Below are 60,948 nucleotides of genomic sequence, written 5' to 3' on the forward strand. Positions count from 1 at the left end.
TAGGTGCAAACTGTCTACTGGGAAAACTATCAAGACTGGGAAGTGTGGAGAGGAGTTTTAGTGTCAAAATGGAAGCTTGGAGGAAGAAAACTGGTGACCAGGAATCCTCAGGAGACAATTCCCAAAGTGGTCCCAAAACCCTATGCAGGAAAATAAAAAGGCAGCATTTTAGCTCCTGTCTGAGAAGATGGGGTAAAGACCCAGATTTCTGATTTTTCAGGGACTGGAACCATATCTTGTGCAACTTGTCCAAAGACTCTGAAGGAGGAGATTTCATCTTAACTGTCAGGGAGTAAAACTAGACTGACATCTAGGAGGTTTTAAGTAACTTCCAAAGTTAATGAGACCAAGCTGGCATGGGCTGTAGGTTGTAAGTAAGTCTTAGAATGAGTAACAGGAAATTAACACAATCTAAAGAGCTATTTAGGGAGGTATTACCATTGCATCTGACCTCAAAATCCCTGAGACCTTGGTAACAGGAAAATCCAGAGTGCAGAAGTAGTTATGCAGAAAATACAAAACTGACTGTCATTTAAATAAAGTGTTCAGCAGCATGAACCAGCTGTGGCACACCTGCTTCTACATATATACTAGAAATCTGAAAAACAAGATGGGATAACCTGGGAGAGCAGATTATCCAAGACCAGGGACAGTTCAGTTTTGAATATCTCCTAGGATGAAGACTCCATGACCTTACATGTTAGGAATTATCCACTAAGAAAATGAGCAAAATTCAGGGATGTTTTTTCTACCCCAGGATTTTGTAAATCCATAATTTGCCTTTGCCTTCAACAGTGCATGCAGTTCTGCTACCTGTGTTTCAAGAAGTGTCTAGGAAAAGGTTCAGAGAAGGGAAGCAGTAAATGATGGTTTAAATTAGGGTTCTGCAGCATGAAAAGGAGATGACTTAGAAGAAGCTATATCAGAGTTACATAAAAAAGTGTCATGAAGACCTTGGATTGGGTTTGGCTGCTTAATGTCACTTTCAGTACACTTCAGAGCAACAGCTGAAACTAATAGGAGGCCAGCTCAGAGTAAAAAACCAGCTGGTTCTTTGTGTGATGTAAAAAGATCAAAGAGCATTATAGAAATCAGGGCTGTTTACAGAAGTGAGGAGAAACTGGGTAACTTTGTAAAAGAGAAATCCCCTGAGGGCAGCTGGGTGGAAAGACATCTGCCTCAGGAAGTCCCTGAGAAGATGGGTGCAGGTTGAAGTGTCACTGGCACGTATCCTGTAGGTCTGCCCTCTTCTTAGTCATCTCTAGTTGTTCACTTATGTCAGCTCTTGGAGACAGGAGGCTGGGCTAGGTGGTTTCTTGATCTGGCCCAAAATGTCTTGTGCACCAGTGAAGCCAATGAGTGCTCAGTTGTGTATAACACAACACATCAGTTGCCCCTACTCTGGCCATGCAAAGCAGATGACTTCACCTCTGTGTCTCCCATATGGTTTTATATCACTGCATTTTTGGAAAACAAGGCATAGCCTCCTCTCCTCTTGGTGTTCGAGGAGACCTCATCACTCTCTACAACTCCCTGAAAGGAGGGTGTAGCCAGGTGGGGGTTGGTCTCTTCCCAAGCAACTCTCAGCAAGACAAGAGGGCATGGTCTCAAGTTGTGCTGGGGGAGGTTTAGGTTGGATATTAGAAAGAATTTCTTTACCGAAAGGGTGGTCAGACATTGGAATGGGCTGCCCAGGGAAGTAGTGGATTCTCCATCCCTGGAGATAATTAAAAAGAGACTGGATGTGGCACTCAGTGCCATGGTCTGGTAACTGCAGCAGTAGTGGATCAAGGGTTGGACTTGATGATCTCTGAGGTCCCTTCCAACCCAGTCGATTCTATGATATCAGTTTAGAAGGCAGCTAAAAACTCACCAGCATTTGTGTCTAGGGACTTCACTTTCACTTCTGTGTATGTAGAACCTAAAATGGAACAAAAATAGCAGAAAGTAGGGACAGTTGAGAAACAACTCAAATGGAACAAAAATTAATGACATTATGAGAAATGCTAAACACATGACAGCAGCCTGTTTATGTGACTGTGTTTAACTAAGCCTGCATAATATTTTTATCCATTGCATTCACACCTTAGAGGACTTGTGATAGGCAGAAACAGATCTGGTTTATCTTCTGTGCAGACAATAACAAGGGAGACATAGGCACGTGCACACACATTTCAATGTAAAGAGAAGCAAGAAAAAATATCTAAGTTTCTGATGAGAATGCCTAGAATATTGAAGCAAACCTGAAAACTTTTTTGAAAGTTTTTTGAAGGGGTTACTAGTTAATGATATGATAGTGAGAAAAGTGAAAACTTTATTACCTGCAGATAATAAATACAAACAAATATGCAAGAAAGCATGTGAGGAAGGAAAGAAGGGCAGGGTCACATGAAAAGAGCACAGAAAGGAAGAAATATGATGCTGCAGTTTTATTAAACATTCAAAGTCACTCTGTTACACAGCACTGAGCCCCTTGGTTTCTATCACCATACAATGTTAATGTCTTCACTGAGTTTAAATGCATTCTTCTGGGTTATGGAATTAATTTCATTCCCTTACGAACATTGCATTTAATCCAGAGAATCCTCTATCAAAGAGAAAATAGCAGACTGGAGGAAAAAAGAAGCCAGAAGCCAGTGTTTGATCTCTTTTCTGTAAGATACGTGTAATCACTGGGAAATGCTGTGCATAAATTAAGTGAACACATAGAAGAAAAAAGCAGATAGAGGTTTCCAGAAGGATACAAACAGAGAAACATAAAAATACTATGAAAACTGTATAAAGACTGTAATTAGGAGGACATGGATTGAATTATAAGGAAAGTGGAATTTTTAATCAGGTGCCATCAATTGTGAGTGTCTGTCAGTTTAGCTGTGAAGTTACCTGTTGAATGAGGTGATAGAAACACTGTTTCTTAGGGCATTAGCAATTCCAGCCATCTGAAAATACATGCCAAGGGGTCACACTTCACACAAAAGACAAGCATAGTAAAGAAATAGAAACTACTGTTTCTGTCGAAGTGATCATTATTTTAAAAAGAAAATGAATAAAAAAGCAAATGAAACACTGACACAAGGAATATGAAGTCTCTTTGCATAGGATGCCATTTTAAGCAGATGTAGCAAAAGTAGTGCAAGCTTTCACACAGTAATTTTTATTGCACTAAAGAAAGATAAATTTTAGGTTAGAATTTTGTGAAGTCATTTGTACTAAAGCAAACTAAATCCATCCATGAAACATTTTATTAAACAAGCAGTTCTTACAGACAAAGCAAGGAGGAAAGAGCCCCAGAGCCATGCTTAGCAAGGAGCAGCACAAGACTCTTTCAAGCAGCAGAACATCAGGCATGCAGCCTCCTGCTGGGTTTGCTGCAGGAATCAGAGTCTGCTGTGTAGGAACACACCTGGTTCAAGCCGAGCTGATGTTCAGCTCTGGAATAATCTCCTAAATTGGTAGAAATTACTCTTAATATCGCACAAAAAACACTCCCTCACACTTGCACCTTAACAAATGAAAAATAGACCTTAGAACAATCCCCCCCTTTTTTTGGTAAAAAAACCCTACTTGAACACCTTACCCATGTCCTTTCCATGCCACTGACCCTCACCTTTCCTTTCCTTTGGCCTCTCTGGGGCTTTGATGCACTCCAGCACTCATTCAAAGCATGTGGGAGGGAGGCTGAAGGACACAAAGAAAGCTCAGTGCAGGCTGTCTGACCTACCTTGGACATCAATGACCTTCTGCAGTCCAGGCCTGCCTGATTCAGTCAAGTTCAAGTCAGCGTAAATGAGATTTTCTGACATTCTTTCTCCTTTTTCTCCTGTTTTTTTTCCCCTAAATGCTGTTTTTAAAATGGTACACTAAACAGAGGGTGACTGAGAGCTCCTTCCCCTCTCTACCCTTCAGGAAGAAGTTCTTTCCTCTTTTTGTCATACAGAAGCTTGCAGTGAGAAGACAACTTCTGATTGGTGTTGTGAGAGCTGCATGTTAAGTTTAAGGTTGTGATCTTGAGATGGTCACCTTTGTTGGGAAGTAGTTCTGGAATTAGCAGTATTTTTACTTTCCAGATCTTGACACCTTGGCTCCCCTCCTTCTGCTTTGTATTTTGAAAAGAAAAATTGTATAAAAAGAAAAAGAAAAGTACAGAGATTCAGAAGACAGCCCTGGGATGCAATGTGAAGCCCTCAGGGTGGACACGGAGAGTATTAGGTTAAGGAGCACTGCAGAGTCCAGAAGGCAATTCTCTTAAAATCAGAGATCTGAAATAGTGATGCCCATGCCCCTGCTCCACAGAGAAATGTGCTCACCACTGCAGAAGTGGCTTCCTGTCACGCTTCAGTGAATGTTTTTCATGTTTCACTGGCTGTCAGTCAGTGACAGTCTCATTGTCCCAGTCAACAAGGTTCATGGCCATCAATCCTTCCACTGGACTGAAGAGAGAGAAAGATGCAATAAGAAGGTGGAGAAGACAAATTATGAGAAGATGAGGAAGGATGAGGAGGAGAAGGAGAGGAAGGAGGGGGGAAAAAGATAAAGGAGAAGGGATTGTTTAAGTATCACAGCTGATAGATTCCTGTGGAAAGATCTAGATACATGGCTTTTTCTTCCTTATCAGGAACATTTAATTTTCATTATCTTATCCATTTACCATTCTCCACAGTTATATTCTGCTCTGCTACCTCCAGAAATATGTTGACTCAGGACTCACTCTGAGACCTTCTGGTTGAGTCCATGTGCAATATACAAGATGTCAGGGTAGCCCATACAGCTGGAGATGTTGTTACGAGGGTAGTAGAAGAGGAATGCGAGGCACATCTCATTCATTGTGCTTAGCCCACCCTGCAAAGACACAAGAATGACTCAGAGATCTGCTGAGACACAAGAAAGCAGCTATTTCTTCCCAGGAAAGCACTGTTCACAGTCCATGAAGACCCTGTGTGGTGAAAAAAAAAAAGAAGAAGGTAATTTGTTGGAGAGTTAGAAACAGATAATTAAAGTATCCTTTGTCAAGAGTCTGATAAATGGACTGCTCTGTGGTTTTATAATCCAAACCTACTTCTCCTCTCCTTCAGGAAGACTACCATATTTCTATTTCAACCTAAAATATTCCAAAATCTGAAATTTTGGAAAGTTCAACTAAACATTCAGGGAATTAACTGAATGTGATATTCAGATCAGAGTTTTTCAGCTGATCTTTGCTTTTGGAACGAGCTCAACCAAATCAGTGTTGCCTTCTGTGAATATAACCTCTGTAATCCTCTCTAAGTCAAAACTTATTTTCTTCTTCCCATTTCTAAGTGCAATAGCATCCTTAACTCCCCTGCATGACATATGATTTAAAGAATATGAAGCTTGAGTATGACAATAAGTGTTTATGTGTTAAATTCTGCAAAACTGACGTCTGGTCTGAATAAGAAGAACTAAAAATAATGCCTTCATATTTTGAGAAGTCCAAATCAGCTGCCAGATGATGTCAGTTTTTGTATTTGGCTACTGCCTGCCCACTATATCCGAATGTTCAGTGATGGAAAACTAACTAACAAGTTTTGCTACTTGCACTTGGCATTTGGGGCAAGATTTAGCTTATATGGTGTTAGATGCAAGAAAGCTTTGGGATCTGTTCATAAACCTATGGTAAGAGGGTCTTGCTGGAAAGCAACTGTACAAGGCTTGCCTCACTGTGCCTGTGTTACTGACACAAGAAGCCTTTGCCAGGGCTGTGTTTGCTTGGGGAAGAGGGATGCCAGCCAGAAAGAAATTAATTTTAAAAGCAATGAAAGATTTCTAGGTAGAAAAACAAACTTACAAAAGTAATCCCCGACCGATCCAGTGTCTGGAAGTTGCATTCAACCAGGATCTCATCCCCCTAGGGAACACAGGAGGTGATACTGTTAGAGCTGCACAGGTAAAGCACACAAAACTACCACTCTCAACATGTGGAACCAGGAAACTGTGAAAACAACAGGCCACAGCCTGAGGTGCAATGAAAGACACACTCTGCCACCTCTGGTGTTCACCACCTCCCCAGCTTGCCTGCCCCTGGCTGCATCCCCAGGGCTGAACTGACCACCTTGATTATCAGGAGTTCCTTCACTTCCCGAATCTCCTGTAATGTGAAGTCATACTTGCTGTCCTCATAGATGACCCCCAGCTGCTCACCATTCCTGGGGAGACAACAAGGAGAAAATGCTATAGAGGTTCCAGGGAGGGTTGTGGGCTAGCAAGTTACTGGATGAATTAAACAGAAACGAGAAAAATCCCCTGCAGAAATCATGCCTGAAATCTTTTGTACCTTAGCCCAAAGCACATCTTTTCGGTGACAGTCACTTCCAGACACACATTTGAAATTTCCCACCGAACCCTCTTTGGTCTGGAGTCCAAATACAGACTTCCTACATGTCAGCAATCATTGTGCCTTGAAACTTTTGCCTTTCAGAAAACAGTCTGGGATCCCAGAAGTAAGACTCCAATACTTCCATAGCAAAATATTGTCCTAAAATAAAAATGAAGACTCTCTGAGCCTAGCAGGGTATGGTTGCAGGCCTCCCTTGCAGATGCAGAAGTATCAAACATGAATTTTTCCTTGCTATTTCAACAGTGTGTGATACAGCTTTTTAGGTGGTCTCTGCTCTGCTCGAGTGCTGCTTCTCCATCACCTTTAAAGGTCCTTCGATCTAGTAAGTGCATCCAGAGTGCACACAGCGTGGTGCGTCAAGGCACCCAGCCCACAAATCCTTGTGAAGTTCATGGCCAGGCTGTCCCAGCAGCTGTCACACAGCCTGCTTGTTAGTTGTAGACTTGCTACGTGACTGCTGGCAGCTCTGAGCAAGTGGGTCAGTGGGGTCCCACCATCACCCAGCTGCACCTTACAGCAAAATGGGTTCAGGGTGGAGGAAGCTGGCTTGGAACCTGTGTCTGTCTCATCTATTCAGGATGTGTTTCAAGCACTTGACCTTCTGCTCTGAAGGCTGTACCTGACATGGCAGCAGGACATGGTCCTAGCATGGTAAAGCCTGTGAAATTCCTTTGTCAGGTAAATGCACATCCTAAGTAAATTCCTTTGGTTCTCTCTAGGCTGACCTCAAGCAGTTCCTAGAAAACAGACAGAATGTTCCATTTTCCTCTGAAGCCTAAGGCAAATTCTCCTGGTTATGTGACTCCGTGCTACTTAGAGTGTGAACTTGGAAGGTGCCAGCTAGTGAGATGGAGAGAGGCTCACTCCTCTCTTGATGTCTGGCACAGCAATCCAAGTGTCAGGACAGTGTGGGCTGGAGATCACAAGCATTGAAACTGAGGGATGGCTTTGAAGTCAGTAGGTTTTACTGATGTCTACTTTTCTCCTTTTCCAAGAAATAACTATGTTTTCCAGGTATAATGTGCTACTCTTGAGAGAGACAGGCAGGCATAACTGGGGAGCAGACTTATTTACAATGCACCTTTCAAGTTACACAGTCCCCATTTATTTAGCTAGTTACAGCAGACCAAGTTGGTTTCCTAAGGTTTTTAAAGAGTTTTCTCCTTCTTTGCCACAGTTAGGCAGCAGAGTTGGCTAGGTGAGGGATTTGCAGATACCACTGGTCAGAAAGGTGAAAATACCCATCAGACAATCATGTTAGTCTCCTATTTCTATTTAAAGGAGCTTGTAGTCACTTGGCACCATCTCTTGGTGTGCTGGGAGTGGGTATAGAGGCACAGGGCTAAGGCATTTAAACCATGTATGATTGTAGAGCACCACTGAGGATGACTGAGGAAAGCCATATTCAAGGGAAGATAGGGCAGTTTGGAACAACTTGGATTCTTCTGAATGATATTTCATAACTGTGCCTAGAAGCCAAATGAGCAATGTCTGACCTGCTCATACCTCAGCTTTGCTTGGACCTGTGTTATTTAGCAGGAGGCACAGTCCTAGTTTCAACCTTTGGCTTAGTAGTTAGAGTATGGTGTTGGTCAAAGGTTGGACTGGATGATGTTGGAGGTCTATTCCAACCTAAACACTAAAACAAAATAAAACAAAACAAAAGCACACAAAACCAAACAAAAAACCACACACAAAAGCCCAAACTAAACCAAACCAAAAAAACCCCAAACCAAACAAAAAACCCACAAAAGTCCAACCTCTCTGCTTAGCTGACACTTCTTTACTAAGGAACTAGTTCTACAATTCTGCTATGGCTACTGCTGCAGTTCAGACACTGCAGAGTCTCTTGCACATCCAGACAGATGGGGACTAACCTGGGAACATCATTCTCATGCCCACAAGCCCAAGGAGCAGGCACTGACCTGGTGGCAGGGGCAGCAGCACTGAGTTTTCTTCTCTTACCGGTATTGAACAACTTTGAGTCCTCTGCCAGACAGGTGGGTGTGAAGCAAATAGCCAAAAACATGCAGATCTGGAACCAGCATCCCATTCATCTGCAGTTCAAAATGAAGTATGTCAGAGCCTGGCAGGCAGAGCTTAGCGCTGTGTTTCAGGCCTGCCTATCAAGTCAAAAGCTTTATGGACCTTGTGTTGTTGTCAGTTTAACATTATTTTTTAAAAGAGGGGTTTAAGCCCATTTCCTCAGGTAAGTGATGACTGAAAGGTTGCTTTGGTGAGCCTTTCTGAACACTGCTCTTCTGGCTCTAGGCACTGTGTCTCACCTTGTGATGTCTCTGGCTGGGTACTGTAAGCATACCTTGCTGTCAGCTATATAAAAAACTAGGACAAGATACAGGAAAGTGGGAAAGATCAAGAAGGATCTCGTATGGCTGTCCCCACACTCACTTCATCAAACTGGCTGGAATTGCAAAGTCCATAAGATCTGTAGGATTCTGCTCCAGGGGGAATGAAATGCACAGGGAAAATGAAGACACCTGTTTGCAGAATCCCCACATCATATTTCCGTAGCTCTGGTGATTCATACCCCTGAACTGTCAATCAAATCTGTAAAACAAAAATTGCCACTTCTTCATCCAATGACTCCAGAAACAGTAGAAGCAGGGCCTGAAGCAATAAATACATTGTTTTCCCCAATAACACACGGGGGAAGGCAGAGATTAACAGGAAGGCCTGCTTAGAGTCTCAAATGAGACTATAAAATCAGTCCACACTTCTGTTGCTCCTTCTGTAAAATGATGGCAATTAGTGTGGTGGCATTCTTCATCACCTGTCATAAGGACTGAGTGCTGGATGTCATGATAGAAGCCTGAGGTGGTATTATTAGGCTCTCAGGGCTTGATCTTGACCCTTGATACACCTATTTCTGCCACATCCTTTCCACTCAGCTTCTTTTTCCCCACGATGACCACATTTCTCTGATATTTTCCATAACACTCTCATTCCTATCATAGCAGGAAGATGTGCTCAGCCTTTCTGATGGCATGATGCTTCTATTTAAGCAGGTGTAACTATCTGTGCTTCTAAAGTGTGTTTTAGTTCTTCCAGAATGGGACCCCAATCCAGTTGACTCTTACTGTCCTGAGGGTTGTACTGAGCAGCCTGTGAAAGAATCTAATGCAGAAGCTTATTTCTAATAAGCCTGTAGGTGAAGTCTGAGACTTCCATCCTGATGACTATTTTTTAATCAGACAATGACCCAGCATTACCCACCTGGTAACAAGTCGAAATTACTGTAGTGGATTTCTAGTCGGACATACTGGGGGTCCCAATGTGACCCTATGGAAGTTGCAGCTTCATCTGGATATTGGTAAGACTAAAGGGGAGGAGAAGGAATAAAGTTATATGGAGTACTTATTGTATTACACAGATCTGTTTTGTTTTTTTTTTTAATTGAAAACTTACAAAAAGAAAGTTTTTATTTTCTCGCATTTCTGAACATTTATTTAGACATTGTTAGAAAGTAAAATGAGGGAAATTCTGCCAGTTTCCTTTCCTAGCCTTTTGAATTGGAGCAAGGAAGAATTTTCAAAATTTATTTTTCATTTCTCCTTTTGATCAGCTTAATTTTTGTATTATAATGAATGCAAAATGTTTATATTATACGTACACTCTTGCAGCATATTTCCTATTACTATTGGCACTGAATAATATAAAATGTGAATAAAGTTAGTATAAAGGTTTTGTCTAAAACTTATCCTTCTTCTCTGTTCCCATGTATATGGATACTAAGGAAATATATAATACATTTTGCTCTGAAAGGCTATGTGACCATCACAAGACAGATACCAAAATTTGAGCAGCACTGGCTACTAACTAGGCCACTCAGAGAGAAGCACCAATTTCACTGAACTTTTAATTTTACTCTGCTGAAAAAGAGGCAGGGCCAGCAGAAAAAAAACAGAGAGTGGGTACACTTCTTTTGCTATGCAAGCCTAACACAGGGAGAATTTTGTGAAATGAGTGGCAACATTATCAAAAGGTAGGATGAAAGCCTTTTTATGTGAAATAGAAAACTTGTTTAATGCAGGTATGATAATAGCACACATACATATGCAGAGTATTGACTACTATGTAGAAATGGCCAGCATCACCTGATGCACCAGAAGTAGGGCTGATAATAAGGGAACTTCCTCACTTTGGTTGGCCCTGCAGGGCTGTGGAGTGTTACCGGATGAGCTGATAACAAGAGCATTACGTTTTGCAACAAGAAATGAGGAAAGGAATGGGCCCTGCAGACTCACCTCTCCTCCCACAGCCCAGCCTACAAGCACCTGAGAGCACAGGGCAAAATCTGGATTGGGTCCAGAGCAATCACCTGTGCCACTGGGTAGCAGGCTGGCATTGCCACAGGCATAAACAAGAATGTGATGAACCAAAGTTATGTTGTGGGGAGTTATCACAGGTTCAAACTGTAACCAAGAGAAAGAGTTAAAAATACACTATTGACAGGCCTAAAATACTTCTTTCTCTTAACAATAGCTTAGGCAAACAGACACAGTCTGATTTACAAGATGAATGGTAAACTAGATGATGATTTCTCTACTCATTTCAGTGTGCACCCAGAAGAGTCCCATCCCAGGAAGGATTTGAATCTTCCTTTAAAGCACCTTTCCTCTATCAGAATCACCAGGTCTATTTGACCTGTTATGTTGGGCAGTGTGGCTGCAAACTGGAAATATAAATAGTTTACCTTCTACACCATTTTCTTGGCTGCAAAGCAAGATAAAGGACTTTGATCTTAAGTTTCCTATAATTCACTGCTCCCTCAGTTGTGCCAGAAGTACTATAGTCAAGATAGTTTAAAACAAGTCCTGAAAATTACCTGAATTTGTTCACTGATTGCTGAACTTGATACAAGCACTGATGAGATCAGGCCTACAAATCCTAATATTACCACAAGAACTGATTAAAGCTCCTTAGTTTCTTCTGTAGGATTACCTGTCAAATTCTTCTTTTTTGTTGTTTTTTTCCAGTCCATGAGAAGTCTTCCTTATGAAATTTTGCCTTATTCCAATACAATGGAACATCTGTTTTCAAACCTTCAAACCCCACAAAACTGAGGATTGACTGAAGCAAAGTTCTCTTAATTGGAGATATAAGCTAACTTTGCTTTGGGAAGTTCCTGTTTCTTTTCATTGCTCTTCTGCTTTTCATACTGAATCTTGAAAACAAGACTAAAAAAAATTAGTTTTGCTTTCTATATGGATATTCTTAGTGACTTCCAAGAACAAAAGCAGAAGACCTTTGAATTACAGAAAATTCTGGAGGATTCCTTTGCTTTCAAAGGTACCAATGGCTTACGTGGCCTGAGCTCACTACACTGCATCAAACACACATCACTAAATCAGACTTGTAGCAAGGTTTCTTCAGGTGTGATGTACATTAAGTCAAATGTGTTTCCAGAGCTAGAAACAAGACAGAGCTTATCTTCTCCCAGGCTAGATGAATTATTTGGCTCATCTCAATGACAGTGAAGGACAGATGGAATGCTCCCAAATTTTTACGAAAATGCTGTAAAAACCAGCCCTGATTGAAGGAGCAAATCTGTTTTTTCCCATTTTTTTCCTCTAGTAACACAGCCTGCAAGCTTACCTTGTAGATATGGTGTTTCTGCTTGACCATGGGCAGTGGGATAAAAGTACAGGAATGCTTGGTTTTTTCAACTGGAATAGCAAACTGGAAAAGAACAGACACCTAAAGGTTCCCCTGGCTACTCAGTGATGTGCAGCAGGAAGTGGGAAAGGCAAAGGGAGGTGGTGCACGGCAACCGAGACCAAGAAGCAGAGGGGGCAGGAAGGATGATGTGTTTAGCTTGGTTGGGCTGATTGGTTTTTGATTGCAATGAGATCTTAAATTATTTTTCTTTCATATTTTATCTGGTTTTTGCTTGGTTGGTTGATTGGTTTTGTTGGTTTGGTTTTTGTGGGGGTTTTTTCCCCTCAAAAAGAATTACATTACTGATTTGCCTGTTGTAACCTGAACACAGGAAACGCCCATTCAGTTCAATCAAGATTTTAATGGCCCATTTCTGAAGTCACAAGCACAACACATGATAGCACCAATCCCACAACTCTTGACACAAAAATAGTGCCCCTCTTCACTCTGCACTACTGCCCACACCCATCAGCTGATGCTGCTGCCTCTTGACTGAGTGCTGACTGTGTGGGCTGATGCTGCCTAAAGAGGGAAGGTGTTAATGCAATACCTAACTGAGCTGGTTCTGTTGGGCTCCATTTGACGAGGATGGCACATGTACAACGAGGTGATGCTAATGGTGGGCTCCAGCTCTCCCAGTAGGTCCTTCCAGCTAACGCTGAGATGCTGCATAAGTTAATAGGGGAGAAAGTGAATGCAGCAGCGTGTGTTGCATCTTTTGAGCTCTTAGGCAGACTTGTCACAAAGCATTTAGATGTATTCCCATATTTCTCTTCTCTGTGATATTGTATAGTTCCCAAAACACTAAAATAGGAATCAGTAAATGTCATCAGTATAGGACAATAGAGTTTGATGGCTTTAGCAGAATAGGCACAGTGAAAAAGACAAAAAATCCATGGCTGAGGGCATCAAATGCAATTATTACTTGGTAAAAAGGCACAGAAACATGTGACAGAGTTTAGAAAGCATCTAAATGTCTAATTCCTCTAGAGAGCTCACTGGGAACAGAATGGGCCACAATAACTGCTGACATGAAAATGTGAGCTATAAAGGTGGGACTGTACACACAGCTGCAGAAAGGGAAGATGGATGAAAAGGAGGAAAGCTCCAAACTGGCTGACTGAGGTTGCACCATATTTTTGTGGCAGAGGAGTGCAAATGGTCAGAAATGAGAAAGCAGTGGCTGCAGCTTGGATGAAAACCAGTCCAAGAAAAACCTGAAACATAATAAAGAAAATCTCTCCCTCATGTACAGCAGTTGAGTGCTACCTTGAAAAGTTTTGCTGCAGTATTCAACTTTGGAGGGATAAAAAATAAGAGAAAAATTTTACCAGACAGCAGTCTGGTCAAGGAAGAATATTTTTGTATGAAATTCTTGCTGGTAATTTCTTCTCCTATCTCTGTTCCTTTAAGTGATTATTTCAAAACCTGCTTACAGCTTTTGTTTGATATCCCAATGTTGCCTCTAACATTCTTTTCCTCTTCTTGAATTTATCCACTGATAAATGGCTTCAGATTACTCTAAGCAATTTTTTTTTTCTGTAAGCAAGGTGCTCAATTCACAGACATGGTTTGAAAGTACAGCTTTTGTTTTGCTACCATGTTGAAATACTAGTATACTTGTTGCACTCTTTCATAAAAAGATTACAATTCAAAGGTATTCTGCAAATGAGCTATTATGAAAGAAATAAAATATTTTAAAAATAAATATACCTTATAAAGGAGGAAGGCAGTAAATGGCTGAAAAACACCTCTTCACCTTTGTGAAAACAAGTATTTTGGGCCAGTTTTTCACTCACTGGACGTTACTTAGGTAATGACTTTGTCATGGTTGTAATAAAGAGGAAAATTAAAACAAAAATCAAGGATGAAAGAGAGAGAAGGTTAGAAGGAAAAATACAAATGGAAAACTCCACTTGAACTCCATTTATAGCAACTGACATATGTTTCCTTCAAACTGTCTGTTCCACGGATGCAGTGGATGTGTTATACAGCCTACTCAGCAAAGGTGGATTTTTGTCATCATTAGTGTGCCTGCTTCCTGGAATGTCTCCAGACCTAAATAACTGGGACATGTTTTCTGATATGTGAAGGAGTGGAAAAAACCTTAGAACTTTGCTGGATGAAAATTATTTTCTATTTATTTAAAAAATAATTAACTTTTCCTCCAAATTAATAATTCTTTTCCCCTGTAGCCGTTCCCTGTCTGTGTCACAATCAATGAAAAGATTTCAAAACTGGGTATTATAAGAGCAGTTTTGCAACCAGCTAATGGTCACAAGTAAGGCTAACTACCTCATTTGCTCCAACGTTCACCCATTTTAGACAAGCACCGAGATGTTTTTCATGCAAAAGACATTTTAATGTTGTGTGAAAAGGGAACTGAAAACAGCTGAATGAAATAAAACCACCATTGCTGGAAAACAATTCATCAGTGTGAACTCCTTTTCCTTCTGTATCTGGATAGCATTAAACTTCTCTGTCATGATTAATACCAAAACAACAGCCTGTTTTTTGGTTATTTTTTATTTAGCATTCTCAGCGGACTTTTATTCCTCTAAATTCCAGTTGTTTTAACATCAGGCATCTATTTTTAGTGGTTGCCTTTACAGAAAATAGGGAAAAAAGGAAGTTCCAAGAGTGTCCTACCCTGTTCTATTGGGACACATTTAAGACAGTCAGGAAGAAGCACCCTTGGGATGTGAACACATCTCCTCTTACTACAGAGGAAACCAAGTAAATTCATCTTTGAAGACCTTTGGTGAAGGAAAACGTGAATTTCAGATCTGACTCCTGGATGAACTGAGCTCTAATTTGAGTCAGGAGTTACACTCCCAGCAGCCTCTTCTAGCTTCACAATAGGTGGTTGCTCCACTCATATCTAATTGATTCTGCCTGAGGCTTGGACTCGCAGGTGGGACCAGTTTATTTGCCTGAACAGCATCCCGTGATGCCATGTAGGATACCATAGCATACCTTAGGTAGCTGCATGGGGCTAGCAGGCATGACACAGGGGCTTGCAGGACCCCTGGTTTGTCAAGAGGCCAACTTAAGGATCTTAAATGGCCCAGGACACCTCTCTTTAGCCACTTAAGCCCATATGCTTTCAAGCCAATATCCTTTGAGAATGACCCTTGGCAGAGGGGGATGCAGAGGAATTCTTTTCAACTTACAGAGAAGTAGATGCTGCCATTTGGGAAGACACCTCCTATCACGATGTCAGATCCAGGCAACTCTCCATGAGGCCTGAATCCAAACGCTACCCAGCCAGTTGTATGGACCTGCAGCTCAAACATCATCAGTTCCTCCTGTTCAACATGGTCCCAGTGGAGATTGAACCTGTGTGAAGGATCCAGGGAGCTGGAGAAACGCAGCTGGGGAGCTGCAGCCTGACCAGAACAAAAACATGGGAGGAACAAGAGGAAGAACATGCTCTTGACTCTTAAGAAGAGAACTCCCATCATCACCAGGACCACTGCAGTTCCTGAGTTTTGCTGGAAGCTTTGGGCCCAGTTTATATGGAAGTGTGTGAGGCTGGGCCTCTTGCCAGAAAGGAGGAGTGGAACCTGATGGTTTCATATCCGATTTAACATGCAGGAAAGATCAACACGTTACATAATATATCCTGGCTCCCTGCCTCAGTGAAACCATGCTTGGCCATCCCATATACATCTTAAAACATTTTTAAGAGCTGTTTTGTGCTACCAAAAAAAAAAAAAAAAAAGAAGCAACAAATGTTTACCTCCTACCCAGTACTCCTCAGGGTCAGTGAATGCTGGCTCTTCCCACCAGGAAAAAGGGGCTCTTCTGACTTATTTGCCTTTCTGCTGCAAATGCTGAAATGAACCCTGGCTGTGCCGCCCTATTATCTGGTGTGATGACTATTGGCAAGTTTTTTGGGAATGGGCTGGTGAGTCTCAGTTCCACGGTTTATCAGAGCTACTTTGGCATGCAAAAAGGGCTCCTGGACTGCTGTGGAATACTAGAATAAAAAAAAAAAATTAAAAAGCCTTTGCTCCATGCACTGTACCTTGCTTGGATCTAGTGTAAAGAGAAAAGGGCATCTCCTGTTGCCCAGGGTAAGACCTTTCAGCATCCTGTTATGAAAAACAGAGAACTACAGTGGGTTTCCAACCAGTTCTGCTGGGAAGTGCCTTGTGCATCTCATCTCCAATTTGCCCAGTTGCATAACACAAAAACATAGTCTGGGTCTGTGGATTCTGGAGGAAGTAGCAGTTTATTTCTATTTACTTGCTAGGAAAGCCTAGAAAAGCCCATTTGTATTAATCTGCTGAGACAAGTGATGAGAAACAGAGAAGGGGAAATATCTAACCTGATCTTCAGGGACAGGGCTTAAACAGATACAATTGCATCCAGACTGCTTGAATACCAGGTTACTTTGCTGACAGTCCTGCTGTAGACAGCAAGCATATTTGTGGTTTCTTTTGTCAATTATGTAATACAATGCCAACATTTTAAATTTTCTCTGCTCCAGAGAGGCCCAAGGTACTGTTCTAGGGGCACTAGGCAGAGCTGAGGGATATGGTAGTGCTGAGTGCTTCAAGGATAGAACCACACAGGGCTGTCAAAACTGAAGGACCTCAGCCCCTCTGTGGGGAGAACCAAAGACAGAGTTAATAATGAAGCAGGGAGGGAGTGAGGGAAGGGAATCTGCATGGATGCTTTGCAGAGCAGCTGGCATGAGAAATTTTTGCCATTGCTGGTTCTCCACTCCTTGAAGCAGAAAATCCCTTTCTCACATGGAGAGGAGTGTGAGACTAGGGACTGCAACTGAGACACTGCTGGAAGACAGAACTATCCTGGGATTACGAGGAGGAACAGCTTAGCTGTGTGATAAGGATTAGAACTGCATGGTTTCTCTGATGGAGCAGGATGTGGTGTATCCATGGCACTGCTGAGGGGCGTGAGAGAGATACCCAGGAACAGAAAGATACCAGGGACTGAGAGTGAGCAACATGCCAAAGAAAATTATCAAATTATAGAGTAGAGGAAAGAGGATAAAACCTTTTCTTTTATTAAACTAAGTGCTCATACAGGTGTGAAAAGAAAGAGGGTCAGAACCATGGAGTGCAACAGCTCTTTTGAGGTTCTACCTCACGTGGCAGACAGAGACACCCAGAGAGAAGAGGAAGCAGTGATGTTTCACTCTGTTTCCTCTTTGGGGATTACAATGATGTTCAACAAACTTGGAAGATGAAGAAGAATGAAAGTGTTAAGCCCAGTAATTTTTTTAAACTCTCCTGAATGCTCCACTGTTGAAACCCTTTTCTGGTAGCACACGCGTTGCTTTAATGATCAGTGGCAGAGGGATCCTAGCCTAACTTAGGCAAAACAACTATTTTTTAATTTACTATTATTTTACTATATTTAGTAATATAGTACTATATATTTACTAATATATTTACTATATTATTTTAATTCTTATTTACTATTTACCAGTGACATGGAATGAATGCAGCATTTCTATACCCTTTAAATTTCTTCCTACTTTTTAGTATAAAGCTAATCACTCATTTTGATACTGTAGAGAAACAAGACATCCAGGTGCCTCGAGTTGCCAAAGAGTGGGTGTGAGTCCACCTGTGCCTGGTTAGGATAGGCCCCTATTGGGCTTGAGCAAGACCAGGGGGCCAATAAAGGTGGGACACACACCCACAGAGCTGAGCTCACTCTTGTGTGAGGCAATGGGGAAGCCAGCAGCTCATCAAGCCTCAGGAGCAAGAAAGGCTCCTCCTGCTACATTTGGTGGAGAATGTGGGCAACAAACAGACGTCTAAAGAAGCAGCAGTGTGAGGAGCTGGCAACAGGAACATTCTCCCTGATTTGAAAAAGTGCCTGGGCTAACATTCTCCCTGAAAGGTATGACCAGCAAGCTCTTTGGATTGGAAACCCCTGAGCAGAGGGAAGCCAGGAGGATGGAATCCCATGAGGAAGGGTTAAATACCATGTAATCCCATGAGGAACCAGCAAGCTCTTTGGAAACCCCTGAGCAGAGGGAAGCCAAGATAAGGATTCTCTCTTTGGAAACCCCTGAGCAGAGGGAAGCCAAGAGAAGAGCAGATACAGGAGGGAGAAGAACAACTCAAGTCGGAGACTTTGTGAAAAGTGCCTGGGCTGACATTGAACGGTTTGCCTAGGCTGCAGCAGTGTGAGAAGCTAGGGTTAAATCCCGTAAGCTATAAGTGTATGTTTGTGTCATTCAAAAAAAATGTGTAAAAATCCTGTAATCAGTGTTGTAAAAAATGTGTGTAAAAATGTGTAAAAATCCTGTAAGCTAGGGCAAACCGGGAAAGCTTTGCTGTATAACAAAGGGTTAAATCCTGTAAGAAAGAAAAAAAAAAGGGGGGGGGGGAAATGTAGAGAAACAAGACATCCAGGTGCCTCGAGTTGCCAAAGAGTGGGTGTGAGTCCACCTGTGCCTGATTAGGACAGGCCCCTATTGGGCATGAGCAAGACCAGGGGGCCAATAAAGGTGGGGCACACACCCACAGAGGCAGCTCACTCTTGTGTGAGGCAATGGAGAGGCCAGCAGCTTGTTGAGCCTCAGGAGCAAGAAAGGCTTCTCCTGCTACATGATACATTTATTCTAATCCCCACCATACTCAAATTTAGTGTGAAAAAACCCTCAAAACCTTTCTGAAGATTAGCTACAAGACCTCTTATGGAAGGATTCAATCTGAGTAATAGGACTAGAAAAATGGTGGTCTAAGCATATACAAGTACATCCCTATTCTCCACTCTCAGTGGAGCCTTGAATGAGAAGATTTAATCCAGTTGCCCACACCTAGGTGCCTGGTGCCTTTTGAGATGCAGCATTTAAAAAATATCTGTTTATTGCCAGTTTTCATGTGGAAGGATAAAGGATCCAAACAACAATAATTTTGCCACTTCTGTTGTGTTGGGTGATAGGAACAAAAAAAAATATTGTTGTTTCAAATAGTTAAAATTACCGTTTTCTGTTTTGACCCTTCATTTTATACAGCTGTTAAGCACCACTGTTCTGCTCAGACTTAACTTCAAATTTTCTTTTTTTTTCTTTTTTTTTCTTTTGTATATATGTATTTTTTTAACATGGAAATATGCCAATTTAGTTTAGATCAAAATGGTGGGAGGATCACTGCCTGTTAGACAGTAAAATGAAGTGCATGGTGGTAAAAACAACAGATTTGGTCAGTTATTTTTCAAATGAAATAATTATTTTCTAAAAATGTGGGCTGATTCAACCCCAACTTTTCATGGACATCCCACACTGCCAACAATTTGGCAGGCAAAGCTTTCAGTTCCAAGTGACATTAGGGACTGAAAAAAAGAATAAAGGAATAACTGAGCTAATAAACAGCATTTGGTAGGTTGATATCCAGCTTCTGAACCCTGTGTTGTGATATTTGAAGCAAGGATTGAAGCTGAATCCTGTCTCTCAAGTCTCTGTTATTTTGGCATTGGTTCATTGCCCCTCTTTAAAGAGTCTTACCCAAGGGAACATGATAGGATGATGTTAAAAAGCAAGTGAAAAAATTGTGGCAAAAGTAATGTCCTGGCTGAAAGCAGTTGTAAGTATTGGCAGGAAATGAGGGGTGTCAGTGGGGGAATCCAGGTTTTCATGAGTATTATAAGTGCAGGCAGCTCAGCTCTGGGCCTCCTGCCCCAAACCAGGTTTTCTTGATAAAACTGGTTACAGAGCTTGCAATAATTCTAATGTTCCCTATCCTCTGGACAAGGCTTCTCATTACAATGCTGATATCTGTAGATTAGTGTGTAATTAGTGTGTAATTAGTGTGTAGATTAGTGGTTTAACATCTGATCTGCTGGAAAGGGCAGAAGCAAGGCTGAACTAAAGAATTCACTAACTTTGCACGATTCTCAGAAGTCCAGGTTTCAAGTATGACAAACACTCTTGTTCCTCCCCATCCCCATCCTTCCAATGACTGTGTCCTCTAGAAGGCCTTAGGACGTGCAGCACTACTTTAATTTGGGAAATAACACTATGTTGCATCCTGTAGCAGTACAAGCTGCTGCAGTTTAGGTTGCTGTGCTTTGCAAGGTGTTGCACAGAACCATATCACACCCAGCTGGGTAACATTGACTTAGAAACCATTGTATGCCACATTATTTATCATGGTCGCTATTTGAAGTAAAATTAACCCAGTAAGTTTTAAAACTACTGGAGATTGACACTCAGAGAGATACTCTAACAGAGTGATAATGCAAAGCTTTGGTAGGCAGGATAAAAATATCCTTGCTTTGACAGCCTTCCTTTTCCATGTTTGGATCTATCCTGGGTCCTCTAGGTTTAAAAAAAATGTAGACTTACTTGGCTTTTGCCAGATGTCTGCGGGAGCACTTTTACCAAATGATATGGGGAGACCACAGCAAGAAGCTCCTTGCTGATAAATCATGCAGCCCTGAAGGAAAAGTGCTGGCAGAGATTTTTTTCCTCAGGAGTTGCCTTGTGAAAGGACTTCACCTTTGCTTAACATTAATTTCTCAGCTCTTTCACTGCTATTGACTTGTTCCCCATGACAGTGTTGCACAAACTCTCCCATTTCTGCAGTCATCCCACTGTAAGCTCCACCTCTACCTCTTCCCTGGCTGAAAGACTGGGATGCTCAGAACAAAACATGGATGACAGAGAGGTGACCACTCTGTTTATTTTAAGTAATTTTCAAAGTAGGCTATGAGGGAAAGAAACAGTGCAAGAGCATGTGTGGGGTATTTAGTGGAGGTGGAATTGTAGGACTGCAATTCTTTTGCCCTCTTTCTGGGCTCCAATGGGGTGACAGAAGTACTGTTGAAGGCAGGGGAAGCACAGGGTATGGATCATAGAATCATAGAATCATAGAATTGGCTGGGTTGGAAGGGACCTCATAGATCATTGAGTCCAACCAAGGATAAAGGTCTTTTGGAGAAGAGATAAACAATATGCTGCCTACACAGTCATTCTGCTGACAGACTTGTCAACTGAAAGCTAAGAGGACTGGGAAGAATAGAAGGTCAAAGAAGATCAGTTTCTATGCTAACAAATTGTCTTTTGCTGTCTCACATAACAAATGGAAGGTCACATACTATGGCCACAGAAATTTATGCCTGCTGATAAGCCCTGGCAGACCAGGGGTGATCAGGAAGAATTTCTGCTTGTGGAAGTCACAGACATAGGTATGCAGCAAACCCAAAGATTTATTTTCTGTCAGGAGGATCATGACAGGAAATGAAGAGGTTGTTAGAAAATAGGCATGGAAAGGTAAAAGTGGAAAATGTCACCTACTATGAGATTCCAGCCATGCCCCAAGAAGCAGAAACCCATCTAACTCCCACAAAACTACACAAGATCCCACTAAATAAATCCTCAGTTATTACCACTTGCTTCTTCCTAGCAGAACCAACAATTCAGTCAATGCTCAACCTTTTGCATATAAAGAACTAACAGTTTTAATGTGCTTAAATGATAGTGACTATAGAACTGCTTTTTTTTTCTTAATATATATTTCCTGTGCAATCTACTTCCCTTTATGTAATCTTCATTACATCCATCCCACACAGTGCAATGCTACCAATGCTGACACAAATAAGCTCCAATTCCCCAATCCAGTAAAAAACAAGACTGGATGTTTCATTAGAGTGAATTCTTAGTGCTTTTCTATTCAATACTCCCATTAAACAACTGATTGGTTCTCACAGCATGCAAGTAATATACTTGGAGCATGAACTTTCATAGCTGACAGTGTAGGGAAGATTTATTTCTAAGAGCTTCAATCATCCAGGATTTTCCCTGTCATATATTATTGTAGTTCTTCAACCTGTTGGGCCTATCAATAGTTTCACTGTAACAATTATATCTTAAAAAGTAAATATGGAAATAATGTGACCAATCTCCCAATTTCTCTTTTAAGTTTCTCTGCAGATTGAAAAATCAAATGGCTTAAGTACATTGAGCTTGACAAACATCGTTTTTTCTCATAAGTAGATAGCAGAGGTTTGATATGTAGATAAAACCCAGCATTACAAGTAATGTATACTGCTGCTTAGCACCTTGCCCGTGGGCAGATGATCCCTGCTTATTCACACAGATGTCACTGGAGTCACAGAGTGTCACATGCACCCCCTGCATTGTGAAATCAAAAAAAGGGCAGGGAAGAAAAAGCTGCAAAATCTCTGCTTTACATTCCTTGTACTTTGTTCTGGAAACCACTTATCTGCATGGATTTTGAGAAGCAATAGCCACTCCTTAAGTGTAGTACAGAGATGCTGCTGCACTCTCATGGCTCAGTTCTACCCTTATTTAACATAGGGTGGGGTTTTTTTGGTTATTTGGGTTGAGGTATCACCTTGAAATCCCAGGCTGAGATACAACATTCTAGATACAGGAAAGGACCTCATCACTGTCACTGTCATTGTGCTATAAGATGTATTTGGTGGACTTACTACTCTTTAATAGCAGCATGAGGGGTTAAAGAGGAGCCATTAATAAGGGATTCCAAAATGCACACAGGTGACCTGTAGTGACACAGTGCAGTGACACAGTGACACCAGTTGGCACTGGAACATTAGTGAAGGATGTGAAACCACTGCAGTGACACAGTGACACCAGATGGCATTGGAACATGAGTGAAGGATCTGAAACCAGTGCAGAGGCAACACCTCTCAACCAGCTGCACCTCGGTGTTACACCAGTTGAGGTTGTGGTGTTTCAAGATGGTTGCAGATGGTACCTTTATCGACCATGCATAGAAGAATTAACTTCAGGCTCCAGCAGGAGGCAGAGCATGGCACTATTGTTAGAATCCCCATAGACTGGCATGGACTCCAGCAGTGACTCTGCATTTGACTTTGAGCAATTATACTTGGGCAGCCTCCTAGGTGGGGTGGTGAATTGCAACTTCTGCAAAATGCATTGAATTCCAGAGAGGTAGCAGGGCCTAGGAGCATGCATTATTGTTAACTTATCCAGTCAGATGAGGTTTCAAAGACAGAAGAGGTAAAAGTGTGTCCACTGAGCCTGTTTTCTCACAGCTTCATTTCCTACAGGTTTGTGTCCTAAGCCCTGTGCATACTCACTTGCAACATTGCTGGTTCCTGCAACTTATCTACAAGACAGTGACAAGATTATGCAGCACTTCCCCATAAAGTGATGCCCCTTCTAGCCTTACATCCCAAATCAGCTGTATAATGCCCAGGTCTTCTTATGTCCCATATTCTCAAATGGCTTTATCTGTCCCAGCTGCTGGGCAAGGAGCAGAACATTCTTACAGGGCAGCCAGAGCTCTGGTGCTGAGCTCTCATGCTCTGAAGAACTGAGCATAACCACATTCTCCTGCCTTTCTCCCACACTAACAGGGTCTCACCCCTCTGCCGACTGTAGTGTACAGAAATAAAGCACTTCTGAGAACACTTTTTCTCTGCCTATTTCAGCTAATATCTGCCAATAAGTTGAAGAGCTTAGGAGAGGAGGGCACCACCTGGAAGCAAGGTCCAGAAACAGAAAGAAAGGAACCACCTCATTTTCTTGGCAAATGTGGCTAAAAACTGGCACTACAGCATACAGAAACCATGGTTCATGGTTTGGGCTTCTCAGTTAAGTAAGTTGATCACTCAATGCTTCTTTTCTCTCTGAGTCTGCTCAGTTTTCAGCCTGTGGGTGCCTCAAGCAGAGTGGGAGTCAAAGCACTCTTCTGAGCATCTTGAAAGCTGTTGTCTTAGGGCACAGAGAAGAGGATGCTACACATATCTTGTTTTTGCACACACCTTGTTTTTGCAAAGGAATGTAAAGGCAGTGATAATATCCGAGAGTTAGATCTTTATGCCAAGTTATTTCTGTCATCTCTGAAAAAAAATTCAATAATTATCTAAAAGAGCCCTTATTAGGAAAGGTTTTGAAAATGGAGATCACTGTGGGGGCTGAAGGAATTAGAAAAAAAAAGAACAGGAGGTCAGCAAGGAAGGGAAGACAGGAAATACGTGGCAAACTAGCTACAGGAAAACTCCATGCATCTGCCTTCTGTGAACAGGAGGAGAATCAAACTGAATTGCAGTCTCAGGTGGCTCTGTCACTTTTCCCTTAAATTTCTGAGTGCCTTGAAAACCCATCAGCATATGCCAAGAAAAGTAACATAGTGCTGCTTACTAGAAAAAGCTACAGAAATGTATTAATTGTGAAGAAAACGCTGATCAAGTGCCCAAGCCCATACATCAAATGAGGTTTAGAGCTTTGTTAGGACTAAGTATATCAAGAGCAGCTTGGTATAATTGATCCCAAACTTTGCCTCTGAGGCAGAACAAATATTTTAACTTAGAGCAGCCTAAGCAGCCAAGTGAATGTAACACAACAGAGATGGAGAATGAAGAGCAACTGAACTGAAATTTTAAAATTCTTAGTTCCAAGGATGTAAGTATCTGACCTTTTATGTTAAGTGTATCAGGGTAAGTATTCTTGCTGTTCTTAGTCCACATTGAGCCCTTACACTTAAACATAAGTCCTTTGTTTTTTATTTTCTGCTTACTTCCAAGAAAGAGTTGAACTATTTTACAGGTATCTGCAAAAGCCTATCAGAATATTCCCTGAAACTGATGATGAGTATAACTCCTCTCTGGGACTCCTCTATGAAGTGTCATAAGGCCTCTGCCCACATTCTACAAGATGCTCACCCACCTTGGGTATCCTCTGCTATCACCAAATCCGTGGTGCATAACAGAACTCACTTTCCCCAGTACATCATTCTGGTCATAAATGGGAGCTTTTCAGTCTCCAGGAGGGTTCAGATGCAAAGGAGTATCTGTGAAGCCAGAGAAACAGACAGTTCTGGTGCTGCAAGCTGGTCTGCAGGTCAGTAATGCCTGCATCACAGCAGGATGATATTTGTCTGCCAAAATACCCTTGTAATTCACTGCTCAATTACACTGAATAATGAGTTATTGCCCTGCTTGGGTCACTCATCTTCCAGGTGTCTCTTCGGGAGCCCTAGGATTTACCTGAAACCAAGAGAATGGTCCCACTGCATTGTGCAGTCCATTTTCTCTGAGATTACTCTCACCTTTAACTTTCTATTCAGTAGGAGAGCACACCTGCTGCAGGCCTTTTGTTGTGCAGTCGATTCTGAGCCTTGTCAGAGAGTTTGTTTACTCACTGTTATATTAAAACTGCATGAGGACCATTTTCATATCCTGTGGGTATTCTTTTTGCACAAAGAGCTTCTGGGAGTTTGCTGTTATGGTGACTCTTAACACCTGTGAACACCAGTTTCTCTTGGGATTACTGCAATATCACTGTGACAGTAGCAGCTACTTTTTACAGGACAATTTCCTCATTATTTCTTCTTACATTGTGGTACTGTCTATAAGCCACAGTGAAGTCTGAGACTCATGAAATGAAAATACAGTCTATTGTCCAAAGAGCTAAATGTTTAGGTTAAATTATAGAGATCATAGAAATCAGTTGGGTTGTTTTTTTTTTTCTCAGAGTATTAACTTAAACTTTGGGTGGAGGACAATATTCCTCAATCAGAGCAGCTTGCTTTAATCCATCCTTCTTTTTGATATGAATTTTGAATGGAGTTCCTGTCAAAGTGAGCCCAGAATACCACTCTTCTTTGTTGCTGCTAAAGATCTAAAGAGCATAATTTACATTTCTAAATCTGCCAGGAAGTTGTGACAATGTTTCCCAGTTAGTGCTTCTCTATAAAAAAGAGGGAGAGAAGGAGGAAAGTGCAGATGCTAGCTTCGATTTATCTTATTTTTTACACAGAAGTAAATCCAGTAATCCTACCCATGAAATATTACTGATTTACACTGATGGAAGTGAAAGAAGTCGGATTCTCCAGTCAATACATTTCTTCACTTAGCTCCAGGAAAATCTAAAATTTGACCATCTTTTATAACAACAAGAACCATCAAGAGCCACTCTCCACCTCTACAGTCTCCATTTTATTGCTGCTGTTTGTGAAAGATCTCTGATCACAATAAAGGATGTAGGTGAGGAAAAGGAATGGTTTTCAAACTCTGTTTTGGTTGCCTGGACTATTTCAGGGTAAAATGAACATTAAATGTACTTACAATGTGCCCAGCCCACGTACAGCTTATATTCCTGAGTACAGATAATACCTACAAAACATACCAGGTATGGAACTGAACTGATCACCACTTGTCCTGTGTACTACTTAATTGGTGGGAAAAAAAGAGGATTTTTTTGAAGAGCTGTTTCACCACTGTGTTCTGCTTGATCATTTTTGATAGGCTTTTCCATTTCGGTCTCTATATGTTTCTCCAAAATAATAAGTTTCCTTGTGTTCTGCATATCATTTTCTCTCATGCCTGTGGAGGGCCCAGTGGGAGTCAGACGTTCAACCAGTTCCTTTCTCACTTTTTCAGCTGTATTTCTCCAGATATTTTCTGCAATAATAAAGAAATAAAGTGATAGGGTAAGACTGCAGACTCTTAGAGGCGGATAAACACACGGTCGCCACATATTCACAAAAAAACAGTTGAAAATTTTCTCTGGAATCTTAAAACCACCACTGATGCATTCTTTTGCTCAGGAAGTGAGGTGCCCAATGGTGTGGTGTCAGATTCCGTAACTGTTTTGCTGTTAGTGGGGAAAAATTTCCATATGAATCTTTACTACTGCCACTCTTCTTGCTGGCAGCTGCTACAGAACATAAGCAATGGGTTTTTACAGAAATGGGGAACCGTGGCTCTATTCAACACATTCCAGTGACCATCCACTATCTGGACACTGTGTATTATCACCTCACCTTACTAAAACAGATATTAAATATAAAGAAATACCAAACACTGATATAAATTAACATATTTCTCCAGGTAACACATGCTTACGAATAGTCTCTTTTTTCTTTTCTGGTGCAGAGGAAAAGTCATCACTAAGCTTCCATGAAGTCTGTGGTTTCTGTTTTGCTCTGTAGATTTTTGTTTCCTGGATCCATGCATGTTTCATTGCTTCATCAGGAGTCATGCGCAGGGAAGGTTCCCACCTTAAATCCATGGTAGACAAATAGTTGCTTAACTGAAAGTCAGTTTAAGCCAAAAGATTCAGTGTTGTCTTCAGAAAGAAATGAAAAAAAAAAAATATCCAACGCCCCCACTAAACACTCCACCAGATACAAAGGTTTTACAGGCACAAGTGGATGAAAGCAAAGTCAAAAATAGCCTGCTGTATACAAGTCAAAACTATGAACTTACATTAGGCATCCTTTCAGAAAGTCCAGGAAACCTGCATCATGGGTTTTCAGCACCGTGCTTAGATCCTTGGAGTCTGGGCATCTCTTTTTTCCCTTGCTGTTAGTTACGCATTTTGGAAAACCTTTGGAATCTAAAAAAAAAATAAATAAAGAAATAAATAGATGCTAAAAAAATTACATTTAAAATCCTTGTAAAATCTTTAAGACAACTGCAAAAACAATACTTATATCCATCCCACTAACTTCAGTGTTGCCCTATTGGACTTATTGTCTGCCAGCATTTTGGCAAACAATAATGTTTACATTCTGTACACTGCACCTTACACTGTGACTTTTATTTTGTGTGATTCACAAAAACAAATTATACCCAGAGGAATGAACTCAATCTAAATTAGTTCCCAAAGCCCATTATGTTCCTGATAGCAATAACATTTTTAAGAAGCAACATTGGAATGGATTTCCCTTTCATTTTTCTATCTCCTTGGCAATGAGGGGCCCATAAGACATGAAGACCACAGCAACAGGTTCTTTTGTAAGCTTTGGTTTACCCATTTGCTTCTTTCAACATCTGTCCCTGAAAGAAGTTTTGTCAGCTAAGAAGCACCTACTCTATCCCAGTGATATTAACTAGTGATTAACTAGCAGGGAGGAATCCCAAAAGGACAATCAGTAGCAGTTACCAAAGAACGTTCTCTTTCTTGATGCAGCCTGGATAAAATCAGCTGGTGGGAGACCCAGTACCTTCAACACAGAAAATGGATTAATGGAATTACATTTCACCAGTATTCATAACAACTGCCAGGAGAGGTGAGGAAATTCACCCTCCTCCTTAAGAAGAGAAGCTGAATGTAGTGACTTATTGAGAAATGTCTACAAGCCATTTTCCTCTTGTGCAATTAATTGTAGAAGGAATTAAGAGGTTAATTAAGAGATTTCTTACACAGAAAGTGTGATCTTATGAAGGATGACACTGGAGCTTTATCACAGAAGGCTCTAAGAACAAGGATTAATAAGCATCTAACAACTAGGGTGGCCTGCCTGGTGGATGAGGGAAAGGCTGTGGATATTGCCTACCTGGGCTTCAGTAAAGCCTGAGGGCTCTGGTTGACACCTGGCTGAACATGAGCCAGCAGTGTGCCCAGGTAGCCAAGAAGGCCAATGGCATCCTGGCCTGTATCAGGAACAGCGTGGCCAGCAGGTCCAGGGAAGGGATTCTGCCCCTGTACTCAGCGCTGGCCACACCTTGAGTCCTGTGTCCAGTTCTGGGCAACTCACTACAAGAGGGACACTGAGCTGCTGGAGCATTTCCAGAGAAGGGCAAGAAAGCTGGTGAAAGGCCTGGAAAACAATTCATATGGGGAGAAGCTGAGGGAACTGGGATGGATTAATGTGAAGAAAAGGAGGCTGAGGGAAGATCTTACCACTCTTTACAACTACCTGAATGGAGCCTATAGTGAGATCAATATCTGTCTCTTCTCCCAAGTGACAAGTGATAGGAGAAGCAGAAATGTACTCAAGTAGCACTAGGGGAGGTTTAGATTGGATATTAGGAAAATTTTATTTACCAAAAGAGTGGTCAAGCACTGGAACAGGCTGCCCAGAGAACGGGTGAAGTCACCGTTCCTGGAGGTATTAAAAAAATGTGTAGACATGGTACTCTGGGGCATGGTGGTCTTGGGTCGATGGCTGGACTTGATGACCTTAGAGTCTTTTCCAACCTTAATAATTCTATCATAGAATCATAGAATTGTTGGGTTGGAAGGGACCGTAAAGATCATTTAGTTCCAACCCCCTGCATGGTCAGGGACACCTCTCACTAGACCAGGTTGCTCAAAGCCCCATCCAACCTGGCCTTGAACACTTCCAGGGGTGGGGCAGCCACAACTTCCCTGGGCAACCTCTGCCAATGTTCCACCACCCTTACAGGAAAGAATGCTTTCCTAATGTCTAATCTAAATCTCCTCTCTTCAAGTTTTAAACCATTTCCCCTTGTCCTCTCACTACACACTAGTGTAAAAAGCCCTACCTTAGCTATGATTCTATGATTCCCAAACCTTTTTGAAAAACAGTTACAAATATCACAGAGCCAAACTCCTTGGTAGGGGCAGACAGTATAAGAATGAGCAATGTCCACAAACAGGGCATTGAGAAGTTCAGGGTAACTAATAGGAAAAACATTTTCAGCAGGACAGTAGAGCAGCAGTTGAGCAGCCACCCAGAGAGTTTCTAGTCAAGCTTTTGAGGTTTTCAGGATTTGCTAGACAATGATGCAGCTGACTACTCAAATGTTAGCAAAAATATCTCAGCAGAGTTTGGACTAAAGAGATCTTATTCAACCAACACATATTTAATTTCTCAGAGAAGAGGAGCCTGTTATAATTTGGATTGGTTTTCCTTCCTCTTAGATATGCTTCTGCTGTTCTGACTTCTCCATGCAAATTCTGGCTAGATTAAATTATGTTTCCTTCAGAAGCATGATAGTGAGTGTACAAAGTAGTGTTTGACACCTGAAATAGAAATAACAGCTTTGCATTAGAAGCCATCCTTTACAAGAACCCTCTGGCTGTAATAAAACTCCCTCTTAAATGGCCAGCCCATAGCCAGCTATGTTTTGTTATCTCTTGAGAGTTCTCTCTGTTGCTGGTAATGGAGTTTATCAACTGAGTGTATGCAACTCAAAAGACAATCCCAAATGTTACCTCCATGATGCAGGCAAGCTGGTCAGCTTCATTTTCCCCTGGAAACAGTGGGTAGCCTGTGTAAAGCTCAGCTATGATACAGCCTAAGCTCCACATATCAACAGCCATAGCATAGGGATGACCAAGAATCACTTCAGGTGAGCGATAAAACCGGCTCTGAACATAGGTGTACACTACAGCAAAACAGAAAATTAAAGAAGAAGCAAAATAGCATGACTGGGACAGACATGTGGGTTCCAAATTTCACAGAGAAGTGAAATAGATGTTGAGACACCATATGTGTACTCTGTATCCCTTTAGTGCCATGAAGGGGTTGCTTACATAGGTTCTGAAAAGCTTTTTATGCTCACTTCCTAAAAACAGTGGGTGATATACTTTATTTTAATTCAAAATTGTTCTTCAACAAGTTTCAATGAAAGAAATTATTCTATTAATTCTGTGATTGAGTTTACTGCCTGTTCCTCTTGCTCTTTGGAGGTCTTAGCCTCACATCAGTCAACAGTTCTTCATTATAGCATATTTGCACTGTACAAACTATTGGCTTCACTGACACCTATGGGCCATCTCCTGCTGCCCTCTGGTTTCCCTATAAATGCATTATAACCCCACAGCAGATGGCAAACGACCTCATTCCAAGGTTCAGACCCATCATAGTGGGTAGACTACTTCTTCTTACCATTCTACCAAGCTGTCATTTAGAAAACTGAACAGGGTTATAGCATGCAAACTCCTTGTCAGTTGTTTGTATTTCTGTTCTCTACATCCCCACATACTCAACTTCCTTCTGGAAGGAAAACACCCTGAGAAGTAAGTGCTGCACAATATTGTGATTACACCAAATCTGTACAGTTAGTGAGTACCACGGTGCCAATCTGTGCCCTTGTGCATTTGACCAACAGCAGAATTTATTGTCTGCTTTTTCTCATTCTTGTCACAAATAGGTTGCTGATGTGTTGCTTTCTAATCTCTAATGAAGTGCCACTTTGAGGGCTGTACCTATTCTTGTTTCAGCTGACAGACAGAGTATCCTCGGTCATGCTCCATTTTCCCTTCCACTTATTTCAAGTTTCAATCTGTTGCTCTCCATAAACATTTCAGCCTGCACCTCAGATTATATTCTGCTCAAACAATAGCAAACCTAAAATGATTATACACTCCTAAAAAAATAGCATGTAAATATAATGGTCTGAATCCTAAAATATAGATTAACAGGATTTGGTTAAGCTTAATTATCAATCTTTCACAGGAAAAATATGAGCCATTTAAGATGATTTTTGTTTTTCTAAGTTAATGAAAGGCAGTGCAGATTTCTTTCTTGGGCTTGTTCTTTTACTGCTGTTTTTTTTTTTTAATATTATATTTGCATTCCTGATGATGCTATCATTCTTTCTTTACAATATGTCTATTAATATTTAGATATATTATTAGCTGAATTTTTATACTTCCATTTCTCCTTTACAAATTTTGTTCTTGTTATCTCCTGTACATTCTAATTCAATAGAAAAAAAAATAAAACTGAACTTTGACTTTTTAAACAAGAAGCATACTTCCCATTCCCCTGATTGCATTAATACAAAAAGTACCAATTACAATTAATCCATCCTGCTCAGAAAGGCTCCCTGGACCTGATAAACTCCTTTTTCAGCAAAGTCTCTGGGTTTTCCTCATAGGTATATTTCAGCTAACCACTCTTGCAAATGTAATTTTGATTTCAACAGGAGCTGAGGAGCTGATCAGATCTGGGATGAAGAAAAAGTGTGGCAATGGCTTACTTGTCTCCTACCCGTATTTGTTCCACAACCAGTGCTCAACATTTCATCAGATTCTAACTGGGGACATGGGTCACTGGATTAGCTCAATCAAAGACAGAGTTTTCCCACATTACTTAAAATTAAGAAAGCTTATTGAGAAAATTACATCAACTTGACTTTTCTGCCAACCTCTTTGGTGTTCATAGCAGCTTGATCCAAAATCAATAACTTTAACCGAACCTTGGCCATTGTGGTACAATAATATGTTCTCCTAAAGAGGAAAAAAAAGAAAAACAGGGGAAAAAGGGTTTTAACACATTACATTATGTTACTGAACATTTTGGATAATAAGCAAAGCTTAACACATTGGGTTTACACTTATCTGCATAATAAAAGCTTAAAGTACAACTTCCTGGAGAATGCATTTGCTAAGGTAAGTTAATGTGCCATTAACCAAAGAAGAAGAAAGATTTGCAAAGGTACCCAGGTTGCGGGTTAGCTTGGCAGGGACACCAGTCCTGCACATCACATACAATCCAGGCCACTGCTCTGTGCAGTGTCTGGTCCTGTCTATGCACCAGCCAGCCAGAATGCTCTCTAAAACTCACTCTTGTAAAAGTAAAAGGCAAATTATGTGGTTGCATTCTGTGCTAATTTAAGCAGAACCATCCTATTGGAATGACAGAAAGCCCCTGATCCACGAATGAGTCTTTCTTCACAGCTCCCTCCACTGCTTTCAGCAGCTTTCTTCAGACTTGGTAAGGGTACCTCTCTCCACCTCCTGATGTGTGATGCAGAGATCAGAAGGGGAAAGAAAATGATGGGGTTGTTTAGATTCTGAGCTGGGTGCAGGTGGGTACAGCTCTGTGTGCCTACAACTCCAGCTTGGGAACTGATTCTTAATCAGCTAACCCAGGGATATTTGCACTGATGAGTAAACACAGCCTATTAGCTCTCTTCTGCAGAGTTGAATTTTACTCTCATTAAAAATCTGTCTGAATTAAGAATTTCCTTTGATTTCCTTTCTAATCATATAGTCTTTTCCACTTCTCAGCAGAGAAATGGCTACCTTTATCAATGAGTTTTAAAGTGATTAAATACCAAAGCTTTGAAAGATTGAACAGTTTCCAGGTTAATCCCAAATAAAGTATTTTATTGGGTAATTAGGGGACTCATAAGGAAATCCTGTGACAGGAGGGTGAAGCTGCTTTTGTTGAAAGTCAAGGCAAGGGCTGACTTCCACTCTCCAGATGCTCTTTGTTCTGTTATGGGAAGAATCATCTCTGCAGCTGGCTATCTCTTCATGCTCATGGCAGGACTCTGTCTCTAATACTGAATCTCTGACAATGCAAGGGAGCTGATTCACTGCAAAAACAGATTCTGGGGGCAGTGATTACCCAGGATGAAGTCCAGAGAAATTCCATACTCTTCCTTATGTTGAGAAATATCATAGGTGCAAATGTATTAACAAATATGAGTTTGAGGTAACGTAAATTAAATTAATTAAACTGTGCAACTGTAGAATGAGAATGGAATTATCCTTCAGTGAAGTCACTGAATGTTCACTAATATGTGACTGTTTTAATACACACTACACTTACTGATCTTGTCAACCTCATTCTTTGTCAGTGATTGCCTCAAAGAGATTTCCTGCTGGGACAACTCTTTCTGAATCAGATATATTGATTACCTTGCTAACCTTCACTTCTCACTGCAAACTGGTCTGGCAAAGATGTTGGCAAGACAATGGGTAGAGGCTGCACGTGACTCTTCACTTTTGAGTCAAAATATGTCAAGCAAAGTGAGAACAGAATCTCATCCTGAGCATTTTTAGTTGAGAGAGGATTGGTTTATTTTTATATAAACTCATCTGCAGTTTTGAAAAACAGATCAAGAGAAATGTTCACTTGAAAAGACAGAAGAATTAAAGTATATAAATACAAATATAAATATATAATTAAAGTATATAAGAGTTCTCAGAAAATTGCAAAAAGTTTTGATTTGGGCTTAAGGAGAAGGGAAATGTTTCATCTAGCATCAATGTTTAGCAGATACAGCAGCAGGAATTGGATCACAGATGTTCTTACAGAAACAGGTGAGCACCCTAAACACTCTACTGTAGCATTGCTTTACCATTTACTATACTACTTAATTCTATAGTTATGTATATGAAATTCAATAGACTTCCCAGGATAAGCTGAAAAAGGCTGCCTTGAGAGTATCTCCTTGCATCATAATGTCCCAAATACTGGAAGTACTTTATTTCACAAGTACTTTTTTCTTTCTCTAAGCAAAAAGTCATGACATGAACTTGATTCCTGGCAGTGAATGAACTGAATCAATGGAAAGAATCACTTGACTCTAGTAGTAATGCCTCCTGAAATAACCTATAGCTTCTGTACAAATACCCTACTGAGTATTAAGGGTTCTTCTGTCGGTTCCTCTTGATCAGTAAAAAAAAGAATGAAGCTCATGTATTCTGTACAGGTTATGAAACTACCATACTTACAGGTTTCAGATCACAGTGAATTATTCTTTCCTGGTGGAGCACTTGTAAACATTTCAGCACACACTGAGTGAAGTGTCGAATTAAAGACAAACTGAAACCTTGGAAATTGTTCTTTTTGATCAGCTCATACAAATTTATTCTGTGGGAGGGGAAAAAGAAGACAGGAAACAAAAAAGAGATTAGGGAACATATTTTTAAAGGCATGATTAATTCACAGTGCATTTAGAGAGTATTTAGCTTGTCTTCCTACATGAGGGAGGACACAGGTAGAAGAAAAGAACTTAGATGTTTTCCTCCATGAGAATGCAGTTCTGCTTGAATGTATGCATACACAAGAACATCTCCCTGAGCCTCCAGATCTAAAGAAGACATAATGTCAGTGGACTTCCTTGCCTGCCGAACTCAGTGCTATGTTGTGCAACTGTGCTGATTTTCAGCAAGAACAACTATAATCAGGACATGAGAGTAATAAACGTTCTTCGATCTCTTCCTGTTCTCATCTGTCTTTGCTTTGGCACCTTGTGTAAATCCTCTTAATCTAAAAAGTCTTTAAAACAGCAATAAATCTTTCTAGATAAACACCCCCATGGTGGTTATTGAAGGGAAGCACAGGTTTGTCCTCAGCAATATACCTGAAGGAGTGACCTCAGTGGTGGGGTTGGATGCAGATGATCCTTAAGGACCCTCCCATCCCAAACCCTTCTATGATTCTACACCCTGAATCCATTGATTTACTCCTTGCCTCACAGGGCTTTCATGGAAGAAAACTTTGATGCACAGCACAGAAGATAAGGGATGGATCACCTCGTTGTCTACATGAAATCTGAATGAGGCTTTTTTCAGTTCACCTTCAGTGATCAAAGGCAGTCTGTATTTACACAGTATTCCTTCCTGGTAGCATTAAGAGCTACAAATTCTTCTGAATAAGTCATAAAAAGTAAAGCTTGTAAGACACAAGTGCTCCTTAAGATCTGTGTAAAGGAAAATACACTTTACCCCAGCAGTTCAAAGGCAATACAGAAGTGATTGCGAAAGTAGAAGTACTCCTTCATGTGGATGATATTATGAGTATCATCTTTGTCTTTCTTCAGGAGAGCATCAAGGATCTTTACTTCTATCAAAGCCTGGCTATGAAATCTGAAATATCACATGACATAGGAATGATAAGAAACACTGCAGTCTTACTGTAAACTCAATGCATGTGACAACAGTTTAAAATTTACCATTCACTCCTGTTAACTGCTGTAACTTCGATTCATTGTGGCTGTTTCCTGGTCTAAATATACTGACCTTGCATAACACTTAAGAGTAGTTATTTTGATTTATCTGAAAAAAAATGTTTTAATGGGAAAGTTGCAAATTAGCATCCAGAGTAAAATCCCAGTGCTTTCAAAGTCCATAGGTATGTTCATTTGAACAGGGCCATATTTCACACCTACCACAGTAAGAGAGTCAGTTTTGAACACCATCTTTACACTTATTGTTCACTGGGGAGGAAAACCACACAGCTAAATCTCAGTTGTTGGAGTCAAGAGCATCATTCTCATCTACTCCCCCTGGCTCAAGCTAAACTCAACTAAAAATTTGTAATCAGTCACATAACAAGAAGAGGTTGCTTAGAACCACAGTGTAGAATTTCTCATGTTAAAAGGATCCACTGGAGCCTCCCAGAAGATTCGTGTGCTTTTGGAATCTTGAGGGGGAATGCAGGCTCTCAGCCTTCAGTCATGCAGGGCTGGTTACCTGGGCTGAGATCTGGATACAGACACCTCCTTGTAAGCCTGGAAAAACTGTGCCTGTTTTCATGGACTGTGTCTCCACTGGCTCCAGGCCAATTCTGAGAGCTGCACATCACCTTTCCTCACTCTGTTCTCACTGTATTTAATGAAAGTTTGATGTACAGGGAATTCAATGTTGCTTTGTTCATGTTACCCCCAGATTGTCACTGCCTATATCACAAAGACTTGATTGTGTTCAGATGTCTCACCTTTTTTTATTCCTTATTATTTTCAGTGCCACTAATTCATTGGTTTTATGATCCAAGCATTTAGCCACTTGCCCAAATGACCCTTTCCCAATCACCTCCAACACTTCATATCGGTAAGCAATATGGTCATGTAAAACCTTCAAAAGAAAACAAATAATTCAGATTCTAATAGTACAACAAAGCCCAGACTTTGAAGTAGTTGATCTGTGTGAGTCAACTGCCTATAAAAGATGCTGGAGTGGTAGCAGGTGAAGTCTGCATTAAAGAAGGATGACAGAGAAAATAACAAATGCAATATTTGATTCATCTACCTACCTTGCATCAGTTTTGAATAAGGCTTACTCTTTATGAGTCTCTTCTGAGATTTAAAGTGATTGGTACTGATATTTTAATATTACTGATATTTTAATCATATGCATATTTATATTCTAGAAACATTTATCTCGGATAGATCACTTAAGAGCTGGCAGACAGTTACTACCAACTAACCAAGCTGAAGGTGAATTACCAAAGTTTTTCCACTTACCTTTAAGTAGGACCCATGCTCATCATCATAACAATTATTGTTCTGGGTTTCAGGCAAACCTTCAATCTTTTTAGCTTCCAGCCCAAGAAACCATAGCTCTGTATAATTGAATATTTCTTTTTGCTCGTAGACTGTTAACTGGTTTCTAAAATTTTTCAAGGCTTCTAAATTAGAAAATGAGAATATGACAGTAAAAATCAATAAAATTACAGCAATCTGATGGCAAATTGATTTTACAGTGGAACAGTTTACAGTATAGCACGCTAGTCTGAGCAGGAGACTGTGAAGCTGACTGCTAGAAGTCCCTTCCAACCAGCATTTCTATGATTCTACAGTGTTGAAGTACTTTTTTGGGTTTTTTTTCTGACTTAGAATATAACATTCAGCAAGACTTTTATAGCCATCTTCGGTAAAAATTATTTTATTCTAAGCAAAGTTATGTACCTTGAGGTTTTTGAAAATCCTGTGTGTTGTCTATCTCCTTCAGCAAGCTTCATAGCTTACATTAAAAAAAAATGTGTTTTTATTGTTTTGATGGTAATTTATAAATTGCAATAAGCTTTCATTTCATTAAGTACTTTCATTTCAAGTACTTGCGTTTGTGACAGAAAAAGCCAAATTCAGATGCACGAGGCTAGGCATTAAATAGGACCCAAATCTGCAGTTCTGCTAGTTCTTGCTGCACAGTAGTGTTTCATCTACCCCAGCACTTCCACTTCCATCATTTAAATCTAGATAATTAGTCAGTTCATAGCATTATAAATCAGTGTGTTCTCCAGGCATACATGTGGGTGTTTTGTTAAACAGTGGCAGATCTCCATCCAGCAATGCAGGGATGCTAAATCATTTCAAAGCAAAAGGCCACTTTTTTTTTTCTTTTCCTAGACTCCTTCTAAAAGTAGATTAACTTTGCCAGAAACTTTCTAGATCTGAGAATTCCCAAAATGCAATTTAGCCCACACAGATAAAATGTGACACAGCTAAAAGCAAGTGGAAAAAGTGTTTTATCACTGTAATAGAATGCTGTTGTGATCTACATGACCTGTCATAAGTCTTAGGCAAATATGCATTCTTCTGTAAAACATGTACTTCTTTCATTTATGTATTTGTGTTAGTCTATTCATTTCCCTAATGCATACATCCCCAAATAGGATTTTTAGAAATCACTGAGTAAATCCATGTTCTTTTGGCTCCAAGTTGCTTTTTAAATATTTCAGTATTAATTTGGCATGGGGCTTTTGGTCCCCGAGTATCCTGACTGCACAGACTCCTGTGCAGGCAGCCTGTCACTCCAGTCTATTTAGCATGATCTGTAATAATCTACCTGATGCTGTCATAGGCAATTTGACACTGATGCTGGTGTTTTCCAGTTCTGATGGTTTTGTCTGGGCTGTGGTATCACTTTCAGGAAGAGTGCCTGGAGGGTTAAATTGGGGAAAATCACCTTGAGTTCCATTTTCCTGCCAAATAATCAAACAAACAAAAGGTAATTTTGTTTTCAGATATTTTTATGAGCATTCGGCTGATCTTCAAGTCTATAAATATGTAAAAAAATACATAAAAAATGCGACAAAGCTGCAAAATATTTATTTTGGATTTTTTTGAGTGATCTAACAACTTTGTGCTGAGACAGAACAAGCATGGTTGTGGACTAGAATGCCCTGCTTACCTAGAGAGCAAATTCTACCAGCAGCTCTAAAGGCTATTGGACCATTGAAAGATAAATCCATAAATAAGAGAAAGAAGTTCATCTTCCAAGTTCACTCAGTACATGGGCTCTCACTTTGTATAAATGCTACAAACTGGAGCATATAATTTGCATCTAAGTGGGCATATCTTGAATCCTTGAGATTGCTTGTGCAGTCCCCAGAAGTGCAGGGACACCAGCTTGGGTCTGCACACATGCACATGTTTAACAGGAAGACCAAGAGTGGTATCAATGGGGAATGAATGGCTCTCTAGGGATGTAGAAGCACTAGAAGGAAGAAATTGCAGAAGATACAGAGGTGTTACCTATATCAGCAGGTCACCAAGATCCCCCAGAACATGCAGATTCTCAGGGCTCTCAGAATCAGAAAAAAACAAAGGATAGACTGCAGAATCAAGCCATGAAGAGGTGATGCAGGGTTAGAGGTGAAAGAAAGATGGATAAAGAGATAGCAGACAGTGTCCCTTGGGATAGGGGTATAGGAGCCCAGGTCATGTTCTACTCAGTCCCTTCGTTGAAGGGAAAAGACTCAGCTAAAAACAATGCGTGCAGCAGATCAATACCTGGCTGAAGCTACAGAAAAGGCTTCTATGAACATAGGATGAGAAACAAGAACTACTGAATAGAAACAGGTTCCATCTGATGAAGCAAGGCAAGAGTGTCTGCAGATGCTTTGCTAACCTAGTGAGAATGGTTTTTAAATAGGTACATCTGGGAAGAGTCATCATAACCTGAAGGCCCTATCAGGACTCATGGGCTAATTCAGTCACCTCAGCATCTGCTGGGAGGTGAAACATGCTGGGAATTTTCTGGACTGTGTACTTAATGTAGGTAATCCTAGATGTGCTGGGCCTGTTACTCACACATAAGGACCAACTGACTGAGGATGTGAAGGTCAATGGAAGGGCAGTTTGGTTGCAGTGACCATGTGATTGTGGAGTTTAAAATCCTCATAGAAGGGAGTGGTTTCAAGTGGGACATGGCTTCTTCAAATACATAGCAGATAAAACTAACCCCAGAGGCAATGAAGGCACTGCTGAATGAGGTGGGTGCCCTGGTGACAGAGGATATAAAGAAGGCAGAACTGCTGAGCACCTTCTCTGCCTCTGTGCATACAGCTGGAGGATCCTCAGGAGCCCCAGACCCTTAAGGCCACTGAGGAAGTCAGGGTAAAAGATGAGTTTGCCTTGGTTGATGAGGACTGGGTTAAGGATCAGTTAATGAGGCTGGACATCCATAAATCCATGGGTCCTGATGGGATGCACCCATGGGTGCTGAGGGAACTGTTGGATGTCATTGCTAGGCTGCTCTCCATCATCTTTGCTAAGTCATTGGGAACAGGAGAGGTGCCTGAGGACTGGAAGAAAGCAAATGTCATTCCAGTCTTCAAGAAAGGCAAGAAAGAGGACCCAGCTAACTACAGACTGGTCAGCCTCACATCCATCCCTGGTAAGGTGATAGAACAACTCATTCTTGATGCTGTCTTCTGGCACATCAAGGACAAGAGGCTTATCAGGAGCAGTCAGCATGGCTTTGCTAAAGGGATGTCATGTCTGACCAACCTGAGAGCCTTCTGTGAGGATGAAGTCAGGTGGATGGATGATGGCAGAGCAGTGGACATAGTTTATCTTGATTTCAGCAAGGCATTTGACACCATCTCCCACAGCATCCTTGGAGCTAAACTGAAGAAATGTGGCCTGGATGATGGGGTAGTGAGGTGGATTGGGAGCTGGATGAAGGATAGGAGCCAGGGAGTTGTAATCAATGGGATGGAGTCTACTTGGAAGCCTCTTTCTAGAGGAATCCCTCAAGGGTCAGTACTGGGACCAGTACTATTCAATATATTTATTGATGACTTGGATGAGAGAATAGAGTGTACTATCAGAAAGTTTGCTGATGACATAAAAGTGGTTGGAGTTGCTGACACCCCAAAAGGCTGTGCTGCCATTCAGAGGGACCTATACAGGCTGGAGAGTTGGGCAGGGAGAGATTTAATGAATTATAACAAAGGCAAGTGTAACATCTGGGAAAGAACAACTCCAGATACCAGTATAGGTTGGGGACTGAGCTGCTGGAGAGCAGCACAGGTGAAAGGGACCTGGGGGTGCTGGTGGATGGAAGGATGGCCATGAGCCAACAATGTGCCCTTGTGGCCAAGAAGGCCAATGGCATCCTGGGGTGCATCAGAAGGATGGTTAGTAGGTCAAGAGAGGTTCTCCTACCCCTCTACTCTGCCCTGGTGAGGCTACATCTGGAATATTGTGTCTAATTCTGGGGCCCTCAGTTCATGGAGGACAGGGAACTGTTTGAGAGAGTCCAGTGCTGAGTGACCAAGATGATGAAAGGAGTGGAACATCTCCCTTATGAAGAAAGGCTGAGGGAGCTGGGGCTGATTAGAAATTAGAGATTAGGAGAATGATTAGAGATTAGGAGAAATACTTTTTCCCACGAGAGTGGTTCACTATTGCAACAGGTTTCCCCGAGAAGCTGTGCACTCTCCATTCTTTCAGATATACAGAACCCAGCTGAACAAGGCACTGAGCAAACTTCTCCAAGTATTCTCTGCTTGGAATGGGAGGTTGGATTAGATGTCTTCTGAGATCCCTTCCAACCAACAATCAGCATATGGTTGCCAAGACAAGAAGAACCCAGCCGATGTGACATGGACTGACCACTGGGCAACATTAGTCCACCACATCCTTGCAAGAACTCCTGGTTGGTACCACTTGGATATAATGTATCTACCTTGGTGCTTGTGAGTTTTGGTTTAAGAACATGTAAGTGCAAGTGAAAGTAGGTTTGTTTTAAAATAAACCCATCTTCCCTTACTTGCATCTAACCTTGCTCTCCTGCTGAGCCCCAGCTTGAGAATTCCATTCTGTTCCCATTCCAATACACTCTCCCTTAATGCAGCAGTGCTGTGTTATTTCTAGGGCAGGGTAAGCAAAGATCTCCAAACATAATCATGTTTTCTAGATTAAATATTTATTGTCCTCTGGCACTTCTAAGCCAAGCAAAAAAAGCTTTCATATTGGTGTTTATGCATCTTCTTACAGAAGTTTATAAATACCATTTCAATATGAAAAAACCCCAAGCCTCTCTCTATAAAATGCTTGGCTCCAATCTTTGCGCAGACAATAAAATGGAAGGATGGTTCATTTTGAGGTGCAAAGCTTAATCTTTGGCTTTTCTAGGAGCTGAGTGCAGGTTTGACTTATGAAGGCCACAGAATTAGGATTAAAGAAAATTTAAATTATTTTGGAGACTAAACCATTACATTTAATTGTTTATGGTATTTTGCACCTTCCAGCTCTACCCAATGGTACACACACTCCCTTAATGAAATTAAAGAATTTGTAGTAGTTGCCAAGAAGACTCTTGACTTCCCAAGCAAAATGCATTATATGGTGACTTACAGTGCAAGAGATCTGAAAATACTTCATGATGGAGTCCTACACAACCTGACAAGTGTCTCAGTAAAGAGACTCCACTGAAGCAGAAGAAAGGGTGAAAAAAGGAGGCATCAGAATACTGCTGGTCCCTGATTTTGAGGAGAGAAGTGGCAAAGAAAGAAGTACAGATAGGGAATGGACATAAGATTTGTGAGGAAAAATGAGGAAGAAGGAATGCCGAAAGTGAAGATTACTTTGAAAACCTCCTGTGATGTTGGGTGTCCATTAGGATATCTGGAGATACACAGCACCATGCTGGTAAGGAATTTATGTATTTGACTCTTTAGCTCTTATGCTCTTTTACCTCCTTTATGGCTGAAAACAGAAACTGATGCAAATGCTGACATCACTAAATTATTTCTCTCTTCCCACACACAAACACACTTCTGACGCTTTGCCACTGCCTCTGTCTTGGCAGTACTTGAGAGAAATTACTTATCTAGGCAAACACAAGGTGTCTAAAGGCTTTATAACTTACCTGAAGAGAGGGGAGGACATTCTGCAAGCTCCTATTTGTTATCTGAGGCAAGCTGCTTCCAGGGGCAGGAGGATTTGCAGTCTCTGCAACCAAACCATGCTTTGCCTGAACTTCCAGGTGTGGGAGGGAGAGAACACCACGACTGAATTTCTAGACAGAAAGCAGAATTAAATATTACATAACGACCTAGCAAGCTAGCAAGCAATGCCATGTAACAACTTCTAAAACCAGAGGGACTTAAAAACTTGGAAATGTGTAATGGTTCAGTTCTGACACCTTATGGAGAAGGGGAAAAGAGGAGGTACTCCCTGGCAGCTCTCAGCTCTTAATGGGCAGAAGGAGGCTGCCCAGACAATCAGGCAGCCTGGACCATTTTACACCATGGAAGTTTCCTCACAAGAGCATCTTTATCCAGCATCAGTGCAATGACTGCTTCAGCTGGAAAAACCTGGGTTGGGTTTGGAAACCCAACAGCCGTTGCAGGCTGTGGGACTCCTCTGAGTGGGGGAAATAAAGAATATGTAGGGTAATAAGCAGGCATGAAGAATAAATGGCAGGCAACATAATTAGCTACTCCTAGGGGTAGAAAAGAAATTGGAACTGGACGGCTACCAGTCACCAGAGGTGGGAGGGGGTGGGTCTACCCTGAACTGGATCCTTAATATTTCCTCTCCCCTCTCCCCTCACTTCCCATGGTGTTGACTTTGACTGGGGCCCCCTGTCACTCTCCTCCACACTGAGGAAAAGGCAAGCTCTCTGCAAAATTTACTGAAAAATTAATGCTTGTATTAATTTGAAAACTCCAGGATTATCAGCCCTTCCTTGAGGCTTCTCCCATTTGTTATCTGTGAAACATCTATATACCATTCATTCTTTAAAGTCAGTCGTTCAAGGATGTGGTTTGGTGAATGTTAGGACCTCTAGCATTCTTGGGTATCTAAAGAGAAAAATCACACTCTTATCAACAGAGAAAATTTTTGCAGTAGACTATTTCTTTGTCAACTAATGAAAAAATACTAGAAATAGGTGTGAAACAGATCAACAATGCCCTGTCAAATACAGAATAAGATCCAGAGAGTTAAGGCTGCAAGCCATATAAGCCCGTCAATTTTTTGTCATCAGGGAAGGATAGAAACATATTTGTCAAGTTTTTGACAACAAAGGCGAGGCTTGATGCTTTTTTTCAAAAAGAAATGAAGCAAAACTCTTCATCCACCCAACTTGAATGGGTAAATTTTCTTTTCCAATATTATGGAAAAATCTTGAAAACCTTAGGATCCCAGCAAACTTTTCATGAAAGCTCCAAGAAACAAAAGAGGGTGGGCACAAGAAATGCTTCAAAGGCTACTAAATAGCCAGCAAAACCAAAATACTCACAGGCAGCTGGGACAATCATACAGCCACAGTGGAAATGGAAGAGGGCAGAGAATAAAGAATTTCTTTTTGCTCAGATTCATTTATTATATGGGGTGTCTTGGAAAACACACATTCAGATATTTTAAAAGTAATCTGAAGAATCACTTACCTGATGGAAGACTCTGTTAGATCCCAGATGATCCCTCTCTTGAACAGTCAGTTGAGGCTGAGAAAATGCATCCACATGGGAAGACTGCAAACATGAAATAGTGCTTTAATAAAAAATCTGGAAAAAAAAAATCCTGGGATTTCTGTACAATTTCTGTGTTTCTTTCCTTTTTGCCAATGCCCATGCCAACACAATGCATGCAAGAGGACCACAAAAGCTGCTGCAGACTCTCTGTGCTCCTGCAATTCCTCTCCCAGTTGAAAAGCTGTTTTGGGGAGAGGTGCAGAGACAGCTTGCTTGTTGTACCTCTCAGCATGCTTGATGTGCCCATGTGGCCATGGGAGGAAGGGGGGCTCTGCCACCTCTAAACATGTGCTCAAAAGCAGACAGGGAGCGTGCTTGGAAGGTCAGCTTTAAACTGCCTGACAAGGTAGATTGTCAGCTCATCCTTTGTCAACAGCAATATTAAACTGATTCAACTCGGGGTGTACATTTTAGAAAACCACAAATCAATGTTTAAATGTACTGAGAAATAGAAAACAATCCATTGATTCCAATAGACAGATTAAAAAAAAAAAAAAGCAACAGATAAAAAAAAGCAACAGATAGAAACAAATAAAACAGATAAAAAGCAACAAATAAAAAAATACTTGGGGAAAGTGCTAAGAAGCACAGAAATTGTATGATTCTACTCGTTCTTTCAGCATTTATTTAGTGAAGATGAACATGATAAGGAGCATTGCATACAGAAGTCCACTGACTGTAGTGAATTGCATAAGTCTTTACAGTAATTTAGATAATAAAACTATGTGGTTATAACATCCTGGAGCTCTGCTCTGGTGGCTTGAGTGACCCCCACTCTGTTTAGTCAAATGTGCTGCCTTGTCCCTGGGCTCTGGGGCAAAAAGTAATTCCACTCAGAATCAAAAAAAATCATCTTTATCCAGGTAAACACATCAATTCCACTATAGAAGTTTTGAGGTAGAGTATCAACGTTTTGTCTATAAAGGAGAACACAGGAACTTGAAGGCATGGGTAGGGTAATTTAGAGTTTCAAAACAACATATTTGTGGCCAAAATTATCTTATGGATGTGCACTGCAGATTAAAAATACTTAAATAAATAGTTAAAAATATTTAAATAAAATTTAAAAATACTTAAATAAAGCAGGACAGTGCTCTTTTATAGCTGTTTTGCAGCCAGGGCTTCCACAGTCTGTACCCAGTCTTAAATTCACCTGCTGCTGATAAAGTCATAGCTCTTCAAAATGACACTTAGCCTATCCAGTGCTAGGGAATAATGTTTTAAAATGTCTTTGCCATGGACTTCAGTTACTCCCCATGAGAATATGTCTGCATACTGGAGGAGGATGCTTAATGTGTTCTGCAGTGGCAAGTGCCATAAAACCTCTGCCATGCTGAAAGAGCCTCTTGTCTGAGGCTGAAAGGAGAGGGATAACTCAGGTTAGCCTGATGCATCTGTACCAACCCACTGCATATATACAGGGGCTGTAGTGGGTGAGGGATGCTTGTGTACAGACTGATCCCTGCACATACTGTGACCCTGATATATCCAGGACTCATCGGTGTCACTACCAAGGTGCAGATCAAGCTGAAGAAACACATACAATGGCTCTGATCCATCCTGCTCTCTAAGGATGGAACAGATGCTAAGAGAGGCTGTGGGATCTTTGTCCTTGGAGATGAGGATAGATTAGAGACCTCTAGAAGACACTTCCAAACTAAATCTGGAGGGAAAGTATGTACAAATCTACCTGATCACATAAAGGAAATGCTGCTCTTTGGTGTGTAGGTTCAGCTGTCTCACCACCAGCCATGAAGACCCCTCTGTAGCTGGTCACACCAGTTACAAATTGCCATTCAGACAGCCATGCTGTTAGTGTCCATGTTTCTTTTCATATGAAAGTCCAGGAAGAAACAAACAAACAAAAGCAAACAAAAAAACCCCAAATAAACAAGTCCTACTGCAAGCTTAAAGGGTAAACTTCAGAAAAAAGCTGGGACCAACAGGTCTGAGTTTAACCTTATTATGTTAACTGGATACTGTCTGAGAGAGAAGATCATGGATACCTATGGAGCAAGGGAGAATATTAGGAAAGGGAAAGGTACTAAGACCTGTGTTTGCAGGACATAGTACTTCCTGCTTTGGGACTGGAGATCAGCTGGCCAGAGGTAAGAGATTATGTGCCATAAATCCAGAACATCCCCAGAACCTCAACAACAAATGCCTCCAGATGAGACCCATTGGATTACTGCATCCTACATATGAATGTCCCAGAGCATGACCTACTTTGCCCAGTGCACTCTATGTCCCTGTACTCACTGTCCTCCAGAGTGAATTTACATGGATGATCTATGGAAAAAACCAGCACCAGAATATTTCTAAAGGCAAAGGCTTCACATGCAAATGCAATATCCTGCATTTCGAGAGAGAATAACACGTTATGAAGATGAATCTGGGATCCACATTTATAACTCTGCTAGATATACCAGTTCTGCTAGATATATCGGGTCTCATCAAGACTAATTTTATACTTTGCATCTTTTTATGTGTCTTATGCTTTTCCCTCACATCTTATCCACACTTTACTCCCAGCTAGCTTTATTTGTTAGTTTCTGGAGCTGATGAAAATATTACACTCCATTTAGAGACAGTTTCTTAATCACTTTGTGCTTTTCTAACTGCAAGCCAATATGAAGTCCGAATTGCAGAAAGAAACACCTATCACATCAAAGAAAATCAAAGAAACAGCAGACTTCACACACTTGTACAGACTGCAGTCTTCACTCCAAGCTGTCACATTATTTCTCAGTAATAAGAAATATTCTTTTAAAAGGCTATGCAGTGATGTCTATATTAGGTCAAATGAAGGTCAAATTATCTACTTCTAGAGTATGAACAATTCACAAAATGTCTTTGAAACTCAGCAAGAGCTAGAGAAGCAGGTGAGTGAGCACCAGAGTGTGCTGCCAGAATCAGAATGCAGTTAATTTCCATTCACCAGGGAAAGAAAGACAAGAATTCGAGATGCACATTACTCCTTTCACTCTGCAAAAGCAAAATTGGTCTATCAGCCCATGGCTGTGCCTTTTTTAATCCATAACTGATCAGCTCTCACAATACTCCCCCAAACAGGTAAATAGAACAATCTTTTTGTAAATAATCATAGGGAAAACCTATCTGTGCCTACAACAGTCCTGCCAGAGGCTGAGTGGAGAGCAGGTGGATTCATCAGTATGTCCACAACAGTGATTTATTTGATAGTCTTGATACAGGTGACCCATCAGCTGCTGCTCTAGCAAAATCTACACTGGAGCTGTTGTGACTGGTTTAATTCAAGCTGATGCACTCCAAATAAAAATTGCAGCAACTTTTACTAATCTGCTCCATTTCACCCCTGGCTGTCCTACTCCTATAGCATTCAGCCTGCCCTATAGCTCCAGTATTGCACCTCACTCTCAAACTACCACCTCCTGCTATTCCAGCCCTTCAAATCATGTATTTCTGGTCATTACATTGTTAATTCCAGTTATAACTCAAGAAACAGAACAACGTCCTAATTCACTACGTCGTCTGCAGTCATAAGGAATATGAGCTACTGAGCATGCAGCATTCTGCAAAATCAGAAATTGTGACATATTTCCATAATTCACAAAATGCCAGACTATTTTTTTTCAATTCCCCATTGAGCACAGACATCACAAAGGCATTAGAATTTTAGAAATTATAAAATACACAACAATACAAAATATACACTCTATTGTATGGAACTTATTCTCTCTGTCCTCTATCAAATCTGAAGAAAGCCTGTAGACTACACAGAATATAACGTGGATGTTAAATCATGCAGTATCTTAAAAACCTATATAGCAAATGCAGTCTCACTCACTCAAAACACAGTAGGTACATAAATATTTTCCCCACCTTGTCAACTATTTCTGTCAGCATAACTGCAAGAGACATTAACTGCAAGATAGAGGTTGTTTATTCCATTCGGTGAATGCATTTCAGGAAGCCCACCTTCATCTAGTCAGAGCATTGCAGGATCAGTTTCATGCACAGTACCCTGATCAGAAAAAAAAAATAAAAATGGATAACTCTCCTGCTTGGCTTCAAATTTAAATTTTTATCCCGGAAATATGCCAGTGACTATTAGCTGCTTTAGGATTCTTTTGGTGGCCATCTGTTCCCTTTCTCAGCCTCCTTCCAGCCAAATATAATTTTCCATATTTATCATGGCAAGTCAGTAATAAGAAAGACAAATATAACAGGATTGGCTGTTCTCCTTGCTGTCTCAGTCTGCTCTTTCTCACTGAGCTCATCTGCTTGTGAAAAACACTTGAACTTGTATTTTTTCAAAATTTGTCACAATGACCTTGCTATACGGTGAGTAAAATCTATTCATTAAGATTGCCAGCTTGGAAAATGAAAATAAATTAATACCTTAAGGACTGATTTATCATTGAGCATGACGTTTCCTTTTCGGAAGATCAAAATGTGGCACTTTAGTCTGTGGTTCTTACTGGCATCACAAACCTTGTTATCTTCTGAGATAATGAGGCTCTTATTTTTGTGTGGCTAGTGAGACAGAGCTTAGCTGCCATCCTCTCTTTCCTTTTCCCCTTTTGGGTGCTGTGCATGTGTGACAGAGCACTGATGGTGATGGCTGTATCCCCACACCATCTTAGGGGAACATCTAAAACCAAAATACAACGTGCTCTCCTCTTTCATACAGCCAAGGAATGGCATGTTCCCTGCTGGTCTTAAATCTAGGTCACCAACCCAGAATAGTCCTACTTTCACTAATAAACCAGAATTTTCAAAGAAATGCATGCTCCCCCACAGAAGCTATTCTAGAAGGCTGCCACCTACTGATGCTCCTGGAATGCGCACCATTTTTTACATTTTGCATCCATAGTGGACCAAGGGATGCTCTTGCCTATTATAGTTGCTGAGGTGCAACTATCCTAAAAGGCACATCACTCCCAATTCCATCACTTCCCCTTTTAAGTTTGCCCAAGCTTGGCAACTCTCCAGTCAACAAATCCTCCCCAGTATTACACCTCACACACAAGACAAACTTCTCATTCTTTAGCCAAATAGCCACACAGACTGTCATGCCAGCAGGACAGGTTCAGACCTGGGAATGCACAGAGATGCCATGTGCTAGAATACAAATTAAACAGCACAAACACATGGCCAGTGTATTTAAGTTAAATCACTCCCCGTCAAATATACACAGAGAAATAGGCATGTGCAAACATGTACAACTATTATTTCTTTTATTTATATCTGCTCTTTGAAATGCTTTCTATTATCCTCATTTTATTTTATATTCTAGCAAACATATTAGAATTTTCTGTGCTCAGTCATGCACAATTGAAAACAATCTTTAGGATGCTTCTTTTCACATAACTGAAGAGGACCAACTCATTTTTGGCAGCAAAAGAAACTGTATAAAGTTTTCTCCTATGCTTCTCAACAACACAAGAGAACCCTCCCAGTATTAAGACTATGTTTCAGTCATGAAACCCTGAAGTAAAAAACAGTGTATAAAATGCTCCTGCTCTAAATTACAAAGCAGTGGTTTTTTAAGTTTGAAGGAAATATTAATGAAGGAAATCTTTATGGTGTTTGTAACTCATTATTTTAAAAATACCTATTTCTGAAAGTTATTTCATGAAAAGCACTAAGTGCAAAGGTGGATAAATTCCTTGTGGATGTGATCATCATGGAGACAAAACCTTAACTACAAATTTATTAAGTTTAGCAACAACTCTGTGAAATAAAATAATATTCAAGGTAAAGGAAATTAAAGAACTTCCTCTGAAAAGGAACAGGCATTCTGGAGTGGGAAGAAGATTCATTCCACGTTAGTCTAAATGTTCAAGGTAAACAAATTTCCCTGTGAAAGTGCTCCTGTCTTTATATTGACTTGATTATAGAAGGAGCCCATGCAAAAAATCTAACCCAAATTTTCATATCCTTAAAATTAGATTAAATTAATTCTACTTTTTGTGCCCATTACTGTGCTCTTGCATATCAGTCCTTCTGATTTGAGTTAGGACAAAAGATACAGAGGAACAATGAACTGAACATTTTTTCATAGAATCATAGAATCACAGAATTGGCTGGGTTGGAAGGGACCTCAGAGATCATCAAGTCCAACCCTTGATCCACTACTGCTGCAGTTACCAGACCATGGCACTGAGTGCCACATCCAGTCTCTTTTTAAATAGCTCCAGGGATGGAGAATCCACTACTTCCCTGGGCAGCCCATTCCAATGCTTGATCACCCTCTCCATAAAGAAATTCTTTCTAATATCCAACCTAAACCTCCCCTGGCACAACTTAAGACCGTACCCTCTTGTCTTGCTGAGAGTTGCCTGGGAAAAGAGACCAACCCCCACCTGGCTACACCCTCCTTTCAGGTAGTTGTAGAGAGTGATGAGGTCTCCCCTGAGCCTCCTCTTCTCCAGGCTGAACAGCCCCAGCTCCCTCAGCCTCTCCTCATAGGGTCTGTGCTTGAGTCCTTTCACCAGCCTGGTTGCCCTCCTTTGGACCCGCTCCAGGACCTCGATATCCTTCCTGAACTGAGGGGCCCAGAACTGGACACAGTACTCGAGGTGTGGCCTCACCAGTGCTGAGTACAGGGGCAGAATCACTTCCCTGGACCTGCTGGCCACCAGCTTCCCAGACTCCCAGGTCCCTTTCTGCCTGGCTGCTCTCTGTGCTAGGACACCCATACAGGCTTGACCTGTGCCATGGAGAAATCTGCTGCTGCAGGACGAAGCAGGGAAGGGGAATCCTGTTCAGTTCCTAAGGAATAGTGTGAGTGGAGTTGCCAGGAAGCTTCTTTAACAGCTCCTCTTCTATTTGCAGTATTAAACATATGAACAACATCAATGAGAGTGTTGAAAAATCAGTGCAAAGGTAATAGATAATTTAAGGTTTTTAGCCTACATTTACCTAAGGTCCTACCAGACAAACCAATTGGTTCAAATCTGCTGGAAATGGAAAAGCCAGTTGCACAGTTTCTGACTTTTTGAGAATGTGTCTTCCACAGAGCAATGCAAAAGTTTGGGATATAAAAAAGTCAAGTTTCTGTTGTTTCTATCATTTGCTAGGAAGTTGATTCTTTAAAATTTATTTTATATTCCTGTCTTAGCTCAGATCTGCTCTTTCTCCTAGCAAAAAAGAAAAATCAATAATGCTGTTCAGTTTTAAAAGGAGTCAAAACCTAGACAAGAATAATGAATGCATTTTTATATTGAAGGAAATTAAGGCATTGTTTATCTCAAGACATGATTATCACAACCTTGAGATAATTCCTAACACCTACGAAAAGGTCCATGGCTGAATTCAAATAGAATTTGGGTACATAGGGGTTTTCCAAACAGCTGTTTGACTGCATCAAGTCACCAAGATCCTAGCAACATCATCATTTCTAGGAAACAAAGGATGTAGCTCAGAAATCAGTGCTCCAACTGTTTCTTCTAAAGCATCAATCTGTTCTTAGGACTATTCCAAGAACAGAAAATGTGGTTATTCCTGGACTCACAAACCAAAGAGGAACCACATGAGAAGCAGGAATTGGACATGGACCAGATAAGCTGACTTAAATAGAGTGGGGTGCACAGATGAAATGTGGGTCTCGATATGCTGAAAAGTCCCAAGCAAAAAGAGGTAAAAGGCACAGGAAATAATTTTCATAATGGAAAAGAACTTTAAACTTTCCTATCAAACCTTGAAAGCCTTGCCAGATCTTCCCTTCAAGAAAGACCTCTAGGTGTTTCTACCAATATCCAGGTCAAACTTGGGCAGTGTCAGTGTCACCCATGTGATGAAGTGGAAGCTGAAGAGGCCAGTCCAGAAGAATCAAGGCCTCTCAGTCCTTGTATAGTTCATAACTGCACTTACTAAATACCTTCCCAAATTCTATCGACCTCAGACATGCACCTGAGCATTCAGATGACTTCCTAAATAATGCCAGGGAGGAAAACCAGGGGCATCATTACTTCATTACTTAAGAGAAGTTATACAAGTATAAAATTTGTCACATCAGTGAATGACCCCCCTCACATTGATTTTCCTGAAGTTGGCCAGTTTAAACAAAATTAAACTCAGAAATACACATTTGAAAAAGACAGAACTTTTGATTTCAGATTAATACAACTCAATGGGATTTCTGGAGTATCTGTTTTGCTCTACAATAAAAAATAGACTGTCTATCTACAATATCTTTCTACAACACCACAAAGCCTCTCACATAAACTAAAGGTCAATCCAAAATTTTTTGCAGAACCCTATGTACTCTGGAATTCTATGAGTTAATCATTTGCTTCCTGTTTATGCAGAAACCTGTTAAACATTCCTATAACTTTGCAGCATTAGAAATGGCAATGTTTTCATTAAAAATTGACATCTTCATTCCCATTCTCCAAATGTATTTCTATAAAAAATTACTCCAATAAAAATATCATGAAGTTGATGGGAGCTGGTACAACTGATCAAACTGTCTTCTTTCCGTTTTCTAAAGTTATTTTCCATTCCTCACAACAGGTATGTCATAAACAATAATACAAGCATTTATACAGCAAACAATAAAACCAAATGCCAACTACTATTACCTTAGGCTGAATTCTTCTATTTCTTCTCATTCGTAAACAGGAATTACTGAAGAAGCTGAAATCACAACAGCTCTCACTGCTTCTTTCCTTCCCCATAATGACAAAGCTCCATGTTTAAAATCTGTCTCCCTTAAATTGTTCTCCTTGTAATTTAAACCTGACGCTACTGTTCATGTAATCCAACCCAGTGACACAGGTGCCCCTCTGTGAGTAATAGCATGGGCTGATGGATGATTTTTATGGGTGAGCTGGCTGGAATCACATCACTTGTTGTTCTACCACAGTTCCACAGAGTTGACACAAACCAAATAGTATCAAACTGAACTGTGAATAGTAGCATTTTGCTGACGTGCTATGAAATCTTCAAGGACTTAGAGCAAGCACAACATGTTCATCTATTAGGCTCAGCATGATTGCAAAACAGTCCCTTGAGGCACCACAAGGTGCATCATTTGCTTCTTTTTCTTTCTTCATTTTCTTTTTCTTTTTCAAAGACACAGACATAGCTTCAGCTCTCCTGCTATAAACATAAACTGTCCAATAGAGGCAATTCAAAGGTAATTCAGAGTTTTAGTGAGAATCCAAAGAGTGCTCCTAAGCATTTAACTCACAGCTTCCTCTTAGCCCCTCAAAACCGCTTGTGATCTTGGAATAGTTGTTTCTAGGTGGTCCTGTCTCTGCTTAAATTTTAGGCACTTAAGACATAGCAGAAATGCAGGTGCATGCTGAGTGCAGTGGTTCACTGATGTCATTTCATCCTCTACTTACCCAGTGCCTCATTTAGGGGTTCACCTCCTTCCCCATCCCTGCAGCAGCACTGAGCCTCCACAGGGGCACGGTGCTACGGGTTGGTCGGTCAGTCCTGTAGTGTGAGGAGGAAAGGGCACAAGGCGTGAGAAGGGTCTGAGCTGCCTCTCATAGCAGCAGCACTGCCATCCTTGCTGCAGCCTCCTCAGGGTGTTAACAAGGGCCTTGGCAGCTCTGTGTTTGGGGAAGAAGCCAGGCAAGCAAAGCTGGCAGACCTCATGGATTCACCTCTGGTGCTGATGTGCTTCATTGGCTGGCAACCACTGAGTGGCCCAGAGGGACATTCCTCAGTGCCTAGACACCACGGGAAACCCTTGGGATCCAGGCTGCAGCCTGCATTTCACCTGCTGTTGTTAAACCCAGCAGCCAACCGTGACTTGAATAAAGTGTGGTTAAGGCCACAACTCTGGGGGAGACATGAGCTGATTTGCAGCCTGAGCCACTGAATCAGGACAGTGTTTCAGCACACAGTTAATGTAAAGTAAGAAAGCAGTTCTGTGCACTTCTAGGGTACAGCTTAAGTACCTTAGCTATGTACTACTAAGCTTACAGCTGTTGCTAGATCCAGGTACTGACACAATCTCAGTACACCTACTGAATTTTAATACATTAACATCACTGTATTAAAGTCCATACCTGGAACATGTCCATTGATCCCATTAATTTAAATAAAAGATTTTCAGTATGTGTTTTGCCTTGCTTTCTCTTCGGAGAGGATGGATGTATTAGAAATCGTGTCCTTGTGGCATTTCAGGAGAATGATGTATTTAATAAAGGGACTTTCCTGTCATTTGAGGAAAATATTTTAATAAATCTCTTTTCACATACATGATAAATATGCAGAATATTAGGGAGATTTCAAAGGAGAACTATTTCTTTAACCATTACATATTACTGTACAAAGAATACCTGGGCCTGAAGTAGCTGACCTCAAGAGGTGCCTTCCACTCTAAACACTTCTGTGACTCTTAATAGTGTGTTACCAGCCTTGTCTCACACTTTGGACAGTAACACTCATTTTGTCAAAGACACCCTATTCAACTAAAAAACATAAAATAATGTCATTGGAAGAGCAGTAAGTCTTACCACATGTTAACAAAATAAACATTTGCTCATAAATCCTTTATCCCTTACAGGGAGATGCACAGAAAGCATTAAGAGTGTACAGAGGAGTTGCTGCAGTTCTGTGCTGGGTAACATGTCTCAGGAATTATAAGGATCTAAATTTGGGAGTTGAGCACAGTTCCCACTTAGCAGCAGGCTGGCTGTGATGTGTGGAGGACAGAATGCATCACATCACTTCAGTTAACACACTTTCCCACTCCTTCAGGAGCAGCTGGAAAAATAGGCCTCCAAATTTTTTTGGCAAGAAAGATGAATCAAAGCAAATGAAAAAAGGGGAAGCGAGAGCTGGTCTCAATGGAGACAAGCTCACTCATGCTCAGAAGTGTATGCAGTTCAGCAGAGAATATATAGTGTTATTACTCACTAATAATTACAACCTGACTGGGGCTAATGAAGATACAGTGCACAAAGGTGATGAATGAGGAGAATCAGATTTTCAACCGCGTAGAGGTGAAATACAGACCATGATTTTTTCTTTAAATTATGGTTTCAAAACTACTCAGTGCTATATCTGTATCTTGCTGATTTAAATGTTCCCACAAACTCTGGCAGCTCTCCACATTTAAAGTTCCTCTGCAGGTAGCCTGAATTCAGACAGCTCTTAGCAAGTTGATCTCATCTGCCTCTGCTTTAAGGTCACACTTTTAACCTTCCCAGAAAAGGCTTTGGGTTATGGTGTCTGCCCAACACTGGCCACAGGGATCTGTCAGGAAGGCAGATGGAATGGGTGAGGGCAGCCAGGCAAAGCAGAAGAGTGCCAAGACCCATCCATGCAACAGGAAAAACAAGCTCAGAAATGTTCACTGAAGGATCTTCCTCTCAAGCACACCAGCTGGTAGCTGCTCTGCCTTTTCAAAACCTGCAGGCTGGCAAAGGCTTCATGGTTACTTTTGCACTGCCAGATGAACACAACAGCCAAAGAGAAAATCTTTTCCAAGGGATCTGGTGAAATTCCTAAAGAAAATCAATAGCTTTGATGTCTAACTAAACTCAATGAATGCTGAAGTGGCCAAGGACAAGTAGGATTTTAAAACTCTAGTGGTCACAGCTTATATCATACAAACTTTATCTAACCTTTACATATAAATTTTAAAGAGCAATATTCCTAGATTTCTTAAAGCCAAAGGAACACATCGTCAAGCAAACTATACACTGGAGGCAGTGAATGTGATCAGTTTCAGTATAATTTCTATGCATAAAGTTCTAGTATTTTACTATATTTGAAACATTGCTTAAAAGATTTCAGAATACAAGCATTTCCTTTGGAGCTCTCCAGGTTATGGGACTGAAATACTGAAATAGGGGTCTGGCAAAGAAAGCCGATTACCACAGTTGTTCCTTATTTTAGTTTGGAATTTTATGACCAGGCATAACTAAACATGATTTGTCATTTTAAAAGGAAATGGGGAAATAAAAATGTCTGTGAGTCTTAAGCTAGTAATCCTTAAGGGCCTGTTAACCATACTGTAGCGGGAGGAGCCTTTCTCGCTCCTGAGGCTCGATGAGCTGCTGGCCTCTCCATTGCCTAGCACAAGAGTGAGCTTCTCTCTTTATTGGCCCCCTGGTAATAGGGGGCCTGCCCTAACCAGGCACAGGTGGACTCACACCCACTCATTGGCAACTCGAGGCACCTGGTTTATCTTGTTTCTCTACACAATACTATTTTGGATGCTGGTGCAGGAAGTGAGAAACTCTGCACCTTAAATTTGTATAATTCTCTTGCCTTGCTACGTTTGAGACCAAAGCAGTTTTCAGTGTTGAAAACCCTTGTGTCCTCTTGCTATAATCTGACTAAACAGACATATTTATTGCTCAGCTAAACTCGTCTACACAGCCAACCTAAAAGGCAACTCTTCCATTAAATTTGCTCCCTTTCAAACAGAGATATTTCACCACACCAGTAGAAATTGCTCATCTTATTAAAAATTTTAAAAAAGCAACCAATCATAGAATTACATAGGTTGAAAGGGACCTCAATGACCATCTAGTCCAACCCTTCTAATATTATTGTTTATATAGTAATGTCTCAGCACCCCAATAAGCTAAGATTTAAAACTTCTCAGAGTGGGGGAATTCCACCACTTCCCCTAGGAGAGCATTCCAGTGCCTGACTGTCCTCCTAGTGAAAAATTGTCCTCCTGTGTTCAACTGGATCCTTTGCCCATTGCCCCTTGTCTTACATAACCAACTGCGAAATAATAATAAAAAAACAAGGTACCCCTTGTCTTATATAACCAAGTGCAAAAGATCACAGGTAAAATTAAGTCTCTGTATGCCAAACACAAACATTGTGTGCCATGTGAGCACACAATGATGTCTTGATGTCAGTTCTGCCCAGGGTATCTACCAGAGGTCATCTCAGAATTAGTCCATTCAGTGAATTCTGCTAGGCCTTTCCAAGGTAACCAGGAAATCATTCATTAAAAAAACAATTAAAAAATTAGAGTCTGAGTATTATCCTTGAAAGACCTGACCAACAGCCTCCTGAAATTAAGATTGATCACAATTTTGGAAGCAAACGTCAAAGTTCTGAACTTGGTAACATAAATCATGTTGTTGTTGTTAGGAGTGAATTTCCTGAACTGAGGTGGTTGAAATTCAGTATCACATTCTGAGAAGATAAAATGTAGGTAGTTGGCAGGTATCCCTCACATACCATATTTTCTCCTATTGAAATGTGTTATCACACATAAAATGCCACATACAGAAGAAATTGCAAATATCCAACATTGTTACTGTCTGCTCTCCCCCATCATGGATTGAATTAAAACATTATTCTCATACACCAAAATGAGATTTAGAATCAGTATCAGCAGTCTGGATAGGTCCAGATGGAGAACAATTGAGAACAAGAAGATGTCCAGGATCCCTCTCCATGCATACTGAGACAGACAACAGCAGGGCTGTATGGAGCACCAGAGTTTTATGAGCATTTTAAACCAGCAGTGTTGCTAAAAGGAGGCTGGGGAGGGCAGGGGAGGAAGTCTGCTTCTCCCTTTGCTATTTATGCTTATTCCTCAGCTGTCCACTTTTTCATGCCAGCACAAATGTTCATGAAGTCCTACAATGAACTGGATCAAAAAATAACTCTTGTTAAAGTTAAACCAGCAAAGCAAACCCATCTTAGTTTTAATGTGCATTACTCTTCTTCCAGTTCACCATACAGAGGCAGAAAGACTGCAGCAGAAAGTTTCCTGCAGCTAAAGAGAAGTGATCAGGGAGGTTTGTGAGGACCTTTTTCAGCAGTGGGTGTCAGTTTATGGTTCCTCACAATGCTGATAGAGCATCTCTTGGTAGCATCTCTGTTGTGCTTCGACACTGCCATTACTCTCTGACTTCAAGCTGGGAGCTAAGAAATATCTCAGTAGGCTGTGGCCTCTTTTGCTGGGGTTTTTAAAAGTAGAATACCTGATACAGTCAATTCCTTACTGCTTGTGGTCTTAAGAGTAGCCATCTCAGGTGAGAAAGACAGATGTGAGGAGGAAAAAAAAAAAAGAGTGAGATATTGTTTAACAGCGAGCAAATAATTCTTACCTATTAATTCTTGTGTCAGCCTAAACCTTTCACCACTTAATTATTTTTAAATGGACTTTTATTAAATGTTGAAATGCTGTCCCTATATATGGGATATATATATATCTCCCTATAAATACTATATGTTGTAGTCATAAAATAGACAAAAGATTTGCCCTCAAATTAGTGTGTATTTATTTTCTACAGGAATTAGAGTGGAATCTTGCTTAGAATTCTAAGACTCACTGTCACTAGATAATCAAATGATAGGCTGAGAAGAACCAGTCACTGCTGATGCCAGTAAAGTGTTTTCAGTCTTATTTTGATTGCTCTCAAAATACTACATACACCAAAAAAATCTACAGCAGACCTGAGGAATGGATAGCAACACTATGGATAGCAACTAGCACCTAATAATGGTTTGGTGAGGGGAACTGAGATGCTTGAACAGGAGACAGAAAGAAGCTTAAGTACACTAAGGAACATACAGATCCTGCCTTTTACACACACAATGATAATTAGTAAAGTTTCATATCCTTTCGTGCTGTATGCAGTTAAGGCTAAGGGAAACTAACCTTTAACATTTTAGAGATTAAAGTTATATTCAAAAGCAATTAAACTAACAACTAAAAACAATGGTGAGGAAAAAATGTTTTAAATATCATATTTTAAATATCCCAAACGTATGGGAACAACACATGCTCAAAATCTGTTTAAAATGTACACAAGCATCATGAATAATGGGTGTGTAGAAAGGGAAAAATGCAGCACAGTAGAAACAGCCTTAATTCAAATAAGACACGATTTTTTCACAGCTTTTGTGGTACCTTTCAAGACCTAACTTCTCTCCCTGTGCTATCTTCTCAAGAGAAGGATGATACACATGAGTGGAGACAGACCAGTAATTCTCAGAAATAGCAGGACAAACTGTTTTAAAATGCAAAGAGTGGGTTCTGCACAGAGGATCACAGGAAGTGGTAATGTTTCTTTTGTCTTTGTGGTTTGCACTGATACCTTACTAGTATCTAGGAATAACCAATACAGATCAAGGAAATACGGGCAGGGTTTTAGATGTTTTGAGTCATACAATGAATTATTCACAAGTTGTCTTGTGATACATGACTGATAATGTAGCAAGAGCAAAGAGACAACCAATCTGCAAGCAAAAAAAAATCAGTGAAGCCCTTAATGGAATGCTTTGCAAAGCCATGGATTAAGAACGATGGTAGCAGCACGTTCATTTGATTACATATTCAGTGGCAGCTAATGATTTTTCATATTTCATAGTGATAATACACAAATCATCCTCTGTACATACCATATTTTACAAGATCATGCTAAAAAATGGACATGATTGCTCACTGAGAATTGCTGGTCAGTTAAGATGTATTAATTTCTCACCTGCACAGTTTTGATATTCTCCCATGCTGCTTCCCAGATGTGTTAACAGAAATGGGTGGAAGAGCTAGAGAAATGCAGAGGCAAAACTCAGACTGATAGAATTGTACTAAGGCAATATCCATGGGTTGGTTAAAACATTTGGAGGAGGAATTACACTACACAGAGATTCAAACAACATGACAGTGTCAGCCAGATCCAAGTGCTTTCATTCTCTAGAATGCAAGAAGAGGCTTTGCAGAGGGATCTCCACAGACTGGAGTACAGGGCAGTCATCAACAGCATGAAACTTAACGCAAGCAAATGCCAGATTAGCACCTGGGATGGAGTAATAGCGGGCACAAAATCTGGGAGGGGAGGAGCTGGAGAGCTGCCCTGCAGAGGGACCCAGCGGTGCTGGATGACAGGAGGGCCAACAAGTGCCTTGGATTCAGAGGTGGTGTGGCCTCACCTCGAGCTCTATGTGCAGTTCTGGGCCTCACAATTTAAAAATGTTCAGGTCCTTCAATGCATCAAGGCAATGGCAAAGGAGGAGGTGACAGGGCTGGAATGAGTGTCCTTCAAGCAGTGGCCAGGGACTCTGAGTTTTTGTCCTTTGAAGAAAGCCAGGCTGAGAGGTGACCTTATTGCTGTAGCTTCCTGAGGGGCAAAGGGAGTTGCTGGTCTCTTCACCCTGTTATCCAGTGCACAGCACACATGGGAATGGCTCAAAGCTGCATCAGGACAGGTTTAGACAAGACATTAAGAAGTACTGCTTTACCAAGAGTGTGGTTAAACACTGGTAAAGGCTTCCTAGAGATGTTTGGTGCCCTGTGTCTGTCAGTGTTTCAGAGGCATTTGGACAATGTCCTTAACAATGCTTTAACATTTGATTAGCCCTGAAGTGGTACAGCCAGCTGGACAGATGATCATTTGTAGGCCCCTTCCACCTGAAATAGTAGACTGAGTTCTGGTCTATTAATTCTCATGTTGGAGGCTTCAAACAGATCGCTGCAGGCCTGCTCAGCATCTTCTGAAACGTTGTGTTCAACCAAATCAGTAGGGCCAGTCCCTGCTCTTGCTTTATATCCAGTCGCAGTATTTCCCTTCAAATAATGCTCTGCATTTATTATGAGGAATCTCAAACCTAATGTCTAAACCTTGATGCATTAAAAGCTGCAGCTAAAATAGCTCTCAGGAGTTACTGTGGCACAGCATCCATGTTAATTGCCAAACTGTCACTCACAGATCTTAATGGCGAGACATGTGGAATGCCCAGTTAAGCAGCACTGTCCAAAACAGAGGCTGTATGGCACAGAGAGGAGAGGTGTTGTAGGTGTCCCTAGACACATCCCATCAACCTGCAGTACTTTACCTTTTTCTTTTTGGGTTTCTACTGGTCCTGTTTGTCTGGCAAATTCTTCCTCTCTCTTTCTGTGGCATTACCAGTACTCACAGAGTAGGAAGCGGTAGATGCATCGATGACACCGATTGTCTGGAGGCACACAAATCTGCTTTATGAATATTCAAAACAATTCCACATTGCTGTCTCCCTCAATTTTAGCCATTTTCAACTCTTGCTTTTCAAGCTTGTCTCAGG

At 40.9% G+C, this 60,948-nt stretch overlaps 3 protein-coding genes across 3 annotated transcripts in view; all 3 read right to left on the minus strand.

Annotated features, from left to right (window-relative positions):
* The window catches only part of LOC115600438 (C-type lectin domain family 7 member A-like), an 11,442-nt gene extending 7,598 nt beyond the window's left edge, over nt 1-3,844 (minus strand). Inside the window, exons 1-2 of the mRNA XM_030469208.1 lie at nt 3,722-3,844; nt 1,874-1,921 (exon numbers count right to left, since the gene is read on the minus strand). Of these exons, the coding sequence (XP_030325068.1) occupies nt 1,874-1,921; nt 3,722-3,803 (130 nt within the window). The 5' untranslated portion in view covers nt 3,804-3,844. The remainder of the gene's footprint in view (nt 1-1,873; nt 1,922-3,721) is intronic.
* Nucleotides 3,845-4,366: 522 nt separating this feature from the next.
* LOC103538161 (putative DBH-like monooxygenase protein 2) lies at nt 4,367-16,130 on the minus strand. Its single transcript, XM_008504486.2, is given in 11 exon segments — nt 4,367-4,430; nt 4,709-4,839; nt 5,807-5,866; nt 6,068-6,164; nt 8,321-8,412; nt 8,765-8,910; nt 9,554-9,692; nt 10,621-10,788; nt 11,972-12,055; nt 15,208-15,423; nt 16,065-16,130. Coding segments are annotated over 11 exon segments (1,263 nt in total).
* Nucleotides 16,131-25,946: 9,816 nt separating this feature from the next.
* DYRK4 (dual specificity tyrosine phosphorylation regulated kinase 4) lies at nt 25,947-48,076 on the minus strand. The gene is made up of 14 exons (XM_008504439.2): nt 47,821-48,076; nt 43,876-43,959; nt 42,351-42,500; nt 38,037-38,172; nt 36,713-36,876; nt 36,187-36,323; nt 35,196-35,336; nt 34,200-34,338; nt 31,880-31,961; nt 29,940-30,112; nt 27,921-27,981; nt 27,242-27,371; nt 26,879-27,033; nt 25,947-26,434 (listed from the first exon to the last, which is right to left on the minus strand). Exons 1-14 carry the CDS (start codon nt 47,857-47,859, stop codon nt 26,199-26,201), a joined length of 1,827 nt encoding a protein of 608 aa, XP_008502661.2. The 5' UTR covers nt 47,860-48,076; the 3' UTR covers nt 25,947-26,198.
* Between the last annotated feature and the right edge of the window lie 12,872 nt (nt 48,077-60,948).

The sequence above is a fragment of the Calypte anna genome, chromosome 1 (assembly GCF_003957555.1).
Source record: "Calypte anna isolate BGI_N300 chromosome 1, bCalAnn1_v1.p, whole genome shotgun sequence".
Taxonomy (NCBI): Eukaryota; Metazoa; Chordata; class Aves; order Apodiformes; family Trochilidae; genus Calypte; species Calypte anna.

Excerpts from the sequence above, each read along its gene's own strand:
- DYRK4 (XM_008504439.2), bottom strand. The coding sequence starts at position 47,859 with ATGTCTCTTGCAGTTATGCTGACAGAAATAGTTGACAAG. Across the intron at positions 43,960-47,820 it reads TGACAGAAATAGTTGACAAG|TCTTCCCATGTGGATGCATT; the intron begins GTGGGGAAAATA and ends TCATGTTTGCAG. Across the intron at positions 31,962-34,199 it reads TTCACTGTGATCTGAAACCT|GAGAACATATTATTGTACCA; the intron begins GTAAGTATGGTA and ends TTTCCTCTTTAG.